At 45.2% G+C, this 62117-nt stretch overlaps 1 protein-coding gene across 2 annotated transcripts; it reads right to left on the reverse strand.

Annotated features, from left to right (window-relative positions):
- Nucleotides 1-7662: 7662 nt before the first annotated feature.
- On the reverse strand, nucleotides 7663-58221 carry LOC135375910 (uncharacterized). 2 transcript variants are annotated; one of them, XM_064608546.1, is made up of 12 exons: nucleotides 58084-58221; nucleotides 48902-49097; nucleotides 44333-47822; nucleotides 38408-38509; nucleotides 37483-37620; nucleotides 36923-37024; nucleotides 35189-35326; nucleotides 33753-33854; nucleotides 30090-30227; nucleotides 28648-28752; nucleotides 23942-24079; nucleotides 7663-15694 (listed from the first exon to the last, which is right to left on the reverse strand). In XM_064608546.1, exons 4-12 carry the CDS (start codon nucleotides 38502-38504, stop codon nucleotides 8280-8282), a joined length of 8373 nt encoding a protein of 2790 aa, XP_064464616.1. In that variant the 5' UTR covers nucleotides 38505-38509; nucleotides 44333-47822; nucleotides 48902-49097; nucleotides 58084-58221; the 3' UTR covers nucleotides 7663-8279. The 2 variants fall into 2 exon arrangements, with proteins under 2 accessions (XP_064464616.1, XP_064464615.1); XM_064608545.1 differs by lacking the exon at nucleotides 44333-47822.
- Nucleotides 58222-62117: the final 3896 nt, after the last annotated feature.

The following is a 62117-nucleotide window of genomic DNA, read 5'->3' on the forward strand; positions in this document are numbered from 1 at the left end:
CAAACGGACTTGTTTGTCGTGATGTCATACGTAAAGTACTTTCTTGCTGGATTGGAGTGATCGCGTCCCATCCGAATGTCTGTTGCTACTGTCAGGCCAGCAGGCCTGGGCACGATACTTCAAAAAAGTATCTTCGATGCCGATGCTCGATACCCTCAAAAATTGTATTTCCGATGCCGATACAAGATACGCAACCGAAATTGATTTTCGATATAGATGTTCGGTACTGTATCGTCGATGCTTCGATACATCACTGAAATCCCGAATATGATAAAGCTGGTAATGCAATTAGGGGAGTAAAAAAAAAAAAATTATTCGTTATTTCTGGAACCTTTGCTGTATTCTTATAGTGCACCCTTTGTGAATGGGCTTAAACGTATCCGATCGCACGGATTTAATGAAGGTGCACTGTCTGAGCAGCTAGTCTTGTTAGGACTTTTGAATGGACTGAAGGCATGGGTACGTTGAAACGATCGCTTCAATAGGCAGTCTAGCAAAAAACAATACTTTAAGATAATGTTCTTCATGCGTACCGGTCTGTGAGCACCTGACCTACCGACGAGTAAACCTGAAGCTTTTTTCTGTTGCTTTTCGTTTGGTACTGCAGGTCTTATCCGGTAGCCTCTGGCTTTGCTTCTGACTTGATTTCCTTAGTTGGCCATTGTGAATTGTGAGCTGTATAACGGGTTACAGCGCTCAGGTTAAGCCGGCGGCTATTCTTTCGGCATGACAGATGTAGAATTCACACTTCAAGATAAGTGGGCGTGCTCTTGTACACTGAGCAGGGGGACATCGGGCAGCGCAGTTCCAGAAGCCGTGAGGTTGGTCCTCTGTAAGGCGGCTATGGATGACGCCGAGCGTTTTCGACGCGCCCGCCGTAGAAAGAGACGCAAGAGATTTTTCTGGAACCTATTTCTGGAAAATTATGGGAAGTTTTCTAGAAGCCATGCCCTGCCCTGGGAGCCGTGCCCTTTGACGCGCTCATGTGCGCACGTCCCGGGGCACAGCCCAGGGCCTCTCCAGGCGACCTTCACGATGGAGCAACGCGCGGACGTAAGCTTGGAGCGAATTTATGGTCGACATGCCTACGCCGCTGCGGCCTGGCTTGTACTACCGCCTGAGCGAGTGCCGCTAAGCCCAAGTCTCACAACAGCCTCAATATTTGCGTCTGTTGTTAGTATCAAGTATCGTTAAAATACACGATACGCTAAAAATGTATTTTCGATACTGATACTCCGATACTCTCATTTTTGGCACGCGATACCGAATACCGATACACAAAATGTATCGAAAGATAGTATCGAAGATACATGTATCTTCGATACTGCCCATGGCTGCTAGCCAGCAAGCACCACCGCACGTGTAGGACGCAAGTCGAGGAACACCTTCACTCACAAACGCGCTCGACGGCTCCGTTTTATTTTCTTCATGTCCTGTCCACAAAAGAGTTGCCACTTCGCACGGGCTTGCCCTCGCGTATACGTAAATGTATTCAACATAGCTGCTATCAAGCAAGGGACGCGTTGCACGACATTACCGATAAACAAGCCGTTATACAGCCCCCTTGGGTGAATGATAAACCATTACAAAGGGAGCCTAAGGGTCATAGTATACCGACATACATTCCACCGTAACCGTAACCCCCGTATAGCATCCATGACATGACTTCAAAGCACACGACATCTGTTTCATTCGCCTATCCGTAGTCCAAACCGGCGAAGTTTATTCTTGGACCGAAAACCGTTAAATATATCTTTCGGTTTCCCTCCTGAGCGAAAAAAAAACGTATATGGTTTCGATTCCGTTCCGGTTCGCACCAAAATAGCGTTTTTTTTTTCGGTTTTCGGTTCTGGTTTTCGGTGCGCCCCGACACCCTGCTTTCTACTGGCACTCTGTGGGCTGAGTTTGCCACACTCTTTCGTCGGACTGACACCGGTTGGGCTCAAAAAGTGGTCAAGCGCTTGTGCTCCGAAAAGTGTGATGTTCGGCTATTTTTTTCTGATAGGAAAGCTCGTTAGCATCCCCGCCAACTATCATAAATTTGGGCAAATTGAGCACGCTCTTCACACTGGTGCTGTAAAAAAAGTACCTTTCCTTCATAAATTTCCAAGTTCAGTGGGCGAAAATTTACACAGCAAAACTTAAGTTAGATGACATTCACATCAGGATGTGGTAAATAAGTGGACTAGTCAGAGGAAATGCCGTTGACCACATGATTCTAGGTGGCGACGTTCGACAGTCTACCAAGCCAATTTTCCCTCCCATGAAGCGCTTAGATATTAAAGAGACAGTTTTAACCCCAAATGTCATGTAGATAGGCACTATCAGGTGATTCCTGGTACATTTCTGATGGAGTCAGTGGCTTTCAAAAGTCACAGCCGCCGGGGAAAATGCCTGTTCAACATTTCTGCTCTGTTGCTCTGTGGAGAAACGATTCGAGAGATGGAACCCCTATTTTTTCCGTTACCCAGTCAACGACAATCCAGGGGGAAGTAATTTGCTATTGCTTGTTGCCTTACAACACAGCATTCACTTCGTGTTTTGCCCAACAGTCACTGTGAATCTCGGACTAAGCTGTCACCGACCATGAAGCGACTATAAAAACTATCATAAAGAAGCTTTGTTTCGACAACGCATCCAAATGGGACAAGCGACTTCCAACATTAAATTCCTTTGTTAGCCCACCGAGACAATGTTCAACGGGTTATTCTCCGCATTTTCTCCTTTTCAGGTTCGAGTCCCGTGGTTGAAGGAACTAGAAATCGGACTGTTTTTTCAGACATATGTCGACTTAAATTGATTGAAATACTGCACGAAGTATGGCAAGAAGCTCGGCATAACCAGCACAAGTCACGTATCGTCGTAGAAAAAAAAAAAAAAAAGAAGAAGAAGAAGAAGAAAATGCCCTGAAACGGTCAGGGAGGTACCCCGACCTGGTGTGTAGCCAGCACTCGAAAATACGCACGCGCTCAGCGGCCGTCTCTGCCAATCGGTTCTACCGCTGACCACTGAAGCACTTCGCGGAATATTCCGCAAATTCTAGGTAGATTCCGCATACGAACACGTCAGTCTTCCAGCTTTCGATCACTTCCACAAAATTCGAGCTCTCTCTATTTCTACTTTTGCCGAATGAAGGCGTCAAAAGTATCGTAGCGGTATCTTTCTCCGGTTCCCGAAGGCATTTTCAGAGAGCCTAACCTGGATTCGACCGATTCCTTGCCGCTGTACCATGACGCTACCACCGGTTCCCAGAAACTCCTTATTGATACCGCGAAGAAACACATCGCTGGCACTTTTTCGTGGACACCTTCAACGATATAGCAAAGGCAGCGCGAGGATTCTTTTGCGATGGACATTTTGATGGTCTGATGAGGGTTTCCATCTGAGCCGGATGTGATAAAAGAATGTGCGGGTCGAGAGATGGAGGGTTTTATGCATGAAAAAAACCTGGTACATTCTAGCAAACGTTCTGAATTCAGGACCAATCCTGGTGAAAGATATGGCTCTCGGCCTTGTTTTATGAGCAGTGTCGTTATGTAATGTTTGTTAATGTTTTTCACTGGGTGCACGCGTGGTCTTGTGTTTTATGTTTCTCTGGCGCTGGTGTTTTAATATTTTTTACAGTGTTAAGCCTGCTTCTTAAATCTCTTCAAGGGAGCTGGAACCTTCAATGACGCTGGACTGCAAAGCCCTGACTCACTGTTCACGATACAGGAGTGTAGCGAATAATGAAGTGTGACAGGTTAAACTCGCCATCATATAATCGGCACATTTTCGGACTTTTTTTTTGCCACATGTTGTCACACTTGAGATACCTTGTCTTAGTATGCCAATTACACTTTTGAGCCCTGATGCCTTTGAAGCCTTGATGCCAGACGACACGCCGACCTCTTCATACAGCACATCGGCAGCATGGTTAACGACATCAATTTATAAAGTCGTAAGCTATACTGGTTGTTTCACGAAAACCCTAGGCTGAACAATTCGTGCACTCAAATGGCTTTGTCCTTATTGGCCGTCCTTGAGACATCGGGCAAGCAGCAGTGAGCAGCTCATTTGCATATACGCTGGTTAAGTAAATGAAGCTCATCAATTTTCAATTCAACCTTCAGCGAAAAACATTTCGCGAGAAAACCTTCGTCTCCACTACTTAGTACTTTTTAGAACAATTATTTGTTTTCTGTTTGCATATATCTCGCACGGAGCAACGTACCTGTGGCGGCCCGTGGACAACGATGAAGGTTTGCCTCGGCTGGCGCGCAAATCCGCCTGCCAGCCAGCTCTACCGGCAACGTCCTAGCGCGAGGCCACTACCATCTGCACGCTGGAACATTCCATCATCGCCGGTCAGAACTCATGTAGAGGAAGACCATCCTCCTTTACATTTGGTGACCCGAACTATGAACACCACGTTCGGCGTAATTCGGCCCAATACCACCCCAAATTTCTGCGAGCCCGCCTCCAAACCATCTCCCAAGGTACGGTGCATCGTTCCACATAGGAGCCGCTAGGCGACGGCGTCAATAAACCGCGGCTCCACTCACCGCTCAACACCATGGTTCTACCCACCTTACACATTAACCGAGCTCACGTCGCCACGCTTCCGGATCGCGCTCCTCGTACTTCCACCATCGGCGCAGTCCCGAGCATCCGACTCGTGTACCGGTCGCGGTACGCCGCTATCGATTGCACCACCATATCCGTCGCGCTAGCGGTCTAAGAACTCTGCCCTCCTTGCCTTCCCACCATGCTTCACTACAAGATGCTGGCAGCTCATCAAGTTGCGGACGAGAAGAATCTGGACCAACGTTACACCGGGGACACGCACTGAGTCCACGGGGAGTTGTACTACCGGTCTCCCCGTGCTTCACGTTGGTCCTCCCTGGCACTCTCCTTGGCGAGACTATGAGCTCACCGCTCAAGAACCGGTCGTGGTTCTGTCGCCACACTCTCTTGATCACTTTGGCCTGCCTGCCTGCACACTGTTTCGGCCCACCCCTGGGACCCGCATGATAAACGCTTGTCCGCATCTTTGATCCGCAGCTTCTGCCCATCGAGCACAAGACGCAAGTTCAGCCGTCCCTGTTCCACCATGTCGCCCCTCTTTCTCCTCTTCACGTATCGACGCGAACCTCAATCACTAGCACTACACCGCTCCACGTCTGAGGGGGGAGGGGAGTGATGTGGCGGCCCGTGGACGACGATGAAGACTTGCCTCTGCTGGCGCGCGCCACTGCGTCTGCCAGCCAGTTCTACCGGCACCGTCCTTGCGTGAGGCCACCACCATCTGCCCGCTGGGGCATTTTATCATGCACGGTCAGGACTCATATAGAGGGACACCACCTCCTCTGCGTACCTATGCACTCTCACTTCCAGCTGCCCGGCTGTCAATTACTTGTTCCAGCAACAATTCAGGAAGGGGAAGTGCTGGCGCCAGGATATGGAGCAGATCCAGATCCAGAAGTGCCCAATAGATCCATCACATTCCATCACTCCATCAGTCCATCAGAATGACGAGGGTCCATCCTGATTACCGGTTAGGATGGCACCGTTCGTCATGACGTGTGCAAATTATTCCTAGGTTATTTCACTTCATTCATTCTGGGCGTCCGAGGCTCACATGTTGATGTCGTCCGTGTTGGTAACCTGACTCGGGTAGTTCTGGTTGTATACTTGTTCATCCACCTGGTTCACATGTCGGAATGACGTAAGATAAGGAACAGACAAAAGAAATTCGTCGGAACAAAATCGGTACATTCGTCATCGTAGGCATAAAGTTACGCCCTGTGTTGCTTATAATGAATTGAACAATATACAGCCTGCTGCAATGTTAACTTTAGCTCGTCGATGCGCTGTGGGGCGGTTGGGAAGCTACCGGACCCGCACTAAGTGGAACTGCTGAGAGAGTGTGTTATGAGCTATTTCACTTATACTTGAGGATGTTTGTGGAGAAGCAGGTGCTCTGCTCCGAGTGCGCGGAGGAGGGGAAGGAGGCATCTCGACTAACAGCTCCGTGCACGATTGGGAAAGCCCACAACGCTCTCAGAGTGCTATTGAGCACGCCGACAGGGTGACCAAATGCTCCGCCACTCAGTCGACGCGTTAAAATTAACGTTGTAGCAAGCTGTGGCAAACATCGCAAATTCTTACTCTTGCTAGTGTATATAAATTTACGAACATGTGATTTCGTGTGTAGTTTTTTGTCTTTCTCAGTTAAATACGTTTAATCAAAAAGCTGCGAGAACAGCAAATGTTTTATTTGTGCAGGCATGTTAGTCAGCAAGCCGGACATCCCGTAGGGCAGCGTATCTAACTATAGGACGACTATGCCGAAATTCATCAATTCAGACAGATGCTTTAGGAAAGTGCAAGATAAGGAATTAGAGCCAGTTATTGCTTAAAATCATCGTCCTTAAGAAACAGTCTGAAAAAGCGAATGTACTTGGGGATATAATTTACCAACGTTCATTATGGAAAATAACCAAGACTAGGACTGCATTTTGCAATAACGGATTCCTACTCACTTTTAGAAACGGTATTTTATTATTTATTGATGTATTTTGCTTCATTAGTTGTCCCGTGGTGACATTTCGTTCAGTGGCTTATGTTCCCTCGGCCGCATAACGCGTGTGCACAAATCCGGTCTCTAACAAAATAGTGACTAAAAAGAGGAACAGGAACAGGCTATGTACGTCCGAGGACCATATGTAGGATATATACCTATTTATACCTGCGGAACATATGCTTAATAGGTCCAAAATGAGTTATGTCCCGTACGATCCATATTATTTTAACGTGTGGGAACGTAAGAGCTGGAGCGGCCCCACATTATACGGGCTGGGGGCATAAGGGGCATATCATTTGTATTGGAGCCCCCATCATGTAGGTTCCGGGAACGTAAGCCTATGGAACCCGATGGGAATTTCCAGTTGCAAGGTGTGGGAATATTACGTTCAAGACAGTCACGGTGGGCGTTCGATTAGGAGGAACTGCGAGACACCTGCTGAATAACTACCTATACATTTTCTATACATTGCGCACTGACAGCAGCTCCCTAATCAACCTTTCAGATGGAACACCTTTCAAATAGCGAGCACAGGCTAAGATATACTTTGCCCGAGCCATTCCCGGTACAATACCTGCTTATGGACACCAAGAGAGTTGAAATATGATTTTCAGCCCAAAATAAATATCTCGGCAGTAACATACTTGAGTACACTTAATTACAATTCAATACACTTAATTAATTTATTTTTTAATACTCTTAAGAGGCTCATTTTGCCGTATTTCTCTTTGGTACATACAGGAGAATGACACGTGTGTGTAGACCGTGGCCAACCGAAGGCCATGCATTAGCCAGCCAAGGAACCGACACCACGCCTGAAAGGCGACATTTGTCCAAGCTCGGGACGGTCACGGCAATCTTGGTTTCCCAAATTTGTACAAACATTGGATCACATTTGGCTCCATGGATCACTCTATGGATCTACATTAATCTCTCGGCATCAGTTGTCATGAAGAAAACCCTTCTGAACATAATCAAAGTACAATGATTTTTCTGTTGGTTCGTAGCATCCAAGTTCCATCATGAGCTATACCCTTCTGGAACGCTCGCAAACATTAATATCCCATCTTCTTAGAAAGACACATCAGAGAGACAACTCAATTGCTACAAATATTTATTACCGAAAAATGCTAACATTGAATGCGGTATCAATAAACAAACGCGAATACAATTGCAATATTATTGCGGGCACTATATTGTTCTAAATGCTATTATAAATGCGTATGATATCAACTTATAATGAAGTGTGCACCTCACATGGATAGATGGTATGAACTTATGGCATGTCACTTGGAAGTGTCATTTCGTCGCACGTTGATTCCATTCGGTTCGACAGCGCGGTGCAGAACAGATACACTGAGATAATTGTATACACATTAATGTCCACTGCGAGATGCGACATCAAAAGTCATGAAGAGGGTGCAACCATGGGAGAAGTACAGACGACATTGTAAAAAAGAATATCAATCGAGAACGGCACCGCGGTACAAAAATGGTGAGATTGATTAGAAGAGTAGATGACGACGGCTAGAGCGCAATGATTTAGCAGCATGGTATGACGACAGAAAGAAAGGCAAAAACGCACAGGTAGAGCGTGATGGAACATCTGTGATCACTATAGCGTTAATAAAAGTGAATGGCCCAGAAGGAGCTTCAGCACATGGATGTTACCAGCATTACGGGTTTAGGCAGTGTGTCCACAAGCAGAGGCTTCTTAAATCTTTGAATGCGGTTGCAGTAACTTCATCATGTGAATGTTTTTGATGCTCCCGTCGAGTGGCAGAGCCCGATCCGCATCCACAATATGGAAGTCCGAGTGGAAGATAAGCAGCTTCAATAGTTTCATACGTGAAACGCGCATTTCCCCATTCTCTTCATCATCATCGTCATAATCATAATCATCACCCTCTTCCACTTCTTCTCCTCTCCCTCCTTCCTCCTCTCCTTCTTCACCTTCACTTTCATCTTCCCCTTCTTCCTCTTGCTGTTTCGGCGTTTTGCATGCATCCAACAATAACGGTCTGTTCTGGCTGATGTCGCTATCAGGTGCATTTGTGTAAGGTACAAGGAGCTGCACCGATACCCAGTCACCTCGAAGCACACTTTCATGCCACGCCGTCCTTTTCTCCACTGTACGAGCGTTCACATCAACATGGGGAAGAAGCAACTTCTTCGAACCCTCTTGTCTTGAAACGGCGCGAAGTCGAAACACACTGTCGCTAATATGTTTCAAGGAGTGGGGGAGAAGCATCTCTACGACAAGGCAGTTGCCTCTGCACATACTCACAAACAATGGTTTGTTTAGAGGTTCGTCAATTACGGTGAGAGGAAGGAGAAGCTTCGCCGCTATCAAGTGCCCATTACGGCTACAGTATCCCAGTGGTGTATCTCCGTTTTCATCGGACTTGTTAACTGGGGTGAAGGAAATGAGATACTTCAGTACATCCTCCGTCTCAGTGCTTTCAACACACTCGATGAACTCTGTCACACTTATACTACGAGTCGTGAGTAGCGAATGCGGAATGGATAGCTTTCTCAGCAACGGATGTGGGCAGAATAACTCGATTATGTCAGTGACTGCGACGCTCCCGTCGAGTGGGAGGGCCCGATTTGCATCCGCAATATTGAAGCTCGAGTGGAGGAGAAGCAGCTTAAATATTTTGACATCTCCAACGTTCATTTCCCCAGTATACTTATCGTTTGCGTTCGATGATTCGCGACTGGCTTTCGACACTTTGCAAGCATTCAACAGCAGCGCCATGTTTATACTCATGTCACTCGCATGTCTACCTGTGTACTGCAGAAAGAGCTGCACGGATGGCCAGTCACCTCGGCGCACACTTCCATGCCACGCTGTCCTTTTCCTTAGTGTACGAGCGTTCACATCAACATGAGGGAGAAGCAACTTCGTCGCACCCGCGTGTCTCGACTCGACGGCATCTAGCAACACACTTTCGCTATTATGTTTCAAGGAGTGAGGGAGAAGCATCTCTACGATATGACACTGACTTTCGAGCACACTCTTAAACAATGGATCGCTTTCAAGTTCGCCAACTAGTGTAAGAGGAAGGAGAAGCTTCGCTGCTGTCAGGCGCCCATTACGGCTGCAGTAATCCAGCGGTGTATCTTCGTTTTCGTCAGAAGTGTTAATTGGGGTGAAGGAAATGAGATACTTCAGTACATCCTCCCTCTCAGTGCTTTCAACACACTCGATGAACTCTGCCACACTTATGCTACGAGTCGTAAGTGGCGAATGCGGAAACAATAGCTTTTTCAGCAACCGATGTGGGCAGAATAACTCCATCATGTCAATGTCTGCGACGCTCCCGTCGAGTGGGAGGGCCCGATCTGCATCCGCAATATTGAAGCTCGAGTGGAGGAGAAGCAGCTTAAATATTTTGACATCTCCAACGTTCATTTCCCCAGTATACTTATCGTTTGCGTTCGATGATTCGCGACTGGCTTTCGACACTTTGCAAGCATTCAACAGCAGCGCCATGTTTATACTCATGTCACTCGCATGTCTACCTGTGTACTGCAGAAAGAGCTGCACGGATGGCCAGTCACCTCGGCGCACACTTCCATGCCACGCTGTCCTTTTCCTTAGTGTACGAGCGTTCACATCAACATGAGGGAGAAGCAACTTCGTCGCACCCGCGTGTCTCGACTCGACGGCATCTAGCAACACACTGTCGCTATTATGTTTCAAGGAGTGAGGGAGAAGCATCTCTACGATATGACACTGACTTTCGAGCACACTCTTAAACAATGGATCGCTTTCAAGTTCGCCAACTAGTGTAAGAGGAAGGAGAAGCTTCGCTGCTGTCAGGCGCCCATTACGGCTGCAGTAATCCAGCGGTGTATCTTCGTTTTCGTCAGAAGTGTTAATTGGGGTGAAGGAAATGAGATACTTCAGTACATCCTCCCTCTCAGTGCTTTCAACACACTCGATGAACTCTGCCATACTTATGCTACGAGTCGTAAGTGGCGAATGCGGAAACAATAGCTTTTTCAGCAACCGATGTGGGCAGAATAACACCATCATGTCAATGTCTGCGACGCTCCCGTCGAGTGGGAGGGCCCGATCTGCATCCGCAATATTGAAGCTCGATTGCAGGAGAAGCAGCTTAAATATTTTGACATCTCCAACGTTCATTTCCCCAGTGTGCTTATCTTCTTCCTTCGATGATTCGCGACTGGCTTTCCACTTTTCGCAAGCATTCAACAGCAGCGCCATGTTTTTACTCATGTCACTGTCATGTCTATCTGTGTACGGCAGAAAGAGCTGCACGGATGGCCAGTCACCTCGGCGCACACTTTCATGCCACGCTGTCCTTTTCCATTCTGTACGAGCGTTCACATCAACTTGAGGGAGAAGCAACTTCATCTCACCCACTCTTCTGAAAGCGACGGCAGTTAGCAACACACTGTCGCTACTATGTTTCAAGGAATGAGGGAGAAGCATCTCTACCATATGACACTGGCTTTTGAGCACACTCTGAAACAATGGTTCGCTTTCAAGTTCGTCAACTACTGTATGAGGAAGGAGAAGCTTCGCCGCTGTCAAGTGTCCGTTACGGCAGCAGGTAGCGAGTGGTGTATATCCATCCTTACCGGCAGTGTTAATCGGAGTGTAAGAAATGAGATACTTTAGGATATCCTGCTCTCCATCCGTTAAAGGATAATGGGCTGATATTTGTTGTCTTATAGCACGGGATGTGCCTGACAGATGAGGAAGAAACAGTTTGAAAGTGGCAAGGGGGTTTCTACACTTGATGCCAATCAGCAGAATTGTTTTGGCGTCAATGTTAAGAGAGACCATGGTCGAATGAAGAATGAAGAGTTGCGCAATGGCAAATGCGGCATTACTCCCCTTTTTGTCTTCCACGTCCTCGGACTGCAGTATACTATCTAGTTCCCGTCTCAGCAGTGAATAACTGTAGTCAACATCCATGAGAAGTGGAGCTACGTCGTGCATGTCAGTTCCATGAACATCAGAGTAAGGCAGCATAAGTTTCACCGTATCCAAGTAACCAGAGCGCACGCTTACTTGTAAAGCCGTTTTGCCTAGATGCATATTGCGATCACTTGCATCAGTGTGAGGGAGAATAGCTTTCGTTACTCCATTGTGTCCCATATCAATGCTGTTATGCAAAAGGCCCTTCTTAATAGTGAATTCGGCCAACAAATGTGGGAGTAGAACGTCTGCAGTATCAGGTTTACGCCGACATACATCGCGGTACGGTAATACAGGTGTTAAAGGGAGTAGATGCTTCAGCATGTCCGTACGACCGCGGGCAACGCATTCACTGGCCACTTTTTTGCCAAGCATATAATTAAAGTTTAGTGAGGAATAAGGAAGAAGCATCTGGAAAATATCAAGTTCGTCAATAATGATGCTGATATATAAAGGCGTAAAGAAACCGGCAAAATTAATACGGTCAATATCTACAGGGGTATATATCACGTCCTGATCGGGGCAGTCGTTTTCCATGAAGTATCGTGGTGCACTCTCAATGCAGGTGTCACTGGAATATATCTTAATTTTGCAAAACTCTCTAAGCAGCACAGATAACAGTCCCTTACGTCGCGCGTAAACGACGTCGCGTAAAAAGAAACTATTAAGACCTGGTTGAGAGATGAGGTTCGCGAGCACCGTCGGTAGTTGTTCAAACCAATTGAGAGGAAAACCGCTACCACGAGCGCAGAAGGCGTCTAATCTGTCCCAGGATTTAATCTTATCAGCGTACATGAGAGGTGTCATACCAATCATATCTTTCTGTGCCAGTGCTTCATTAACGGGAATATACTTTAAGATATCGTGATCAGCGTGCAGTGCCGCGACGTGCAGAGGCGTTCTTTCGAGGCTGTCTAGAGAGCAATCACTTTCTAGAGCTTCTTTAAAGCTCTCTAGGTCGTTATTCATAATACTGCTGTGTACTACGTGTCGCTCTGCTGCTAAACCATCCAAGAAACTCAACATGCCCTCATAGCTAGATTCTCCATACAACCTGGAGACTATACGTGTCATATCTTCACGGCTTCTAGCATCCACCTTTTGTAGCCTCTTGAATAGCGAATCTGCTGCGAAAAACTCGGCGAAGCTGTGATGCACAAAGCGAGGCACATCGTTGCTCAATTCCTGTATGAGACCGTGTTTTAGCCTGTTCTCCTTGACGTCCGTCATTAGCGTCCCACTGGGTTCCAAGTCACGGGACTCAGTTTCACTTAGTAGTCCCTTGAGGACGTCCTGGGAGAGAACAGCCTTGAATGCTAGGCGACCATAGTCCTCGTAAAATTTCGGCTTCAACCTCATGTCATCATCTTGGGCGGCGGCTTTTCCTATATCCTCATTCTTTTTTTCTTTGCGATATCGCAGGTATTTGTACTCGACAAACAACCTGTACACGGATAACAGTAGATAGCAATTATGAGAGTTCAACACGCTTTGTACCAAGCCGCAGTAATCGGGGTCAGAGGTTTTCCCTCGCCCCACCTCGGCCATCATTCGGAGAAGAAGAGGATTGCCTAGAATGGAGCTGTAATTGACTGTAACGTGACGAAGTATCTTTTCGAACGTTTTGTCAATGGCCTCAGTATTGGATAGCGGAGATGGCGTTCCATCAGTGTATTTCTGCAGAAATTGCGCTTGGTCGTCCTTGGAGAACGGATTCATGTGGAAAGACACCACGTGCATTTCATCTTGAATCGAATTTGTGCATATGGTGCGTGTGAACAGTAGTATCTTAGAAAGCTTTGCTTTCACCAAGAGCTTCGTGAGATCAAGGATAATTTTCCGGCTGGTCTCCTGAATTTCATCAAGGGCGTCGAAAATGACCCACACGTTAAACGGACGTCCCTCAGTGACGCTTTCCTGAAACAGTTCAAACTCTACTCCGCTTGTTGACACGCCACACAACTTCGCGAACAGTATGAAATTAATTACACCAGTTTGTCCACTGTGTATAGTCATAGCCTCTTGCACCTGCGGATAATTACTGACATGAAGCACCCATGCTTGCTTGTCTGAGTCCTTGATTTTTGTGCAAAGCCAGGTCGCCAACACGGTTTTTCCCATTCCTGAGTCTCCGGACACAACGACGACTTTCTCACTTCTTTCAAGTAGAGAAATTGCTGAGCAGTTTTCTTCACCGATCATGGGAAGGTGACTTAGGGCGCCGTTTGATTTTCTCCACATGAAGCATCCATCACCGAATTCTAGCAGGTGAACTGTCTTCCCCTTGTAGTATTTCATGTCAACAAGATCGTTGTAGTCACCGCCGCTGTCCAGAATGACAATTTCCTCGAACTTGTCCAAGGTGCTCATTCGCTTCAGAGCATGCAGATTTCGTAGAAATGACCGGAGTGTTTCCTCTGTGCCTCCGAGGATAGCGAAAGCGTCGTGCCTAGAACGCTCTTCGACCTTTCTCAAATCCACTTCAACGGACCTTCGACACGTTTGTTCAATGTAGCACCTGCTTGTGTTTTCCTGGAGGGCCTTCAGCTGTGGGCCAAAATGCAGAACCTTTTCTCTGCACAATGTTAGAAACGTGTTCTCGCGGCAAATTTCCAAAAACCGATCCGTATATAGGATGGGGTGAATATAAGACTTGTGGTCGGGAGACTGAAGTGCGATCTGTGACATTTCTATAATTGCTTTCTTGCACACTGATGTCACATTCTCATAACTAGCACTCGGTATGTTTCCGACAACTTCGCTCTCAGATAGTGGTATCTTTTTAATCTCATGGCAACAGTGCTCCAGGTTGGCGTTTGACGTCAGCAGAATGACGTTCGTGCCGGTGATGTCATGCAGATTTTCTGAGTACTGAAGAATGCCTTGGAGGTCAGTTTTGCCCTCACACGATAGGAGCAAGAACCTGCACTTGTTCTTGTCTAGGATCTTACATGTTTCCTGCTTCCACTGTGATGCTTCGAGAAACAGATAGGGAACATCTTGTTCTCTCACGAGGTCATTAACCATTGCTTCGAGGAACAACAAATTCGATGCAGCAAGGACAACAAACGGTTTATATACAAGAACGCTCTGCTGAAGCCTTTCCTCAAATGTTATGTTCAGATCCTCTGTTGATGACGCCCTCCCTAATTTTGCGTTGAACTCCCTGATTATTTCGATGTCCTTTATGGGACAGCCATTCTGTGTGCACAGTGCCATATCATGGACGACGTGCTCTTTGAAGAACTGGTAGAGTCTCGGGACTTGTTTCTCGAGAATTTTGTCGCCATTCGTAGGATCAAGAGCAAGAAGATGAGGTACCCGAACGATAAGTTCTGCTTTGGCATCCTCATTTTCGGCTTCCTCATTAAATACCCATTTTAAGATATCATGCAAGTCTTCCTTTCTACCTTTGGCGTCCTCCAGGATACTTGCGTAATCTTTTCTTCTGGTTGCATCCATGCGCCGGTAGGGCCTTGCTCTATTTTTGTATACAAGCGAAAGAGCCAAATGACATAGCTCGTGGGCCATGATCCCTGCGACTTCATTTATGCGATCATTCGTGGCTTGCGTTGGTCCCCCGTGGAGGCCCTTGGCTCCCACAAAGATGCTTTCTTTTTCTGGGAAAGTTAACCCGAGGCATTTACTGCCGTGGCCCGTCATGTAGTTTGTGTGCTCTCTCTCAAAGTCAAATAGAATACTCAAATGGAGGGCCCCTGATGCTACTTTCAACACAGGCCGGAGTAAGTCGCGGCTGTCGAGAGCACGATACAAGTTATCGAGAATTTCGTCAAATCCTTCACAAGCAGCTTGGCTCTGCGATCTGCTCTTGAGGGCATAGATGTGAGATTCCTGGGACTGGGTTACGAAATATTTTTGTCGCACAAGTTCTGACTTTTGGAGCTTACTCAAGTCCAAAAGACAATCGCTTTCGTCAGTGTCCTTGAATTCACATTTCTCCGACCGCAGAAGGGCATACGCCCTAAACGCGTTCTTCTTCACAGCTCGAAGCATAGCAGACTCATCCGTATGTGGATTGAGCCACATCTTTAGAAACGGTTTTTCCTGCATATACTTTCGCACTTGCTCGACGTCTCTCCTGTCGATGGCAGAATGCATCCCAGCTCTGACATCCGCAGTCTCAGAAGATCTCTCGTCGACTTGCAATGTGCCTGCAACACGTGTACCAGAAATGTTAGCCAATTGATGAATGCACGAAACCCCCTCGAACGCGCCACAGCCTTCGTGGCAATATGCTCACACACGTCACCCATACGCCGTGGAAGCACGTGTTCCTTTTAATCCCGAAGCATTAGCAGTGTGCATTAGGAGGAGTAATGGAAAAAGCTGTATGTGTGGGGAGAGAGAAGGAGAGGTATAAGTGGAGTTGTAAAGAGGAGAGCAGAGGGTAAACCTAAATGAAGGTGAACTATATCGAATGGAAGTAGTTGAAGGCAATTAAGAGTAAGAGGCAATACTAATTAAAGGTAATTAAAGCGAGGAAAGTTGAAGTTAACTGAAATGTATGTCAGACATACGTAATTAGGAGCAGACTTGGGGATAGTTTTTAGTGTCCTTCCCTTAACATGTTGTCGATACAGACTCTGAAAAACTCCGAACCTCTTGGATACTTGTGTAGTTCAATTCAGTGACAGATAAATGGAAGGCAGGTCTGCTTCGCTTGCTTGTTCCGACATCGATTTAAGAAGGATAAATACTGCGTTTCTCCGCTACCCACTCGATGAGAGGTAGGCCAGTTCCCATTCCATTCTGCGGCTTAGCATAGCATAGCACCACACCAGTGGCGTAAACGCAGCATCTCGGCCGGTTGAATTTTCAGTTTTCAAGTCTCTGATCGCCATTCTGAAATTTTTTGCTCAGATATGAGCACTCAACTCACAGCTGCTTCCAAAAAGCATCTGCATGGATGCAGTAGAATGGATAAACCACTCTGAGTGGTTGGAGCACCATCTTTCGGCATAGCAGCTGCACAAGTTGCTTTCTGACGGGTCCACTAACCCTACACAAGCAGCAAAGTATATGGACACGTTCTCTGCCGTGCTGGATCTGTGAATGTGTGTACTAATGCAGCCAATATACTTGTTGTTCTACTGTGAAATCTTCCACGTGAGATATCAGCTATCAGTAAATCCAAAGTTGCTTTGGCATACCACTCGAACTTCAGAAACGCTGTTTATGTCATATTCGTGTTCGGCGCAGGTACAGCAGATTGCATATTTATGATTTGTAACTACCTATCCCGACAAATAAGGCACACACACAAATAAGGCAAAAATAAGTCAAACACGGCGAAACACGTGTCCTCTGGTGCTGTCGCATAGTTCCATGAGTATCTGTTTCTCTGCGTGCCGCCATTGAAGCCATCGTAATCTGTAATTTTTAACTTCAAATGTGTTTAGTGTCATTTACTTGTTTCTTTAATGGCTTTTCCTTGTCACTTCATTGTAATTCACTGCATTGCACTGTGGCATTAAGGAGTGCTCAGTCACCCTCCCAGGTGTATCGCTCGCTGAGCGACCCCTGGTTTGCCAATTTCGAACGATGCGCAGCTACCCAGAGCTGACGAGTCACAAACACGGCGAAACACGTGTCCTCTGGTACTGTCGCATCGTTCCATGAGTATCTGTTTCTCTCCGTGCAGCCATAGAAGCCATCTTAATCTGTAATTTTGAATTTCAAACACGTCTAGTGTCATTTACTTGTTTCTTTAAGGGCATTTTTTCCTGCATTATAATTCACTGGCTTGCCCTGTGGTGTTGAGGAGTGAGCAATTTAACACATAGATGAAAAAAAGAATGGTCGACGTTTCGACAGTAGCACGACAGTGTCTTCGTCAGGACACAAAAGGACACTTTTTTTGTCCTGACGAAGACAGTGCCACAGGGCATTTTTTGCATTCCCGCAGGGCAGATCGCAAAGCTCGGTTCCAAAACCGCAACCGCAATCCAGACAATGGTTCCGTCAACCTCGTTGTAACATTCAACAATAATGTTTCCAACATCAACAGTATCCTTAATCGCCACCACGGTATTCTTCGTCTGTTAGAGCGCATGCGACAAATCTTCCCGGAATCCCCACGTGTGGCCTGCAGGCGCACGCAAAACCTCCACGATAATCTAGTCAGCTCCAAAGTCAACCGACCAACAAGTCCGACGGCAGGCTGCCACCCGTGCAATGGCCGCAGATGTCAAATATGCAAACTAATGCGAAGTGCCCACGTGCTTAACAGCACAACTTCTAATTTCTTAGTCAAAATGCATGGTGACTTTGACTGTAATTCATCCAACGTCATTTATGCCATTCAGTGCAACCCGTGTCAAGCACAATACGTAGGTCAAGCCAAAACATCTTTTCGGATCAGGTTCAACAACCACCGGTCGGACGTTAATAAAAAGCCAAATCTTCCTGTTTCTCGTCATTTCAACCAGCCTGGTCATTCAATAAATGACGTCGCCCTTTTTATTCTTCGATCAACCTTTAGCTCCGATATAGGCAGGGAACAACGCGAGTCTTACCTCATTTACAAATTCCAATCAATCATTAACGAAGATCCCAGTGTACTTTCAACAGTATGGAATCTGGTCGCCTAGATGGGATATACTTTCCCATTTTTTCATTTTATTTGTTCCTCTTTTTTTCTTTTCAGCAATGGCCTCAGTACAGCTCACCCTGAGCTGGCTCCCCAAGAAAGATGACATCACCACCCGGACTTGACCTTGCCGAATATTCGAGAATATGACTCACAGACAACTGTCACGTGGCATACTTGCACCGATTGTGACGTCCCTCAGGGAAGTCAGGGAACCTATTTAAGCAATATGCAACCCTTGTACCTCTTTTGTCCTGACGAAGACAGTGCTACTGTCGAAACGTCGACCATTCTTTTTTTTAATCTATGTGTTAAATTGCCCATTAAATAAATTAGTTTTTGTTGACGTTCCTGTAATCTGTAGTCCACGTCTTATTGTTTCACTTTTATTCAACTTCGTAGCCGTCTGATATATTAACCTATTTGTCCTATATATATATTCTTGAAGGTCTTGAAGATTCAGACGGCGCCGTATTAATACACAGAAGAAATAAGTTCGCACAGAGCACCACCAAAGGAATATTTTCAGATGACTTCATTTAATTCATTTTGAAATTACACAGACACGACGTTTCGAACGGTGGATCGTTCTTTTTCAAGTGAAAGGTATAATGAGTTGGTCAAACAGAAAACACTCACTTTCGTGTGCTTCGACAGTGGTGGGGGAAGGGAAATCGCAGTGCGTTGAGGTTGCCGAAGGGAGGTCATAAATTCTGTGTGCGCACACAGAATTTAGTGAGAAGAAGTGAGTAAGAAGTGTAAATAAAGAAAATGGCGTTCCTTCACTAATTTTTTGCGGGCGATCTATGGGACGGATTTTTGTTCTGCAAACAGCTACGATATCAGGTGACCGAAAGGAACAGATGTTCTCGTTGGGACAACTTTGTAGCTTTTATAATTAACAAGTTAATTAATGAAAGTTAATTAAGACATTGCCTTTGGACTTTGCTAATGCTCTGCTAGGGAGTGCCCTTCAGCATATGCTATATTGCAATTGATTTCATCTTGGAAAAAGTGTTATATATATATATTTTAAAAATCTGTATACACTTAGCTGGGAGACCCTGTATATATATATATATATATATATATATATATATATATATATAGGTTGAGGTAAAAGGATTATCAAACGGCCACGAAGTTTTACAAAACTTAAAAAAAAGACGCGGAAACAGATTTTTTTCTTTTTTTGTCCTGACGAAGACAATGCCACTGTCCAAACGTCAACCCCTTGCCCATTTTACTTTTTAACGTCTTCCTATGTAATAAAGCAGTGTTTGCAACTTCCCTGAAATATTTTTCCGCGTCTTTTTTTGAACTTATATCTACATATATATATACCCAGCCCAGAGCTGACGAGCCGCAAACACGGCGAAACACTTGTCCTCTGGTGCTGTCGCATCGTTCCATGAGTATATGTTTCTCTACGTGCAGCCATAGAAGTCATCTTAATCTGTAATTTTGAATTTCAAACACGTCTAGTGTCATTTAGTTCTTTCTTTAATGTTTTTTTTTCCTGCATATATATAAGGGGGACAAAAATTAGCGGGAGCTCTTTGTCTGCACCTATAGCATATGTTTGTAAGTCAAACGTCGCCATGCCAGTAATGGATAGCTGTTTCGGCCTTCTTGGGCCTCATCAGCAGTACACAGGCAGGCAATGTTTGAGCGGATGGCATGAGAAGGTCACGTGGCACGTGATGCCTCCTGCCAGGGTGTCGTAAGACACCTCTGAACCTCTGGCACTGTCTTCGTCTTGACGAAGACAGTGCCACTGTCGAAACGTCGACCATACTTTTTTTAACCTATGTGTTAAAGTACCCATGAAATAAATTAGTTTTTGTTAACGTTCCTGCAATCTGTAGTCCACGTCTTATTATTTCACTTATATATATATATATTTAGCTGGCATTTAAACTAAGGGTCTGGGGAAGACCTTAGTTTTAGACGTTTTAGAAGACATTAGGGAAGATCTTCCCCAGACCCTTAGTTTAAATGCCAGCTTAATAAATAACTTTCCCCTACTCCCTACTCCAGTCTCTGGTGTCTTTTCTCCCCTGTATATATATATATATATATATATAAATATATATATATATATATATATAGGTTGAAGGGGTGGTGAATGGGGTTCGGACGACCGTTAATGTATGTAGCTGGAATGAAAAATGAAACACAGACTACGAAGGTGCGGGAAGTAAGAAAAAATGAGATAATTTCTTCGCATTTAAGATACATGGAATGCTAAAAGAGTTGCATAATGTAAAAACCCCGAGACTAGGGAACACGAAGGAATAGCCACAACACGAAGTCTCAAGACTTCGTGTTGTGTCTGTCCCTTCGTGTTCCCTAGTCTCGGAGTTTTTACATTATGCACCATCTTCACCAGCTCGCTTGCTTCCTAGCCATTTTTTCATTGTCTTAAAAGGGTTGTCTACGTTACGGCGGAAGCTCAGGGTAAAAAGCTAAAAAAAGATAAAAAGCTCAGGGTAAAAGGGTAAAATGAATCGCTTTTACCTTTGTTTGACAAAGCACGTGTGCCTGCCCTCTCCCTTTGTACATACTCCCTTCTCATTCTTTGGAATCGTCGTGCGTCACCATAATATATCATTCCTCTTGAAGACTGCGCCGCTGTCGAAGCGTCGAACACCCCCTCTTAGTTTCTTGTTGGTCTCTAGTTAGTCCCCCTTTTATTCCTTGTGTCCTGTAGAAACACTGTCTTCACCTCTGATTCTTATTGAATATCTTAATTAATTTTTCGTGGTGAACCGCATTCCTCTAATTCCACTTATATATATATATATATATATATATATATATCTCCCAATTTCAGGAACTGTCACTTTTTCTACTATCACTCTGTGGGCTGGGTTTGGAACCTCCTTTCGTCGGACAGCAAGCGATTGCGCTCAAAAAGTCGTCGCGCGTTATGGTTCTGCGCTACAAAAAGCATGATGTTCGGCTATTTTTTCCGATGGCATAGCTTGCGAATATCACTGTCAATTATTATGAACTTGAGTGAATTCGACACGCTCTTCATATTGGTGGGGTAAAAAAGTGACCTTTACTTGGCAAATTCCGGAGTTCAGTTCGCAAATACTTACAAAATTAAACTTACGATACATGACATTCACATGAGGAGTTGGCAAAAACCTAGTAAGAACAAATGCCGTTGACCGCATGATTCAAGGTGGCGTAGTTCTTTTATTATAATTCAATGACACGTTTTCTGGGACACCCTGTATATATATAAGTGAAATTTACTTATTTATTTATTTATTATACCCTCGAGGCCCGTTGGGCATAGAAGAAGGGAGTGGGAAAAGAAAAAAGAAAATACAAAACAGTAATAAATAACAGTGAACAAAGGTCAGTAAATCAAGATTTTAAATATCAAGATACTAAATGTAACAAATTGATGAAAGAGTGTATAATACAACAGCCAGTGAGTTGGGAGAGTTTATATTAAGGTGCACAGGTAGATATAACGCTACGTGGTGTTATTGTGAGTCAAAAAAGGAACATAATGCAGAGCGAAATCTAGAGTGATCGCGGATGTGTATGATGTCACTAGGAAGGTGGTTCCACTCAGCAGATGTGCGGTGGACGAAAGACTGCAGGCACGTGTTGGGTGTGGTATGACGTTAGGCCCTCTTATGTTGATGATCAATCCGAGATGAAATGTAAGTGGGTGGAGGTAGAAGTTCACCACGCAAACAAGGCAGGTCATAGTAAAGTTTGTGAAGTAAAGATAAACATAAAATTTTACGATGTGAAGCAAGGGAAGGTAAGGCAAGAGTGTTCTTTATCGTACTAATACTCGCCGTGCGAGAATAATTACCAGTAATGAAACGTGCAGAATTATTTTGGGCAAGTTCGATTGCATTAATTAGTGTGGATGAGCTAGGATCCCATATGGAGGCGGAGTATTCTAATTTTGAACGCACAAGAGACTTATAGAGCAATGTTTTTAGGGATAGAGGGGCTGAAGAGAAGTTGCGACGAAGGTAGCCTAACATGCGGTTTGCGTCGTTAATTATGCTCTTTATGTGAAACGACCAGGATAGAGTTGAAGTTATAGGAAGACCAAGGTACTTGTATGATGAAACATTTTCAAGAGTAATATCGTTAAGATAGTAAATGGAAGGAGGTAACATATTTGTTCGAGATATGCGCAAGACTTTACATTTAGTAATATTTAATTTCATTACCCAAGTGTCACACCATTTAGAGATAGCAGTTAAATCTTGTTGCAACAAAAAATATCGTTAGGATTAGTGATTTGACGAAAAATTACACAATCATCCGGGAATAAATGAATGTTACAGGAAACGCAGTTAGGTATCATCGTTGATATAGATTAAGAACAAAAGGCGACCAAGGACGGAACCTTGTGGAACACCTGAGTGGACTGGGCTAGGCGTGGAGTCATAGCCGTTAGCTGTGACGTACTGTGAACGGTTAGACAGGTAATAATGCAACCAAGAGAGAAGATTATGGTCAAGATTTAGGTTACTTAGTTTAAGTAATAGAAGTTTATGAGATACTTTATCAAAGGCTTTAGAGAAATCGAGAAATATACAGTCAGCACATAAGTTACGATCCAAAATTAGGTGAAGTTCGCGAGTGAAAGAAATAAGTTGTGTTTCACAGGAAAATCATTTGCGAAACCCATGTCGTGCGTGAGAGAAAAACGAGTTTGTTTCGAGAAAAGACGCTAAATGTGAGCATAAAACGTGTTTTAACAATTTGCAGGGGATGCTGGTGAGGGAAATAGGACGATAATTAGATGGCGAAGATTTACTCCCGGATTTGTGTATTGGAACCACCTTCCCGACTTAACTTTTACCCGACTTTAACACATAGGTTAAAAAACGTTTGTTAACGTTCCTGTAATCTGTAGTCCACGTCTTATTATTTCACTTTTATTCAACCTCGTAGCCGTCTGATATATTAACCTATTTGTCCTATATATATATATATACAAGATTAGAAAAATAGCATAGGCTCGTTGGCTGCACGTTGAACATACGTTTATAAGTCCCCAACGTCGCCACACCAGCATTGAACAGCTGTTTCGGCCTTATTGGGCCTTCATCAGCAATGCGTCGTAGCATGCTGGTCAGAATTGAACAGAACACACCAAGCAGATTTCCTTTGTGAATTTCAGATAAAAGCGGTAAAAACAGCCTGATGACGTCGTATTTAAGGATGGTCAATACGTCCTAACGGCTCGAGCTCCCCAGTCGCTCTTACTCACGTCTTTGTTCCACAGACACTTCACTCTAAAGGCAACATGGTAACATGGTGCCTGTCATTGATAAGAAGATAACGTGCCTTTTACATATAGACACCGGACTCAGACGCGCACCTACCCAATCTAAGTTAATTAAAAACGCTAAAACCGCAGTGTCGGGGATATAGAATGAGTCAATCCAATTACGATGAAGCTGTTAACCTGCATTCGCGTCTATTCACTGGTAATCAATAGTTTGAATGCCTTAAATGGCTTAGGCTAAAGTATAGCCGTATTGGTTAACCGTTGCCCTTTCTGTACCGCGTAGCAGCTGCAATAGCTACACCACTTTCCGGCATGCCCTTAGTAATGGCCGTGAAATAACACCCAGTGAGTCAATGAAAGCGCGATTTTTGCCTAGCAAGCACGACAGCAGCGCCGACGCATCGCTGTTACGTCACGCACTACAGTGAGTCTACAGGGAATAATACCATTGAGTGTGCAAGTGTGTGCAACACCATGTGCAAGAAAATGGATCCCTTCCCCCAAATTTGGTGGTCATTCAGTTACCTGCGTGCCTCGTCCATTCTTCGAGTACCTTCTTGAGTTTCTTTATGTGAATCGGCTTCCTGGACATCTCTACCCCGTCGATGACCTCATGGAACTCTTCGCCAGTCAAGTCGTGAAGCTGCTGCATATAGTCTGCGCCTATGGGAAATTTCAACACTGGGATTAAAATCGTCTGAAGCTTTATGAAGACAACTTATATGAATGCGTCGCATGAGAGTTGTTATATCCACATTTGTACGTGTTACCGAAAAAAACCACTACTGCCCTTACTAGTGATCTCCGAAGAAATTAACGAAATGGGTTACTTCGTCAGTCGAGCGTGGATTTTCATGCAAATGAGGGTTTCCTTTCTGTCTTCCGGTATGCTTTCGTATCCGGACGACGAAAAAAGAACACAGTAGATACGCACTAACCAGCAACGCGCACAGAAAGGACCGGACGGGGTGACTGTAACTGTTTTTCTTTGTTTTGTTTTTTTGTGTTGTTTGCTGGAATGTAGGGTTCAATCAACAAGGTGACAGCTGGGCAAATTTGTAGATTGAGCATCTAAACACTAAAGTCCAAAAAGTAAGAGTCTCTGCAATGTCCGCAAGAAATGTAATCCACTTCATTATTTGTAAATGTTATGAAAACTGTTTTGGTGAGACTTAAGTGCATACGCAATCATGCTGTATTATTTCGTAGTACACAACCCCTGTTATTTACCAGCGCAAAATACAATCGTCTCCGAATCATCGAGTATGAGCGAATTTTTTTTCAGAAATATGATTGATATAAATAAGGGATAAGACATAATATTTCAGGGTTTTACGGTGCGAGACACCTACTTAAGCAATAAGAGCGGTCCCAAGAGTAACCACTGTGGTACACCAGAACCGATATTAACCATGGTAGACTTACTGCCACCAATTGCTTCAAATTGGCGTTTTAACATAACATAATTCGAAACGAAAGACACAATCTGTGGATTATACGATTAGCGTGGAATTTGTGCTATTCGCAAACAATGGGACACTGTGTCGAACGATGTTCTAAATTCTATAAATGCACAGTCCTTTCCTGAAGCAGCGGTGAGCTGGGTTAAATAAACATTGTGGTCTACAATACTGGCGTACAATATAGAGGGTGTTGTTAGGCGTCATGAAGGTGCTGAAGCTAATCGAATTACCCATATCAGTGATCTGCTGTAGGTCTGGCTGTTACAGCTGTGTTTTTCCTTTTTTTTTCGTTTGTAGATGATTTTTGAATTATTATTATTAACCATAAACTGTATTACGTTATGTGATTTGGCAGAAATGGTAAATCCAATATTCCCTGCTGTTCATTTGAATATTAGAAGCATTAACAGCCATTCTGACGATTTTACTGTGTTGATTTCGCAAATTCTGAAGTGTGGTACATCGTTTGTTCCTTTATCTGAAAAGTGGTTATGTGATATGAATGACTCTCACTACACAATACACGGATGTGTTCTTGAATTTTCACACCTGCACAACGACCGCCATCATGGAGTTGGCTTATATGTGAGGGATACTGTAGCATACAGAGTTCGGTCAGATATCTCCCTAAATACTCCACTTTGTGAGTGCATTTTCATTGAAATCATAGACAGTACACTCATGTTATCCATGATGGAATACAGCTATCAGCGTTTCCTTGTCGTCCTTTATTTATTGGTGTTGTATACAGGTTATTTCACGAAAATCCCCGGCTGAATAATTCCGTAAACAGGTGGCGCTGTCGACGAAATTTCTTCTTGGTAAAGATCTTTGGGACATCGATCATGAACCGAGTAGTGAAGGGCTCATTTGCATACGCTCACTACTTAGATAAGCATATTAAGTTTTAACTTTTACTTCGCACGCTTACGGAACGTCTGTCTTACGCGTCTGCTTATGGGTCTTCAGCGAAAAATATTGCAAGAAAAGAACTGCATCGACGCTTCGCGATTTTTCCGAGTAATTAATCGGTGTCGATTCACATATTTCCTGCGGGGAGCAGATCACCAATGCGCTCTTTGGTCTAGCTATCCGGCTATCAATTTCGTGTTCATCCGCCTGGTTGACACACGGGGTTCACGGAAGATAAGGAACAGCCGCAAGACCGCAGGAGACGCGTTGGTGTTCCGTCTCCTTCTGTACACTCTTAAAAGTGAACTTCACCACGTAGCACTAAAAAACACTAAGTGTTGATGCGTTGTTTTTTTCTTGCACTATTTTTCGCTGTAGGTCCCGATGCGTAAAACAGAGGTTCCGTAAGCGTGCGAAGTAAAAGTTACAAGTTAAAGTATTTACCTAATTAGTGCATGCATGCAAATGAGCCGCTCACTACTCAGTTCATGGTCGACATCTCAAGGATCTTTACGAAACAGAAATTTCTTCGATAGCGCCACCTGTTCACGAATTATTCAGCCGGGGGATTTTCGTGAAACACCCTCTATAGATAGCCGCTAAGTTCTGTTACCCACTTTTTAGATGATCTGGATCGGGTACTGTTCACATGCTGGTCTCAAAGGTATAACGTAGTCATACTGGAAGGCTTAAACGTTGATTTGATGAGCAGCAGTCCTACCTCAAAAACATACATATAATGAGATTTGTAGTAACTATGGTTTCCAAGAAATCGTAGTTCATCCTACAAGATTGGGTGGCACCCATCAAAATAACCTTATTGATCATATTATTACAAATCGAAACGAATTATTCTTAACACAAGGTGTGGCTGCTTGCAACATCAGTGACCACGAGCTCACTTATGTAACGTGTAATACGGCTCCGGTCAGCCATTTGGAGACTTCCTTTCGATCGTTTTTGGATTTTGCTCAGGCTGAGCGATATCTGTCTTCACAGATGTATTCGTTTCACGGTTGTTCTGGTGCCCAAGAGAAATTTAGCCAATTTTTGAGTATTTCGCAATCGATTATTACAAAATTAACTCGTCAGACACCTGCTACAAAACGAAATACTAAGAAGAAATCTTGGGTATATTCTGGTCTCCTCAAATCAGTAAAACACAAAAATAATCTGTACAAAATATGTCCCTCTCATCCAACAAACTTTGACTTGCTTACATGATATAAGCGATACAATAATTTGCTTCGAAATCGGCTAGACGTTACAAAGAAACAGTATTTGGCTCAGTCCATTGCTAAATGTGATGGTGACAAAAAAAAAGTTATGGAATGTGATTAAAAGTACCTTAAATAAAAATAATAATATAAATCAAAATACAAATTATAAAAGTAACTAAAAGAAATAATATAAAAAATAAAAATAAAAATAGCGATAGGTATTACTAATTTGTCCACCAGATCTAGTGAAGTAACTAAGGACCAAAGACAGATAGGTACAACGTTTAATGATTACTTTAGCAGCTCTTAAGCAGAACTAAGATAAAGAATAATGCTCCGACTGGGAGCTCACAAGCTTTTATGAACAGCGGCGAACATTGTAGAAAGTGCGCGTTGGTGGAGAGGAGGAAATACAGAAGCCTCTAAAACGTCATCGGCACGTCTTTGAGATTGATGTGAGCGAAGGAGCAGATACTTCCAGAAGGACCGCCTGCCATGTATCGCGAAGTGTCGCGGGCCCCAGCCCGTCGTTCGACGCCTCGTTGCCTGTTGGTGTTGTTGCCCCAAAGACGATACGTGACAATATCTTGCCCTGTGGTGATGTTCCGATTTAATTACCTCAGTCTCATTCCTCCTCATTTATTCTTCAACCAACATGCGCACAAGAAGTTGGGAGCGTAATTCAGTATCTTAAGTTGAAACACTCAAGCAAACGTTCGTGTAATGTTCTTAAAACAATTTAAGTAATATTTATCAGGTGTGCAAGACGGTGTTATCAATGACATTTTTACTGAAAGAATTTTTCCCCAAGAGCTGAAGGTCGCCAAGGTTGTCCCAGCGCATAAGAAGGGCGGTAAGCTTTTGGTATCTAACTACAGGCCGATAGCGATAGTTTCACCGTTGAGTAAAATAATAGACACTCCTCTTAACGGAGGCTTACAGATTATTTTGACAAACACAAACTTTTATCTGAATCTCAGTTTGGTTTTCGAAAGGGCACATCTACTGAAATAGAATTAAGTAACGTTCTTGAGAAAATTGAAAGGTGCATCGATTCTAAGACACTTACTATGGACATTTTTATAGATTGAATGAAAGCTTTCGACCTAATTGACAAGAAACTGTTGCTCCTGAAACTTGAAAGGTATGGGATAAGAGGAGTACCCACTGCGCCTGCTCCGAAATTACTTGACTCGAAGAAAGCAGTATGTCTCCATCGGGAAATTCCGATCATATTTGGCTGAGTGCAAAGTAGGTGTGCCGCTATGGTCAATCTTGGGTACCTTCCTGTTTTTAGTTTTTATCAATGACTTGCCTAAGTTCTTAGCCAAAGACTGCACATTGTACGCTGATGGCACCAAAATATTCGTACAAGGCAGCATACCTGAGGGCTTGTTTCATGAAGCTAACCTTGTCCTTAGCAAACTATCGCTCTGGTTGTCGCTGAGCAGGTTAGTTCCAAATTATACTAAATCAAACTATGTTGTGTTTCACCCTTGCCAACAGTCTGTAAATATAAGTCACTTAACTGTTTTCATCAATTGCACTTAAGAGCCTGTACAGTATAGCCTGTACAGACCAACAACCGCCCTGTGTGTTTTGTGCTGCGCAAGCTGTGCTAACCATTGTGACTCACCTATTTCCATGAATTTCTTCTCGTAACAGCCAAGTCCCGCTTTTTCAAGGAGTTCGCAAATCTCCGTTTGTTTTTGTTTCTTTGCCGGAGTGGGCTCCATTGTGTCTGGAAAATAAGCAATTGGTCGTCACGTTAGAAAAATGATCATTGAAAGTGTATCTGTACCTTGCGTGTAACAATACCCTACGATTACCATTACCATTGAGAGTGTATCGGCTCATCTGTAGTAGTAGGAGCTTTTCCTAATACCGACACCCAACAAGGTAACAGTCGCAGGAACAGGCAGCATTCATGTAGCGCAACGTTTTTGGGCAATTATACTGTCAGTCGGCCGAAACCAGGAACTAACTGCAAGCGGTGCTGCTCGCGTTCAGCCTCGAGTGAAACCTGCCGGTCAGTGAAGGGAGCATTGCCACGTGAGTCCCTACGGCGTGATGTGATTCCGTTCGGGGCGGTGGGGGGGGGGGGGGGGGGGTATAGGCTAAAATACTGCAGCGTCAGCTGAACAATATCTCTTTTTTGTTTGTTTGTTTGTTGCAAACACGTGGCAACGACTTGTTAAACATGGTGGTGATCTTTCGGCGTGATATATTTGGTAAACGACTGCTAAACGAAATACATCATCGGTTGCATTCGAACCCGCAGTTTCCGATTGCAGTAAGATTAAGTAAGATTATCTGTGGGTGGAGCTACCGAGTCGCACGGGCACAGGTGGTACAAGTGGCACATGGGACATTTCGTCATCTTAACGTGAAGCTCCTCGTTATGAACACCTCGCAGTTAACGCGCATCCAGATGTAGCGAGCACTTGTGAATCCTCCTACGTTGCATTGTGCGCATTCGAAATAATGAACATTGAATACGTTATACGGGGTGTCCCAGAAAACGTCTCATTGAATTCTAATAAAAAGCTACGCCACCTAGAATCATGGGGTCAACGGCAGGTTTTTGCCGCCTCCTGATGTGAATGTCATGTACCGTAAGTTTAACTATGTGAATATTTGCGAACTCAACACGGAAATTTGCCAAGTAAAGTCACTTTTTAGCCCGCCAATATGAAGAGCGTGCACAATTCACTCAAATTCATGATAATTGACAGTTATTTCCACGAGCTATGCCATCGAAAAAAAAAAACAGCCGAACATCATGCTTTTCGGAGCAGCGGACCATAACGCGCGATGGCTTTTTGAACGCAATCGCTCTCAGTCCGACGAAAGGATCGAGGCTCGAAAGCCAACCGAGACAACGATAGTAAACAAAAATTAACACGTCCTAAATTTGAAAAGAGAGCATTATCCCTGCGGTTAGTGAGCGTGTAACATCTCAATCAACGAAGAAAAATATATCGACATTCTCTAAGTCAACATGTTCGGCGCACGAATGCCAAGATGGAGTACACGAGGACCTAGTGTTGTGCCTCAGTTCAATGGTGCATAGCTCACCTGTGTGCCATGGCCAATGTGCCAGTGCGTTCTCCAATCTCATGACGTGAAATGTGTATTCAGTCATGCCAACAATGTCTATAACCTCTTGGAACTCTTCTTTCGTTGAGTCAAAAAGCCGCTGCACATTGACACAACCTAAGAACAAGTTCAACACTTACGTTAAACAAGTGCGAAGTCTCATGAAGACGAATTACTACTACATGCATTATAGAGCATGCAAGGCACCCTCCCAACCTTATAAACTACCCTCCCAACCTTATAAACAATGCTCTCTCCGCGTGCAAATCTCTAGATCGGGATAAATTGCTTTCACATGAACCGCGGCAGCAACAAAACCCCTTATCCTTCGGTACCGGCTATAACAAAGCACTGAGTGGCGCAGGGTCCATCTTCACTCGCCATCTCAACATACTTCACAGCGACGAAAAACTTAAAATAATTTTTCCTGCTCCCCCCAATATCACATTCCGTCGATCACGTAACATTCGTAACTTACTAGTTTCATCCCGTCTATCCCGACCAAATCCTGGGTGTTCCCCTTGTTGTAACAAACGCTGCCAAACATGTCATTTCATTAGCCCATGTACATTTATCTCGAGCACCTCAGACTCTTTTAATTTCGAAATCCGACAGGGATTGCACTGCAACTCTTTTAACGTATGTTACCTTATTATGTGCACTAAATGTTGTATTCAGTATATTGGAGAAACCTCGAACACCATGAGGGAAAGGTTTTACGGCCACAAATCCGAGATTGTTAATAACCATCCTACACCCGTTTCTACACATTTTAACCTTCCTGGACACGCTTTAGATACAGACCTCAAAATCGTTATCCTTGAATCGGGTTATAACAGTGACATGAAGCGCAAAAATCGCGAGTCCTTTTTAATTGCGAAATTCCAGTCTCTGAAGCCTCATGGTTTGAACATCCACGCAGGTCCACTACAATTATTTAACCCGTAAATATCATTCTTCAAATAAAAAAAGATAATGATAAACACACATACACACAACTCTCCAATTTCCACATCTTCTTCGTTTGTCTCTCTCCTGAGACCACCTCCGTCTTCACGTTCTCACGGTCCACTAGTCGCCTTTGTACTCCGCACCTGTGTCCTCATTCCGTACGTCGCCATAACCCCCCTTTTTATCCTTAATTCCTCGAAAGTCACCAACAAGTGTTCTCGTTTCCTGTGTATAAGCCCTTGGGCTCGCGTTATGTTTCGCTTCTGTTACCCTGCTTTTGTATTTATTTTTTCTGTGTTTGCATCCTTTCCATCAACCTGTTACCCTCTCATGCCAAAACTCCCCCGTCAACTGTATATATGTGCCTGTACCATGTTTATATTTTTGTAACCTGAAGAAGTGCAGTCTCGTGCACGAAAGTCTTGTTTACCATGTGTAAATAAATAAGTTGTTCCTACCATTTAATATCACTCTATTGATCATTAGTTAGATGATCGCTGAGGGGTATTACGTAACGGAGGGGGCACTGGCTACGAATTCACTCATACAACCCCAAAAGGAGACAAATCAACAGGGTAATCTAGGTAATATAAAAAATCCATACAATCAACTATGAAAATTAGGGTATTACAGATTAATTTGCGAAAATTACTGACTGAAACATCAGAAAAGCTGTTAAGCTATATATAAAATACTAAATATACTAGTACTATACACATACTGGTCACATAGAAACTTAGCAATACAGCAGCACCAAGTAAATATAAAACACTTTATGGTGGTCAAGTACAGACGCACCAAACCAATTCGAAGCACTCAAGTGAAACAATCGGTGGCACTCTACACAAAGGTCTTGTCACAGAGCTATTAAATTTCCGAGGATCTTGGATAGTGACGATGTTTTGTGGAAGCTCCCTCCAGCACTTGTTCATGGGGCAAAAAAACTAAAAACGAGTAAATAATGTAATCGTGGTTGCAATGTTTTAACTTAACCTTGAAGGTCCAGCCTCGGAGAAACGCATGCTGCTCAACAAGTCATTGCTCCAGTGACTGTAATAAAAATTTTGGAGGAAGAGACCTCTTTGTTCGCAGAGCTAACGTAGGAAGGGATTGATCGGTTTGCATATCGGAAACACTACTCTGATTGTAGTAGTAATTTAAGAAGAATCGAGTGGCCCTGTTTTGTGCAGCTTCTATCGCTTGTCCATAATTAATCTGATGAGGTTCCCATATCCCAGAAGTCTATTGAAATTTCGGCATAGGAAGTGCAACATACATAGTATTTTTAACTGATGGTGGGCAATTCCGAGGCATTAAGACTCAGATGCCCGAGAATAAAGTATGCGCTCCCGAAAACGCATGAAAGGTGCTTAGTCCAGGAGATGACATGGCCAGGACAGCCAAATATGCAGACTAATGCAAAGCGCCCACGTGGTTAATAGCTCAAACTCTAGTTTCTTCGTCAAGATTCATGGTGACTTTTATAGACATTGATCCAATGTCATTTGTGCCATTCAGTGTAACGCGTGTCATGCACAATACGTAGGTGATACGAGGCACTGTCTTTTTGGATCAGATTCCACAACCAGCGGTCGGACGTTAACAAAAAGCCAAATCTTCCTGTTTCTCGTCAATTCAAACAGCCTGGTCATTCAATAAATGACGTCGCCCTTTTTATTCTTCAAGCGAACTCTAGCTCAGGTAAAGCCAGGGAGCAACGCGACCTGATTTACGAATTCCAATCGATCATTAACGAAGATCCCGGTGTACATTGAAGCTCAGCTACGCCGATTTCAGAGTGTTACAGAATGAAATGGTAGTCACACGATGTGTTCATAAGGGAACACTGATTATGTGTGCAAAATAGTTATTCCAAACTCCTCGCGGGTTTTCAAAAAAGTGAATTTTTAGTTTCACTGCCATTCCGTCTTGTGGCCCTCAAACCCTGTGTCGACGAGACATTCGTGGTCTGCCCGTGCTCCGGCTTGGCATGATATTTGGCTTGGTTTCTTCCGCCAAGCCGGCCAGTTTCTTCTGCCGAGCCGTCTACTGCGCAGATTCACATTGGGGAAGTGATAAACAGTTCGCTATTAGGGAGCCAGTATATTTCTAGACTTTACTGAACCCACGAGGAATGTGCGTTTTGCTTCCTTCGACTGCAAAGCATTTGCTAGGCCAGTACAGAATTGCCAGGATTTGCCTCCGTTGAAAACACGAACGCGGAAAACGTTCGTGAGAATCCAGCCGTACACGTAGACCTGGTTGAGCCCATAAAAGTATGCCGTGCACAGTTTCTTTCACAGCACTTTCTTTTGGTACCTCTTGCCGTAGCACGTTTCCAGAGTATTGTAGATCATTAAACTAACTTGGGAATGTAATTCGCGAGACGTTATGACCCTGAGCTCGTCCACAATTTGCCCACCCATCCGTTACATTTGTCACGTTGGGTATCAGCACATCCTTCAAGCTATTTAGTTAAAATCGCATTGGAGGACGAACCGCCCAACGCATATGGACGTCGCATAAGGGTTCGTGCCCTTTCAAGCCAGAGACAAAATTGTCCATACTACCACTGATCTATTGAGGCTGGCTTCAGAGAAATCGTTCAGCGAATCATTTAGAAACCATGTTTTTAACCGTTAAAAAACAGCGGAAACATCTGCTGCAACACAAGGTCGCGTTTTGGCTCACCTTTCTCAATGAACTTGTTGTAGTAGGCGAGCAGATTCGCTCGCTGAAGTAGCTCGTGGAGTTCACGCTCCAACTGGTTTCGCCCAATGGGCATCGTTACGGCTGCAAAGTAAGTTCGCTGTAAGCGATACAAAACCAACGTGCGAGGAGTGAGATTTAAAATGGTTCGTCAAGATAAGATAGAGTCAACTTGCCAGCATAAGGGAACTGTCAATAACAGATACGTGAGCTATACTCGACCAGGAATAGGAAGAATATGAGTATAAGGGCATGTAACACTTCGCCCCATGTTACCCGGAATATATTTAAGAGAAGATTTTCCGATACGGTGAGGACCTTCGTCCCAAACTTCATAACAAAAAGTAATAGTCGCGTATTACATCGTTAGTGCGAATCCCGAAACGCGTATGGCTCGGAAATGCGGAAGGCATGACGGTCAAAGGGGTTTGCGATCCACCCTGCACATCTCTCGGGACTGAAGTCATGTGCTTAATTGCTGCATTAGATAATGAACACCCTGAAAGATACACATGCTTTCATTCTAACATTTTACGTTTTTTTTTTATTGGTCACATGGATTACAGTGCTGCAGATAACAGTCGTATTAAAACGATGACTTACATTGTGCTTCATCCTTTTTTACTTTCTTCATATTCTTTTTTTAAACATGTCCTATATCAAAAAGCAGCATGGAACGCCCAGAAATACATAATCTCCGTTGGCCTATACTTTTTCCCTTGAAATTTCCTAGCCTGTTATAGTAGAAGATTAGTAGCGGAACACCACACTAGGTGCGAGGGTCAGTCAGGGTATAATCGGTAATCGCAGCACTGCTGACTGATTACCTCTCCACATATAACTGCAAATTAAGTCATCTGATTAAGTTCATATTCACGGGTTAGCGCTTAACCTAGGACTTTAGAGCATTTGTCAACAATGCTCGCTAACATTTTGCTAAAAAAGCAAGACACATATACTAAACAGTGACATGCAAAGTGATACAAAATAAAATCACAACGTACTTGATGAATACTTGAAATACTTCGCGTTAGCAGTTTACTTGAAGTACATTTGGAATTGGGTATTCTGTGCTGTACTGAGGCACAGAATCGACTCAGTAGGTGTCCAACTACTGGCATCTCTATCTCTCCATCCTACATTCCTATGCAATTTCGCATGCGGAGGTCCGGTACCCCTAAAGGGCTAGGTGCTGATTTGCTCAATGTGAGAGTTTCTTCAACGCAATTAGATTGATTAGGTATATTGCAGGGATTGCAGAAAATAGCTGGTCAGCCGCTTCATGTGCAAGGCCGGATTTGTGAACCAACGACGATACCCTTAACCGGCTTTCAGTGTGCTAGTACTCACCGCTACCGAACGCTAATACGGGGGACATGAAGGTGTAGTCCTGTCTTCGAGTTTGATTGTTCATTTACCTGACTGTCGTGTCCACTGGCCCAGCGCGTTCTTCAATCTCTTGACGTGAAGTTGCTTTTCGGCCATGCCAACATGATTAATCACTCGCTGGAAGTCGTCCACCGTGCAGTCACAAAGCCGCTGAACATTGTCCCAGCCTAAGGGAAGTTCCAAAAGGAAGGTAAAGGTTCCAAGACACGTGACTCCATGCGTTATATAAGTACAACTAAAACAATCTGAACGGGATTGCCTGCGATTACGGGTGCTATAGTACACACTGAAACGTGAGTGAACCCGAGAAATGTCCGGAAGAATAGCGTTGATCGCGATACATGGCGGTGCCCGCGCTGCAAAATGAGAACCGTGTACAGCGTTTTCGCGACACAAAGACACCGAGTTCCGTGGTATTAACGTCAGCCCGCCAGAAAGCCCCTGAGCCCATCCGCACACGGCCATTTCTCGCGGTTCCTTGGCCAGCGTCGGCGATGCTTCGCCTTCGGAGCTTCTTACGAGAGTATGCTTAGTCGCGAGAGTAGAAGTACAGGCCCTACAAAAGTTTACTGAACACGCGAGCGGTATATTTCCCCCTCGGTGCGCAACCCTAGCGGCAGGTGAAAGTGGTCTTGTTCACTCGTTCAGACTGGTGGAGAAGTGCGCCGGCAGCGACACCAATTCAAACCACGTTTCGAGCACATTCAAGCGGTACCGAAACTGCCGCAGTGTGTCGCTACTCACTCACAGCTCTGAACGAGTAAACGAGCGCTTTCCGCTCGCCAGTAGGGTGTGGCGCCGAGGAGAAAATACACCGCTCGCATGTTGTGTAAGCTTTTGTTGGGACCTCTGTATAGAAGATCAACAATTGAAACGTGGCAGTCAACGAAAAAAAAAAAAAAAAAAACGTATCATATACGATTGTCGACATCGCTTCTGTTGCGATCTCAACTTCATGAGAACGGAGGATCCACAAGTAGAGGCAGACAAACAGGCCTCAAACTCCGCTATGAATACTTTATTTGGCATCGATGGGGTCAAGTTAAGATAAGGAGACTGGAAATATATCAAGTGCTTCATGCATAGTCAGTTTTAAAGAACGATGCGAAGCTAGGTCTCCCATTTTGTGGAACCGCACTGCTTTTAAAAGTGGAGGGAAGCAACCGTTGCGACAAACAAGGTGTTTTTTTTTTAAATATGACGCACTTTTCCTTCATTCCACAAATTGCAAACTACCGTGCCTTCCTTTTTCAATCGAACTTCACAACTGCGTTGCTTACTTCGTCGGTACTCCAACTTGCACGTGCACTGCTTTCATTGCCTGTATGCGCCGGCGCGAGCACACAGCTGTGCCAGCGAGCCCACCCACCCGGCAGCGATTGGTGAAGACAGCGCGGCACGTCTGTGTGCTATTTGCCTTAAAGGGGCAGTAAGATGCAAAAACAAGTTCGCTTCAAATTACGTTACACGGTACGTTAGTGTCCTACTTCCGATCATAATTCAGAACTCGATTTCGTTGCGCAGCTACAACCTGTATTATGCTGGACGTTTTCTTGCTTCGGCACTATGAAGTCTATCTTGTTTCAACTCGTGAATCGGTGCTTCTAGCTTACGATGCACGTGCAAGGCCTTGCAAAACCACAGAGCATGACAGTCCCGGTTAAAAGCATGTTTTTCAAACACTAACTTTCATTTGATAGCAACTTGTTTTTGAATTTTAGTTCCGCCTTAAAGAAACACATTCACAGTCACATTTGACTCACCTATCTTCATGAACTTGTCGTGGTAGGAGAGCAGACCCGCTCGTCCAAGTAGTTCGTGAAGCTCCCCTTTTCCTTCATCTGCCGCAGTGGACGTTCCTGAGACTGTAAGGTAAAGTAGTTTATATTCCTACGTTGACACATACATTTTGATTTTCTGAAATGACAGAGAGGCTCACGTGGCGGTAGCACAACTGTCGATTGAGTCAAGTATCTGGGTAAGAATACAACCGCTCGCAATTCTACCTCACTATCCAACACTTCCCCGCAGTTAGGCATAGAGAGAACTGGGCGTTTTCACAAGAGCCTATGCGATCGTTGCTACCATTTAGAAGTCTCGTAAACGCAACTAGAATGATTAGGAATGCCTACGGAGAATACAGAAAACAGCTCGTAAACTGCTCTGCTGGTGAGGCCGGGGTTTGAGGCCTGACTCAACGAAGGAAGTCTTGCCGGCTTTCTCTACTGCCATTATGTACCACGCACGCATACCAAAACGTGGTACATGAAGATCTTGCCGTTTTTCAAAATTTGGTTTCCTGTTTGCCTGGTTTCCGATTTACCTGGCTGTGGTTTCCACTCTTTCAGTGCTTTCTTCAATCTCTTGACGTGAAGTGGCTTTGTGGCCATATGTACCAGTTTGATGGCCTCCTGGAAGTCGTCCGGTGTGCAGTCACGAAGCTGCTGCACATTGTCCCCGCCTAAGGGTAGATCCATAACTGAGGTTAGAGAGCACTGATATCTTATCAAGACACGAGTCTCCATGCCTTGCAGAAGCACCAGTGTCATTATTCGCCGCCTCCGTCTTCGATCAAAGATTTATCTGTATGTGTCCACTGGTATGTTTTCGACTGAACAGTCGCCTTGCTTTTGGTTAACGCACTGACACATGAATCCGTACTCGAACATGCAAAGTATTAAGACTTTATGAATATACGAACGGATTTTCCTGTAAATTCCTTAATTTACATTATAAGGCGAACATACGTTGAACTTGGGAAGATGCGGAGCTTCATGTGAAGCAGCTGCTGCTAGTAATGTAAAATAATTTTTCTCGAACTTACAGTTTTTGTTCGAGGACGTTTCACCTAACATGAACAAAAAAAAAGTAGGAAAAATTGATATTCCTCAGCATTATGGGGTCAACGCTATACGTATATCTGAGGAGGTTTTTCCATTACTTCTGAGGGTGTGCGAGTCTTGCTGTTTTCGGGAGAGAAACGTGACCAAGTAAGCTGTAAAGCGGTGCCGAACATTACAACATCGATCTCATCGACATGCTTTCGGACGTGACAGTCCCTTTAAGCGTACGAACTTCTGCTGGCATCGTGTTAAGTTTTCGAACCCGTGACCCCGACAGCGGTCACTCCCAATATATTGACGGTGCTTGGCTGACGACAAGTGCGACCTATCCCCCATTGAAATGCGCGGAGATATGAAGTCCCACCGCGATCACCACCCTCATCATAAAGTTCCGTTTTGACTCACCTATATCGACGAATTTGTCGTAATAGGAGGAAAGGTCATCTCCTTGAAGGAGCTTCCGAAGCTCCGGGTTGGATTCATTTGTCGTAACGGACGTCATCGTCTCTGCAAAGTAGGTCAGTTGTTGAGCGTGGGCAAACATACAGATTTAAAAAGTCGCCTGTTTCAGGTAAAATTATTGTTGCGAATGATGAAGCCGTGAGCTGCAAACCTATCAGTAGCAAACATGTCTTTAAAATGCCTGTCTTATTGATGTCCCTTTCCGACAAGTTGTACAAAAAGTTATCAACAAAATGAAAATAAAAGTAATTACATGAGATAACTGATGTTCTGAGGCATCTTTCATTAAAAGTCATTACGCCTGGAAAATTCCTCCCAGAATACCGAAACAAAATTCCCAAGCAGCACAATGTACTGAAAGTTGAGTGCAATAGGGGTGGACGGGTAGGTGGAAGGCCTTGAACAGGCTCGTGCAACTCAAGAACATTGACAAGACACATACCGTCCACCCCTATTGCACTCGCCTTTCAGTACATTGTGCTGCTTGGGAACCAGTCGTGATATCACTGAAGACACCTCCGATAAAGTGGTTGCATCTACCTTGAGTAAGGTCAGCATGGCCGAGACTCTCACTTCCCGGATGACAGAGACAGAAACAGTTCTTTGCTGAAGATGACGCGAATAAACATATTCCAACATCTGTCCACAATCAGAAGATGATGCCGGCATCGTTTTGGTAGGCGTCATCATTCTGCAAGGCGGCTTCACCCAGCGGTCGGGTGCTTAGGTGAGGCCCACTTTACAAGACTAGCAGTATGGCCAGTTTGTATGTACGTTCCTGCCAGAAATGGCGGCACGTAGCGATTCTATACCAGGTGAAGCCCACCTTACGCAGGAGCTCGTGTTGCTTCGTGTCGACCTTTCCCCTTCGTATTCTTTGTAAAAGTTTGCGCATTTCTGGCACGGTTTCTCCGTCTTTACCATGGGCGTCCCATAGGGGCGTCCCAGGCGGCGTCCCAGGGGCGTCCCAGCGTAGGGTAAAGAATTCCAGGAAGGGTGGACAAAAACGTATAACCAATGGATCCAAGAACATACCACGAGGACAATCGAATGCTCTGATATGCAGACGGTCATCTGATAAGGTCCAAATTATTCGACAACATCCGAGTATAAATATCTATATCTCTATATCTGAGAGTGAAGAGCGCGGAATTTCCACAAATGAACTCTAGATGGAAACCACGTTCCCTTTTCTTTCCCGCACTCCCATGGTGTGTACTAACCTCTGTAGGTGACGTGGTGCGACATGCGCGTATGGTGTCTGTTATGAAACGAGCTATTTATGTGAGTCGTGAATGCCACCTCGTCTTATGGGGCGGGGGGGAAGGGTTCTTGTTCGGGAATGACCCGGCAACGTCCACCAGCTACTCCACCAACGACTCCGCACGCTGCGAAGGTCTTCAAGGGAAGGAGCATCCTTGGCAACCCGAATGTGAGCGATTAGCTGGACTCCATGAAAAGTCTAAATACCGCAGTGATCAGCAAAAAAAGAAAAAAAAGAGCTGACAGCGCAGGGACGGCCGCCTGTACCAACGGATTAGACGATTTTAAAGGAGCATGGAAATGATCGGAATTAAATATGACGGGAGAAGTAGTAATTACGATTCTGAGCCCTGTGATACATATTCGCACAAAAAGTTTGAGCGTAGCGCGCAATCCCGGAGCGCGAGGGAGCTTTGAATCTCGCGGCAGAAATGCCCCCTCGCTCGGCTGCCAGCCGCTGACGTCATTTGGCCGCGCCGTCTTTTTCTTTCTTTTCGGCGATTTCTCCGGCGTCGCCGTGCCGGCAAGCCGACCATGCAGGAAGCGTTGTTGTTCATCGGACGTCGTGGAAAGGACAGGTGATGAACTGAACACTCTTTAGGCGACACGTCTGCTCTTCTTGACGAAACGTTTTATGAGTTGGAATCTAAGCTCCGCCAGCTTCGATTTCGCCACACGAATGTACCGGAGGCTGATAAATGATGCTGCTAATTGTGAACGAACATTGGGATTGAAATATAGTGCTTCTTCTTGGTTACAAATGTATAGTCATGAAGACGCGGCGCATTTCTGAAAAGGCTAACCTTTTCAGAAAAGCAAGCGCCACCCGTGGCACGCAGGGGCTTATGGGAACATCCTGCGCTTTGAAGCATTACACGAGACGGCCACAGGCGGAGGTAGAGGAAGAACACCAACATTCACCCGTATTGGTGCTATCGCAAATTATCCTACGTGATACTATATACGCATTCATTAGCCTTGGTTAGACGGTAGAGGAAAACGCAGACGTGCCGTCCAGAAAATACACCGTCTTGTCCTTGGTCGTCTCAGGCAAGTATGTGGCTGTTTTCGCCTCAGTTGTTGCTAGTCCAATCGACAAAGCCTATATAGTGCAGCTGTAATGACACTTTACGGACGAAATCACTGTCCTTTTGACAAGAACAAAAATGCAAAAATAAAGCAACACGCTACAACACGTTCGCAATGACCTCGTTGCTGCACCCATGGGGTCAGTTTGTCACCGCTCTTCTGATTACGTCACCTGCAGGATCCGCCTTGGCCTCATGCTGTTAACGGTCGTCAGTATCTACATCCGTCCCGCCGTACAGGTCCCGTGGAGTGACCTCGAACGCTTACTTGGTTCTCTGGAAGCCCCGGCGCTTGTGCTGGGTGACTTCAATGCACATCACTCGGCCTGGGGAAACCGAACGACGGACGGTAGGGGAAGGAGGTTGTTGGAGGCAATGGAGAATAATAACATGTGCCTGCTGAACAACCGCGAGCCCACTTACATGCGATCCCCAACGTCACTTGATGTATTGGACCTCTCGTGGTGCTCAACCGACATAATTCGCCACTTGTCGTGGGCTACGGACGTCGACAATAGAGGTAGCGATCATTTTCCTCTATATATTTCGCACGACAGACTGTCCCTCTCAGCCACTGCTGGACTCTATGCAGATGACGTCGCCCTTTGGACAGTAGGCAAATCACGACCAGCTCTCCAGCGCCGCCTGCGGCTCGCTTTAAACAATATCCACACGTACCTCTCGCACCTCGGGATGGACCTTTCACCCGAAAAGTGTGTCGAGCTCCCTTTCACGCGTAAAGCTATGGCCAATTTCCCTCTTTGGCTTGGTACAAAGAAGCTTGAACCGGTACGCTTTCACCGCTTCCTTGGCGTGGTAATCGACTCGGACTTGCGCTGGGCTCGGCACATTAAACACCTTGAAACTAAAGTGCAGCGATGGCTCCCCGCAATTCAACATCTTTCTGGCTCAGGATGGGGCTGTGATCAGCGTTCCCTGCTCGCGGTTCACGCGGCATTGGTGAGGGCAACTGTGCTTTACAGCCTTCCTATTCTGCACAGGATATCAACAACTTCATTAAATACACTTCGGTCCCTGTTTGCTCGAAGCCTTCGTCGATGCCTGGGAGTTCCAAGAATGGCTGAAACACGGCAAGTACTGGCTGAAGCTGGTGAGCTCCCGATTGAAGTTCTCCGTGAACGAGAAACGGCTCGGCACTACATCCGTTTGCGTGCTCACATTCCCCGCCACCCGCTCCTCAGGAAAATTCGATACCGCCCTGAAAGCGACTTCTATCGAGTAGCGCAGAGGACACGCCAGACTCTCACTGGCTTCATAACTAAGGACACTATACCGCCGGAAGCCCCCTGGTCTCTACCGGTACCGCCCACTTTTGTACGCCTCCCAAACCTTCTGGAAAGAAGAGATCAGGTCCCCCCTCAAGTCCTCCGAGCCCATTTTCATGCTCTGGTAGACGAGAAGGTTTTTACGTTTACGGCAGCATATACCGATGGCGCATCCCGAAACAACAAGCCCGCCTCAGCATTCGTCATTCCATCCGAAGGCGTCGTGCACGGAAGACGCCTTACACATCCAACCTCCTCCACAGCTGCGGAACTATATGCCATCCTTTTCTTTCTACAACGCATCTCTGATTCTACACCCCGGGAATGGGCACTCTTTACAGAATCCTAATCTGCACTTCAAGCAATTGAAAATTCCGGCATACGAGGCCCATCCGCACCCCTAGTCACATATGTGTTAATGGCTTACCACACTATCTACGCCACAGGCTAGTTCTCCAGTGGGTGCCAGCCCATTGTGGTGTCGTGGGGAACGAGCAGGCCGACAGCGCCGCAGAAGCAGCACTCTAGTATCGGAAACTGACCCGTATTGTTCTGCTGAGAAGACATCGCCGTTCAATTCTGCGACGCCTAGTGACACCCCTGTCTTCCCGCCAACGGACAACCGACATTCTTCCCCCCTCTATGTTGAGCAGAGTTGATCCAACGCTCGCTTTCCGCATGCCACGAAACACCTCTCGTCAAGATGCTGCATTAATCCACCGAATGCGCCTCGATGTGGCCTTTACAGCTCAGTGGCGTTACCGCTTGAGACAAGTTGACTCTCTCAACTGCTGCCACAGTGGTGCTCTTAAGGATCTGGAGCATATTCTTCTTCATTGCCCTCACTACCAACCTTCCCGAACCACACTCTCCGAGTCTCTTCGTCAGCTGGACTCTCGCCCTTTCTCCCTATCGAAATTGCTTGGTCCCTGGCCCAATCCAGCCCAGCAACACTCTGCGCACAAAGCTCTTCTGACATTTCTGGACACCATCGGACTTCGATCGTTATTGTGAAGGGGCTCGTTGTTTTATCCCCCCCCCCCATCCCAACCAGCAATGGGGTAGAGTATCGCCTGTGGCGATGAAACTCCCCACTCTCCAAGGTCGAAAATAAAGTTGTTGTTCATTACTTTTATAAATCTGTCTTACCGCATTTATTGAAAGCGTTAAGTAGTACATCAGTGTCTGCTGCTCTAATGCCAATTCATTTTTCGACTCAAGTTAATCAAGAACAAAAAGGAACCAAGATGGACACTTCTTCTTTAATGGACACTAGCTTTCATGTAGCAGACTATATTTCTTTAGTGCAAAGGTTCTTGGTTCCCCTCATGTACATTATTTTACACCGTCTGATTTACAGGTTCTGATTTACGCCTGAAGGAATGTAGTGTACTTTATGAAAGCTAGTGTTCATTACAGAAGAGGTGTCATCGTTGGCTATCTTTTGTATTGCCTCTACTTGGGAGCTGACTGGTTCCACTCACCTACATTCTAATAACCAAGAACTCGAGATGGTCATATGGTAGTCTTCTAAAGGGGGCTTCACCTAGTGCTCTCGTGCGCTAGGTAAACCCGCTTTGCACAAGTGTGACGCCTACCAAACCAATGCCTATTTCCCGCTGGGGTTCGTAAAAACAGGGTATATAAACAACGAAACATATTCCTACCGCACACAACCGTGCTACAGTGCACGCACTACTTTGTGTTGGAACTTTATCGAGGTTGTAGGAAATCTCTCATGTACTCTTATAACACTGAAATAAATTGATACACCCGGAATTTTCTCTCCCCTAAGAGTTCCGCACAATCTCAGCTGAATCTCATCGTGTGGCACAACGTATTTGGCTTCCATACCAGAGGAGTACGTGACCGAGCAACATCGGTGGGCGCCCCGAGCAGCACAGTGTACTGAATGTCGAGTGCAATAGGGGTGGACGGGTAAGTTGAACACCTTGAACAGAGTCTTGAAGCTACGAAACACTGCTAAGACACATACCGTCCAACCTTATTCCACTCGACTTTCAGTACACTGTGCTGCTTGGGATAGTATGCATATATCAGGTTTCGAAACCGCTACTTCGCCGTGAGCTATGCGACGCCTCTGTTCCAAGGACGACCCCGCTTAGTTGTAGTACAACACTGTCACAACGATTGTCGTTAACCGTTCCAGGACGTTTGAAGCACGTTCCTGGTCTAAGTATGCGCTAGCACGCACTGCTGTTTTGGCTTACCTATCTCTTTGAATTTGTCGTACTAGGAGTGAATGTCGGCTCCTCGAAGGAATTCGTGAAGCTCCCCCCTCTCTGATTCCTCTGCCGGAATGGACGTCATCGTCATCGAAAAGTTAGTCAGCCTTAGCGGGTGATTGACATATGGGAAAACTTCGTGATTGAAATGGTCGTTCGAGGTTCCCCTAACTCAACCAGGGCTGAACCGCTAACTAAAGTTAGCGACGCAGCGTATCACAAATGGTAACCATGAAGACGTCAGCTGCTAGGCCATAAGAAGTAAAAGTGTCCAAAATAAAAGGAAGAGGAAGCAATAGACGCCCTGAAAAATGGAATTGCGAATGCCGAAAGTAAACCAGCCATCACCCTCCCCCTCACCTTCCCAAAGTGGAAACCGCAGAGCATATCCGCATTGTTGCAGACTTTAAGGTGCCGCTAATACGCTTGTTACACGGTCATTCTTAACCGTGGTCCTCAATAACCGCCGTTACCCTACCTAAACGCGGTTATCCTAAACCACCGTTCGCTGCTGTTACACGGTGTGTATCATCACAGTTTGCTGTGGTAACGTGGTTTCATTTCCGCGGATTAATATTTACTAAATTGAGCACTTAGAAATAAAATCAAAAACTGCGGCTACATATAAAATGATTGAATAATATATGCCTAACATACTTTTCCTGTATCGAACTTCTTTTTAAACAACATAGCCAAATATCGGCACGGTTCTGTTCTCACCGCACCGTTCCATCGACATGCTCGCCGCCATTTTCTCGGTTTGGCAGCCTAAGCAGAGGTTGCCTAGCTCCGTTTGCACTAACAGCCGTTAGCGGCGTAACTGCAGTTAGGTCGGCCGTCTAACGGTGTCGAACGGCGGTTATGAGTAACGGCGGTTTGTCTAACCACTGTTAAGGATGACCGTGTAACAAGGATATAACTCTACTTGAGTTGAACGGGCATTACGACTCTTGCTCAATTGGTTGATGGCATACCAGTTGGAAAGAAGAAAATGCAGTCGCGTTTCTTATATTTTGGGGTAGATAATTCCACAGGTTCGGTGAGAAGTAAATACACAGTTTCTTCGGCACTTTGGCACTGAGAGAAGATTCAGGTGAGATGATCGAGTGAATGCAGTGCTAGTATTGCAGACGAGTTTGATGTTTGGCATAAAAACCTGGTTGTGCAGTAATTTATGCGTAAGTAATAAAACGTGATGCGTCATATGTTTACTCAGAGATAAAATGATTAATAGAGGGTACAGGTGCCGGACACCTTCGTTGTGTGTGATCTTCATGACGGTTCTGCTGCAGTTATTCTGGTCTACCTGAAGTTCGCGTAGACCAACTACGCTATGCCGTAGACAAGAGTAAACGAGACTGGCCTCTACTAGTCGAGTGCAACATTCGCGTATTGCGCATACATTTAGCATAAAATAAGCTGCAGAAGTGTCGTCAACATTTGCCACACTCATTTCTTGTAAAGATTCATGACGTCGTTCTGCCAGTGTAATCGGGGCTAAAATTGCAAGGCGTCAGTGTGACGGCGGACATACTGCGTACAACGTACAATCCCTGTTGGAGACAGGGCACACACGTGGTCAACGAGGCTCGTAACAAGGCTCCGTGAGCTATAGCCTTATCAGAACTTGCAAGTAGTATGTGATACAAACCACTTTCTAGCTTGTTCGGTTCTTGCAGTACTGAACACATGAGGTCACCAGTATCAAATCGCGCTGGTTACTTAGTTGAGGAAGAATCAGCTTCACGGCCGACCTATGTTGCCCCCTCCACCAACACAAGAGAAAAACACGAAGACCGCCTCTTTCCCCATGCATATCGCGTACGTATGTAGAATTCCAATGGAGGATTTGATGCTCTTCCGAAGCAAGGTTTGTTGCACCACCGGGAGCAAGTCTGTTCTATTGGCAGATGGACACAGTACTGGAATCAATGCCAACGGGAGCTTCGTGGCGGCCTTGAAGGAAAGGTTGCTCCAATGGCAAGGTAGGCTGCTCCGCCAAAATAGGCAACAACGGCCCACTTCCATATTCGGGTCGCCCCTGGCGGCGGATTGTCGACCGTCGTGTCCTTCCCCCAATAATGGTGACGCGCTTTTTGGACTGGCACGTTCCATGGGAAAGTAGCAAGAGAAGATTGGAAGAAGAATACGGAAATAATGAAAGCGCACTGTACTCATTACCATTACAAAGTGTTGTCAAATGTAGACCTAAAACGTAAGCGTATCCGTGAAACCGATTTTCTCCCCCAAATGAACATGACAGTCGCCCGCAGGTGGCTGCGCGTGCCGCGCATGCACATGAATGCCTACTCAGAAAAGTTCCATAGTGATGTTTTCCGCTCAAAGATGGCGGACGCAAGAACCGCGCATGCGCATACAGGAAGCCCGTGGCGAACTTAGTCAAATATACGGGAAGCCGAAATACCTAATGCTACAGCGAGTGCAAAATAGAGAAAAAAAATGAAAACCGGCTTTCTTTTTGACGCGCGTATTTCAACGGGGCAGGAAATCGCCCGCAAAGATGCGATGAAAGGAGAACATTCCCCCGCCCAGATGATAGAAAGAACACTGCAAAAAACAAGAGCAAAGGAAAGGAGGAGACATCAGGATAATAATCTGATAAGTGTTAACAAAAGTAACCCAAGCAGTAGCTCCCGTCTCCTCTTGTTCTTTTTTTTTATGCTCGATTCATCATGTAGGCAAGGGCATGTCCTCCTCTCATCGCATATTTGTGGCTGATTTCAAATACGCCCGCGTCGTTCAAATACGCCCGTAAAAAAACAGTGGTTCACTTGTTTTTTTGTTTTTTTTGCACTGGATGTAGCAATCATTGACAGAATGGCGTAAATGCAGGCTTGCTGGTGGATAAATTCCATGATAGGCAAGCCTGAGCGATGGGCAAGACACGTAAACAAACACAAGCACGAAGGCTCAAACCAGCAAAACGTTTTGTAGCAATCAGCTCCAAGTTGGCTTGGGACATACGACACAGGGATACTTCTTCATTCGAGTGGCTCCCTGCTAGATACCAGGAAGTGGTCTAGTAAGAAACGTGTAACTAGCTATTGTATTCATCCTTAAGTATTTATTTTTTTCTAGAATACTACCCAGCCATCAGTTGAGGCCCAAGGCAGAGCATGCAGAATGAAGAACAAGGGGACACAACAATTCATGTGGCTCACACAGAGCCTAAAATAAAGAAAAAGTACAAAACAACAAGTGATCACCTATTTTAGCACGCTTAGTTGATCCATAACTGCTTTAGAAAAAGCTGTGGAGCTAGGAATGCTCGAAAGGTATGGTAGTAACTGGTTCCATTCGTAGTATGTGTGTCCACTGCAGTTTCCAGCAAGGATGTTGCTCCAATGGGGAAATATTACGCCGCGGTGTTCCGTAACCAGATGGAATGACACGGTGACATTGTTCCACCGCAGCCAATGCTCCGTTGCGTAGGTCATACATCCCGAAAGGTCAACTACGCGGAATGTCGAGCAATACCAGTCATTACAGAGTTTGAGTTCATCGTACTTAAAGGCGATAGCGTAGTAATAGATAGCGGTTGTAGTCCTCCGCACTGCGCAAAGCTCTCTTTGTGTTAGTGGCGTGCGCAGAACCAGCAACGCTATCCCTTACGTATTCAAAAAGCTATACTGTTCTATGTACTAAAGCTCTATATTATCGCGAGGATTACAGTTAATACTACTTCTAATACAAATACAGGGTCGGCCACACTTAAGAGTATCGCGGGAGCGCATGATCTGCAAGTACGCCAGTGCCGCGTAACGGATGCTCCTGGGTTTGAGACCTCGTGTCTGGCGAACGTTCGCCACCTCTCCGTTGGGTCCGTCATTGCTCTCGTAGCACTAGCGGGCGGAGAGACCCACCTGCTGTTGCTATTCAATCTCTGCTGGCGATGTTTTGATCAGTGCGTGGCTTAGCCTAATCTTTTACTATTCTTCACAATTTTGATAACACAGAGATTACGTCGCGCCACGCACTGATCAAAACATCGCCAGCAGAGATTGAATAGCAACAGCATGTGGTTCACCCCGCCCGCCAGTGTTACGAGAGCAATGACGGACCAAACCGAGAGGTGGCGAACGTTCGCCAGGCGCAAGGTCTCAGAATCAGGAGCATTCGTTACGCGACGCTGGGATACTTGCAGGTCATGCGCTCCCGCGATACTTTTAAGTGTGGCCGACCCTGTACTATTTAATACTCCAGGGGAACCAATAGGGTATCTTAGAATAAGTTTTTCTTTTTCTCTTTTTTTTTTCACAAACCATTCGAGGGAACTGTACTTCATATCCATGAAATGAGTAGAACGGAATGCTGAAGAAAGGCCATAGATAGGGAAGAAGCAGCACAGATTGTCTGCAGTGATGACATAGTAACACTACGATCTGTCTATGAGCAGCGGAAGCAGATGATGTAGAGGTTGACACAAAGACACACTCATTGTTAAAAAAAATTGTTCAGAAGCAATTATAGGTTTACAATTACAGTCGAGGAGAGACAAGATTAATAAAATGCACGCGGGGATGGGAATCTCACCTCACTTGCGACGTCCACTCCCACAGCGGCAGTTGAGGTGGCGATTCATCTGTCAAACGAAGGAGTCTGGAGCAAGTACGCTTCTGAGGGCGGACCGATAAGCATTGTCTTTCACTGCGCACTTCTGTGCCGCCCAAGTAGGTTTCGCCTTCTCTTTTGGGAAATGTTGACTTCAGCTGAGAACAGAGGAATAGACCTACAAGAGCAACAGGTAGCGTGTGGACGTTAAAGGGGCAGTGCGCTGACATACAGGGTGCCCCAGAAAACGTCTCATTGAAATGTAACGAAAAAAAAAAACTCCACCTAGAATGATGCGGTCAACTGAATTTGTTCTTACTAGGTCTTGGCTACATCCTGATGTGAATGTCATGTAACGTAAGTTTATTTTTTGCGAAATGAAGTCGAAAATTGTCAAGTGTAGGTCACTTTTTTACTCCACTAATGTGAAGAGCGTGCCGAATTTACTTCACTTGATAATCAACATGATAATTAACAGAGAAATTGAGGATGTATAATATCGAAAAAAAAAGCCGAACATCATGCTTCTCGGGACACCAATAGCATAGCGCTTGATTACTTCTTAAGTGCAAAGCGCGACAAAAGCAGGTCGCAAATCCAGCCCACAAAGTGATAGTAAAAAAACGCGACAGTTGCTGTAATTGGGAAATGGAAGGCATGATCCCAGCGGAGGCCAGATGCGATACGCCATGACTGTGTTATCCCTTTCTACGGTCACTCTGTGAGCTGACTTTGCCACATTCTTTCGTCGGACTGACAAACGATTGGGGTGAAAAAGTCAGGATTAGGACCGCTCTGTCTTTCTCTGCTGTTTTTTCCGTCCTCACGCGGTCCTTATACCCGCTTGACCTGTGGGTACTCTCTCTATCATAAGTAAGGGGAACAGGCTACGTCACGACGTACCCTCAGTCTTCCTTCACTCTGCGAAACGCTGTTTTTTAGAACGAACGGATCTCATGAACATGACGTCATGAACCACATGTATGAAAGTGTCCCAACCCCTTTGAGTGGCATATAATTAATAGCGCAGAATGGGAAAAATCCCTACCACTACAGTAGTCTCCAAGCAACTGTTCCCAATTGCTTAAATGTATTATTTCTGCCAGGCACGTGGTTAAAAATAAATAAATAAACGTTACCAGAATGCGTGGCATCATTCGACAGTCTACCAAGTAAATTTTCTCTCCCGTGAAGCGCTTCGATATTAAAGGGACAGTTTTGACCCCAAACATCATGTAAAGACGCATTATCAGATGACTCATAATACATTTCTGATGGAGTCAGTGGTTTCCAAAAGTCACAGCCCCCGGGGGAAATGCCTGTTCAACATTTCTGCTCTGTTGCTTGGTGGAGAAACGATTCGAGAGATGGAACGCCTTCGTTTTTTCGTTACTCGGTCAACGGCAATCGAGAGGGAAGTACTTTGCTATTGCTTGTTCCCGTACAACACCGCATTCACTTCGTGTTTTGTCCAACAGTCACTGTTAATCACGGACTACGCTGTGGCCGACCGTGAAGCGACTATAAAAACTATCGTAAAGAAGCACTGTTTCGACGACACATCTAAACGGGACAAACGACTTCCAACGTTAAATTCCTCTGTTAACGCACCGAGACACAGTTCAACAGGTTATTCTCAGCACTTTCTCCTTTTCGGCTTTTACTCCCGTGTTTGGAAGGAACGAGAAATCGGAATAGGAAGGGAGTTGCCTAAGGGCAGGAGCCGCCGATATTTCGAACAGAGACTGTTCTTCTTCGCCCAGAAGAAGAACAGTCTCTGTTCGAAATATCGGCGGCTCCTGTCCTGAGGCAACTCCCTTCCTACATCTCTACCGGTTCGCTAGATTTTTACCCATCTAGAAATCGGACTGTTCTTTCAGACATATATCCACTTAATTGGGATCACTCTGGTTTACACTTCGCAAAATAAACTTCGAGAATACACTCCTCGAAATAAATCACGAAAAAACCCACAGTGTAAAGATAAAGCCGTAAAAATCAACTTTTGCGATAGAAATGCTTCAGATTCAAACTTTCAAAATAAATCGTCTCTGATTGGTCGACAGGCACGACAGCCTCAGAGCGGCAAGGCTTTTGGCTCCCGCGTCTCAAAATAGTTCCCCTCAGGGTGAGGCTTTTTGCGGTGGGCTGGGAACGAAAGTACCGAGTCTGGACGAACCGTTTACTGTATTCTTCGCCGGCGATCAGTTTTCTGTTGACACTGCAGTTAATGATTTGTTCTGCTGCTCGCCTGTCAAATTTGAGTATGTGGAGCTCTGAATTCGTGTCGTGTCACCAAATGAGTAACCGGTGTTGGTTCCAGCTATGGTGGACACCTGCTATATTATGAACATTTTCGCGAACATCGCCATTCTCCTGCAGGGCTGCCTTGGTCGTGAAATCGTAGAGTTGAAAAGTGACTATCGACGAAAAAGCCTGATTCCGATAACGTGTGGATTGTGTTGTGTTTGTCCGTCTGTATGTGTTTGTGTGTGTTCCAGCCTCAGAACCGTAGAATCGTGAAATCAGAACCTGCCTGTGGTTTTCCTTGTGAGCCTACGTTCTGATAATTGCAGGGATCTGGACAGACTCTCGAAATGCATTTCTGCAAATAAGCTGCATATGAATGTGAAGAAGTTGTTGTTTGTTTGCAAGAAAAAAATATTTTCCCTCGGATGAATAGCTTGAGTCAGCAGAGGTGCCCTAATTTTTTGTAACCAGCATACGGTAATCTCAAAGTGCAACGAAATAGGATTCTAATTTCAGGAACATCCACATTGATTCGCGCACCGCCCTAGACAACGATTTGCCATGCAAAAGCTGCAAGAGATGTATCTAGACATAATACTTCAAGCACTTTGTTTTCACTGGTCTTTGAATACCCTGGAACCTAAGAATGCCATTTTCAAGGTCTTAAAAAAACATTGATTCGCGCACCGTCCTAGACAACGATTTGCCATGCAAAAGCTGCAAGAGATGTATCTAGACATAATACTTCAAGCACTTTGTTTTCACTGGTCTTTGAATACCCTGGAACCTAAGAATGCCATTTTCAAGGTCTTAAAAACCATGAAATTTTCTCACAGAAATTTTTGCATCTTTTTTATTCGCGTGGATATACAGTGCAAATTCTAGTTATCAAATGTCGGAACTGAAGAAAACCAAGCGCAATAAGTAACTGAAATCAGAAGTGTGAGAAATGAATGTTGTATTTGTTTGCCTTCCTTTCTCTCCTATGATCTTCACATTCAGAAATCCCCAAGTATGTTTATTAGCAGGTCACTCTCTATGCCAAGCACCCATGCCAAGAAGAGGTCTAAAATTTACGGTACCAGCTACTTCATTGTATGGTACCCTTGCATCTTTTTTTACAGCTTATAAATATTGTGCTGAAATATGAAATCGCTGTAGAACTTGCATCCTGCACGACATTACATTAAATGTGCTGCTTGTAGTTCTGCAGCGTTGTTTCTTCCTCACGTTCAAGCGAAAAGGCAAAAAGAACGCTCCGAGACTGACTCTCACACAACCATTATTTCGGGGCCATGTCCTCGCACTAAATGGTCACGAGCATACTTTTGAAAACTGTAGCGGCACATAGGGAAACCGACGTTGCATTTGTACCGACCTTCTATTTCCAATAATTAAACGAGACCTAATTAGTACATCCACTTCGGATGTAGAACACGTTGTCATCCCTTATAACTACAAAAATATGATTTCTCTAAGAATAAAAAAATCAAACTGGTATTTGTGTTTTATGTAATGTATGGCCCACATTTTCTTTTTGACCAGCTATGCCAGTGTGAGAGCTCCTACGCCAGACTAGCTAATTCCTCCTCTTTGTCCTCCATGCGGTCACATATATGTTACACTACAAGGAAGCTAGCTGGTATCACAGTACCAAACAGGTGAATTAACATGAACACCATCACATAGCAGAGTGAATAACAACCACCATTATTGACTTAGTTTGCTTGGTCGATGGCAACTGAAGGTGGCATATTTATTTCCTCAGATTTTTTTTATTTGTTTGTTCCAGCTAAAAGCAGAAGCCGTACACTGAGCAGCAGGACATAATAAAACCCTTCATAAGCATCCCTTTGCCTCTAGGGCTTTGGCAAGCATGGCTTTGCCTCCACAAGCATGGTGTGAGGAAGGAAATAATGTCCCATGGAGTCCAAAATTGCCAAACGAGCTTTGAGAGCAGGCATTCGTGGGCTCGATTTAGCCATAGGCCAAGCAATTTTAGAGAGAGGGGCAGGAGTTCAGATTATTGAGACATCTGAAAATGGCAGTTTGGAAAGCTCGGTAGCATGGGCAATGACAAAGAATACACTCTGGGTCTTCTACAGCACTGCAGTGACAGTGTCTGAGAGAGTCAACTTGCCTCAGGTGGTAATGACACTGAGCTGTAAATGCCCCATTGAGTCACAGCCCATGAGTCACAGTGCACCATCTCGGCGAGAAATGTTTTGTGGCATCCAGAAACCAAGCTCTGGGTCAACATTGCTCAGTATAGACGGGAGGAAAATGTCAGTTGTCCATTGACAGCAAGACTATTGATACAATCTATTGATGTGTTGGTGAACGAGATCTGCTGTTTACATGACCAGTAACAGTCATTTGCTATCTTTCACTGTGATTTAATTAAACACCTCCCTCATGTGACGGTGTTCCCGGCACAGTTTTACCTTGCTGAACTACTTTTCGCGGCTCTTATCAAACATAACGTTAGCGGTTCTTCGTAGGCTGAGGCCGAGGAACGCAAGAGACGTTTACATGATGTTTACGTGATTACCGTCGTGACAAATGGTCGACACAACAGTTTTGCGGTACGTTTTATATGTTGCTCATCCTGGACATTTTTCGCTACCCGATTTCCTGTCCAAAACAGCTACGACTGTATCAATGTCACTTCACCCATGAATTCCTTCATGAGTTGCACGCGCGTGTTAGTCGTTACACCAAGTCGTTACACGTCTGAAAAATACCTGACTAAATCGGCAGAAGAAACATACGCTTTATTAGAGCTTGCAGTGATTATCCTTTTGATGCAGCACATCCCGCAACACCATACGGCTCCGTCGTTACTCCAATTTCTCAAATAGCCTCGTCCCCAATGGTAGCCGAACGGCCGAACCTCTGAAGCGTTGTTTTCCTAGTATTCCTTCACTGGAAGTCGCAAATTAAAGGCGCCCATCCGATTGACCAGAGTTCGAAGCGGCAGGTGACGCCTCCAGTGCAGTGGGTAAAGCATGAAGCTCCATGCAGTGCTTCTCCCATGCCTCACATAAGAACTTCCCTTTTCTAAATCCACTCGTCCGACTAGGCATATGTGTAACAGTGAGTACAGAGACAACGGCGATTGCTCCAGAGCCGCGTTCCAGTCGAGGAGTAAGACGAATGTCAAAACTCTTCCCCTTGAAGTCGGCCCAGGACGCATATTAACCCCCCCTTGTCCCCACCCTTTCTCGACGTCCTTTCTCCGTCTGTCCACATTTGTACGCCACTAATACCCACCGTTGCTTCGCGGCGTTAACAAAGAATTAAAAAAGGATTAAAGCTAGTTAATATATGGGGATATATAGGGGACATACAGGGTATATAGGGTAGATAATATGTGGGGCACCGGGAAATCGTTAAACTGTGTCGAATATCGTTATGGCTGTCATTACCCTATTGACGTGCACCGCGAGAACAAATAACATATTTTCAACGATTTTGAATTGGTTGCGCATTAACCAGTGTTAATGTACATAGCGTATCGTCAGCTTGATATTCGAATTAGAGCCATTGCTGCTCATTCCTCTGAGCTGGTCAGCGTGTGGTGGAGAAGACAGAAGCGCGGAGTATCAGAGAGAGTGACAGAGGAGGGAATCCTATATCGGGCATACACATTTTATTCCAGGGAGGACGTGCATTTTTGGGCGGCCCTTATGCCTCCTTTCGTTTCCCGTTCCTCGTTCGCTCCTGGAAGTCACGTGGTTAGCAGTGGCGGCCATTTTATTAGGCAAACTGCGAATGACCGTGCCTTGCATAACAAAAAAAAAAAAAAAAGAAGGAAGAAGAAGAAAACTGTAGGAAGCAGACGGGGCCAAGTTTTTGAAACAGAACAGCTTCTTTTTGTTTTCACTATGCAAGGGCATCAACTCCAAGGCTTCGCCCCATCGGAGACGCTTCACCTACTGACAGCTGGATACGAGGCCGCGAGAGAGAAGCTTCCAGTACTATTTTCACATCTGGGCGATCGAATCGCGCGAAAGCAACGAATAATGGCCGCTGACATTTCTATGAGTCACAGCTGTTTAACCCATGGAGGAAGGAAACACAGGAGCGGCCCTTCCAAATTTTTGCCATTGGGACGTGCGTGCCCGCCTTCGCATTGCATTCTGGGATGCTCCTGTCTACCATGTGACCGCTCACGTGACCCCAAGAGCATGCGCAGGCCAGCTCCCAAAGCAGACGACGGGAGTCGTGATTGTCTTGCAGTTCAGATATCTGCATTGTGATGAACGCCGCGCGTCCAGTTTTATTTGTGTGTTCGGAGACTCTCGGTTTACCCTTCTACTACAAGGCCAGTCACGATCTGCAGGACGAGCACGCAGGACTAAAAACATCATTCGTGGCAGCGATGACGACGTGGACACGTTTTGTGTGTTTGTTGCTGAAGTGGTAAAGCATGCCAGTAACCAAACTTGTTCAACAATGGAGGAAATTAAATGAATCTGCAGCTGTAGCACAGCGCCAGCTTGCAAACGAACGATTCAAGATGACTCTCTCACAGACAGGGGTACGAAAAACCGATCAAGTACGTACTTACGAATGAAACGTTATTCCCGTGACAGAGCTGCTTTCTGTTGAACGACAGCCGCAACCGCGGTAAGAACACGTTAACAAAACGTTGTTTCCACAATGGTGCTCACATTTTAAGAGTAAATGACTTTGGAAGAGCATAAAAGCACAGAAAGCAGCGCGAGCAACAAAGCGTTGCTAAACTGAAACTTTAGAGAGGATCACGTGGTGGACAGAAAGTAATGGCGGTTTTAACAGGAGCGACCGCCAGAGGGGTCCCACGGAAATCTGTTCGAAACGGCCGTCCTGTGTTTGCTTCCTCCATGGTTTAACCTCTCTGACGGTCTATAGAGGTGACGTAATGAACATTTTCCACGACACTTCTGCGCATGCTCTATGACCGTGACGGCGCCAAAGAAGTCTATAGATGGCGCCGGCTATAGGTTACCTCCAGAGCCGTATATTAAAAGGGAGTCTGGCCATTAATGGGTCATGCCTATACCTGAAGCTTCACCCACTTCTTCAGCTTTCCGACCAAGGAAGTCTTGAAATATAGGGCGCTGTCAATCAGCCCATCCTCACTATTTCCCCCCCTATCCAACATGGGCAGCGCCATTTTGGGTGGCACGTGGATTGGATGTGATGGAAATGGATACCTCTCGTAATCTGCAAAGGATAGTGGATTGTTGGTGTAAATTGATTAGCGCCACCTAGAGAGCGGACGACGCGTCGGGAATTGTCGACTACTACTGTTGTTGTACCGCTGCCTGCAGAACCACCTGCTGGGACACATTCTGTTTAGGGCAATATTTTTAAACAGATCTACGTGAATAGTTGGAATATAAGATGCAAGAATGTTCATATTCATGAAATCCAGCGATTAAATATAAGATTGTACAGCACAGAGCAGTTTTTGTTATGATTTCGTTATGATCGCCGTGTTGACTAGGCCTAGCAGCGGCGACTAAACGAGTTATTTTCAGTTAGATGTCGATGGATGATCATAAGTTGAAACTGATTTCCGAGAAACCTATATTAGGATGTGCATTTGCAGCGTAAAATCGGGTTAGTCTGTGAATTTTTTTTTCTCACGAAATCCCCCCTTCACTGTGTTTGTTTTCGTCGCCATTTGGGGTGGCAGTATGGTGTCACGGCGACCCCTTGGTAAAAAGCAAACCAATCAGAGGAACGAAACTCTGAATGACAGGTCGAGACTTTGTGACTTCCTTTTAATATACGGCTCTGGGTGCCTCAACATCTGCGCCCTCTTTCCAAACAGAGCGCAAGTAGCATAAGCATCTGTGCGCAAGTCTGTGCTTTGCGCACGTCGATCGTGTTTCGTTGGACAGTCTCTTGGTTACAGCGCAGTGTGAAAAAGGACCATTGTTTAAGGCGCGTTGAAAACTATTTTGTAATTCTTCGCAAGTGTGTTACGTAGCACTTCACTATCACGTTCAACCATGTTCCCCGTGGCGGAAATTTGTGGACGCTGCGATAGAGGGGACTCTTTGAAATTCGTTATTACGAATGGAGAAATGGTATTATCGAGAAATTGTATTGCGGCTCGTAAGTGGTGTGTAAGGGATAGTGGTACTCCGCCATCATCAATATGCGTTGAGTACCCAAGTGATAAGCCTCAAGTGGACTCCTCGCGTGACGTCTTCGTCTATTTTTATCGTCTTATCAGTTGCTTATGCGGCAGCGGGCGACCCAAGGTGACCTTTTTACATCTTTTTTTTTACTGAACATACCATGAAACGTAGGGTCCCTTAACGACGTCGACAAACTGTTTAACAGCAGGACAAGCACAGCATCTGTTTGTCCAACCACTACCTGATACCGGATGGAATGGAGCAGTGAGATTTTTCTCCACCGCCAACGCTACCTGCTGCGTAGATCACTAAGGGTGGGAGGTGAACTACGCGGACGCATGGCGATACCAGCCATTATCGCGAAGATTAGCATTAATAAGGAAAACTCCGGTGAAAAGAATAATAGATTGTAGAAGAAGGTCTGGGTGTGGGGTCTCTCAGACACCCTTGGTGAGAATTCTGCTGCATATTCACGAAATGAGGAGAACGTAATGCTCAAGTAACGCCCATGATAGGGAAGAAGCGCATTGTATGTGGTCGCGATCTATAAATAATATAATAGTAAAGCAGCATAGTCGAAATACTACGATCCGTAGGGGAGCATGAACCGTATGAGCATAGGGAGCCGAAGGGGTAGAGGTTCACACAAAGACAGCTCATTGGAAAGGTGTTATATTGGTACTATTACCTGTAATGTTGATCAGAAGCAATTCCAATTTTGCAATAACAATGAAGGAGGCAACATTGATAATATACGTGCAGGGATTAGAATCTCACCTCTTTTCCGATGTCCACTCCTATAGCCGCAGTTGAGCTGAGGATCCGTCGGACGCCCGATAGAGTCTGGAGCGACGCCTGCGTGAAATACGCCTATATCAGAGACCGACCAGCATTATCTTTCACCGCGCACTGGTTCGCCGTCCACTTAAGCGTCGCCGTGCCGTGTGCAAATGTGGACTTCGGGTTAAAACGGACAGGCGAGTCTGTCCATCTGCCGGGATTCACGTGATCATGTCTTCCATTTCCTAGACTCCTCTTCGCGCGCGGACGTATGGGAGAGATCAGAGCGCTTGATGACTCTCAGAGGAGGTAATTTGCGGCGGAACATTTCTCGTGTCTACAGAGGAGGAAAGAGTAAAAACTACGGCGACTCCTCTAGGCGAGTGACGGACGGTTTTTACTTCCGTTTCGCGGAATATTTAATAATTTATCGTTCTATTTTTTTTCTCAGGTGTTTGCCACGGACACAGTGTTGCCGTTTAAACTGTGACGTTGCAGCTCCGCACTTTAAAGGATACGTTAATGTCCGGCGTAATTGCGCACTCTACTTGGTCTAGTTTCTTTTCCTAAAACTTATTATGTTGTATTAATTAATCAATTGATGTTTCTTATTCAATAAACGACTTTTCAAGATTGTGACTCCTCCTTGCAGTTAAGCCAGAATGACGTAATCTGGGCACTCCAATGCGACCGCAGCGCAGTTGCGTCCGGGGTCTGCTTCGCGCTCGCAATACCACGTTCGCACGCCGACTTTCGCTTACCAGTGTGAGTAAAATGCGACCATGTTCCGTGGAAAACAGTGTTACCCTCCCGGCTGTGCAAACACGTAACACGCAAACGAGAAACAGAATTCCACGAACGGATCTCAGACCTTCCCGGGATCTGCCGACGCCGTTCATCATTCTCGCCCGACGATGGGACGCCAAGATATATGTGCCGCTCCTTGATTGGCCTTGTCCGCGCCAAAGGGCGCTCACTGATTGGCCTTGCCGAAGTGACGTTTCCAGAAAGGGTATTCCGGTGTGCTCTCAGCATCAGTCATCTGCTCTTGCCATGCATTACGTCGAATTGCGCAGAAACTCCACCAATCCCCGTAGCACTTTCGGCGCCATTGTCGGTGATGATCGAGGGGTAAAATCGCAATGCAGTTTCGCAATCGAACGCGATGGATCCGATGGTTCCTTTAAGTTATACTCGCGCATATCATGTTGACTCACTGTTGCCGCCCACGTTCAGGGCTACCGAATAAGTACAAAGAGTTACGTTATTGGAATTAATTACCTTAGGAATAATCTTCCTTTTCCATGACACTCGGAATAGATGTGTCAGTGACTGTAATTTAATTACATAATAGCTGCAATAGTTGTCGTGGCGCTCTATGGCCAAAGTTGCTTTTGCGCCATTAAAATCCTGATAATCGTCATCATCATTATAGCTGCAATGGGTGAAAAGTTTTCAATGTGCCGGAGCGGGTCGGGGCACAAGTGCAGTCGCCCCAACAGATGGAGTTACCGACTGGTGACATGGTATCTCGATAGCAACCGGGACGTTGGCATCTTGTCAACAGCAGAACCAAGGATTCATCAGAAAAAAATCCCATCCCATTGTACTCACCGAACTGAACCGGTTATACTCATTTGCTCCTCTGAACCTTTATATCTTTGGCTGATGGCAATTAAAGTTAGTTGTAAGTAAGCGCTCTTTTTGTCTGCATCTACCTTGTGGTCGTCTATTCTATCGCATTCCTCTCTACTGCAAACCCCATCCATTGGTAACTGGATCCGTCAGCCTCTCGGTTTTGTGTGTCTATCTTTGCTGTTTTAGGTAGCATATTACTATGAAGCAAAATCTGTGTTCAGAAATGTGGCTGGAGTTTTCCATACGTTTTACTCAACACTCCCCCCCCTCCCCCCGTGGCAATCTCAAAGTAGTTTCCTCAGAATATCTTTCATAGCGCCTGCTGTAGTGTCTGAACCTGTATGCGCGTACCGGAGCTGAAAAGTTCTCATGCACCGGTATGGAAACTGGAGCGGAAAGCTTCGGTTTGGCACGTTGGCTGCCAGTGCAATGCCGCGGGCGTATTAAGCATTGTAGAACATGCAGTATGCATACTTCTTCTTTCGTATATTTACGCGCTATCTACATCCGCTCAGCTGACGAGATCTCAGTATGGTACAGCTCGCTAGTGCCGGTACTGCAACGGCTGAGCTGTAAAGTTCATTGTTCATGTCACAGCGTAGCAATGACATTTTAGTGCGAGCCATAAGTGTATCAGGTAACTCGCGCTGGCGCAAAAATTTAACCCGCATGTTACGCGGCTCTCGCTTGTTTGACGTCATCTTGGGGATGTACTTCATTGGAGGATACTCGGTACCCGGCTCTAGAGGTTCAGTTGTTTATTTGTTAGTGAGAAGTCTTCATAACTGTCGTTGTAACTCGCATGGCGGAGACCCATAGCCTGGAACTTCTCAGCGACCTTTTTGCGAACGCTAGAGGAAACTTTTGTTGCGTGCGAAGGACCCCCTCAATTTCTTCCTCTACGTCAGGATCCCCTCAATTTCGTAATTGAACATAGGGTTCAGTGGACCAATCCCATCATCCACGTGGTACTTGTCCACAGCGGACTCCCCCATTGCATCCTCAGGAAAATCCTAGATCAGTCCCAGGTTCTTAGGCGCCTTGACGCTTGTGGTATGAGCGTCTGCTACGTGATTCAGCCTCAGAGCAGGTACTTCCCACCGTGTACGGTTCGTGGCTAACCAGAGGCATAACGCTGAGGACATGTTCAAAGCTTTAATCAGTTTGCTTCATTCACAGGAGTGAACAACCGGAAGTCGCGTACAGCCATGACGTAGACACCTGGAAGTTACGCAAGGTAGTAGACAACCCGATGTTTGTTTGGACCGGAAAAACCACTAATGCTCACGCATTTTTCACCCATTTACGGCTGAATCGCCACTGTTTTCTTTTTTTTTTTTTTTCGAATGCGAGCTCCTCAATATCCGTATCAATAACAATGAACACGAGTAATTATGTATTGGTGGTGTAGAACAGCGACCGTTAGTTGCCATCTTTTTTTTATTCAGTTCTTGAAAGCTGACAAAATAAAGCATAAGTTAGATTATATGCACACCAGGAAGTGGTAAAAATCAAGTCAGAACAGTTCCCATTCATCATCTCGAAATAAAGTTGTTCTTGAATCCATGACCCCAAAATTAACATGTTTTGCATAGAAATCAACACACTGAACGAATCAGTAGAAATAGTCGCACTTAGAGGAAAAATAAGAAAAAAAACTGATCTTCGGAATACGTTATTGCCTGTTCTGTGCTTAAGACAATGCATGCAGGCACACCGTGGACCCTAGAAAAAATTTTTTTTTTCTCTTTCGCTGCTGTGCACACCGCAGTACGGAGCATGTTATTACGAATGTTATCAATTTCCTATAAGTGGCATGTGCGTCATACGTGGATATATTGTTAGAACGCTCAAGAGGAGGCGATAACCATACAGAGGTATGTTTTCTGATGCTTCCAGCATTCATATCGTCCTATCAGTTGCTTTGGCGCCAGCAGTCCCGACTACACCAATAGCTGTAATCAGGAACGTCTCTCTGCGCCCGTGCCAGATTGCTGCTTAGACTATTAAAAACATTGTTTCGCAGTGTTGTCCCGTTTCGTCGCCGTACGCTTGAACCTCCCATTTCTGTAACCTGTCTGCAGCCAAGATCACTTAGTTCATATAATCCCCTCCACAATCTAACAAAGCACCCATTCACTGTGGCCGTAAATACCTGTACGGACCCTTCCTTCCCTACCAGGCTGTTGACCCACAATCCGCATGAACTTTTAACGAGTCACACCTAACGCTTTAAATACCATGCCAATGATGAAGACGGTGCCCAGAACAAGAACAGACTCTGTTCGAAATATCGGCTGCTCCTGTCCTGAGGCAACTACCTTCGTACTTCTGTACCGGTTCGCTGGATTTCCACCAATCTACGCTGAACCAAGTCGATCAACGCTCGCTTT

The sequence above is a fragment of the Ornithodoros turicata genome, unplaced genomic scaffold (assembly GCF_037126465.1).
Source record: "Ornithodoros turicata isolate Travis unplaced genomic scaffold, ASM3712646v1 ctg00000955.1, whole genome shotgun sequence".
In the NCBI taxonomy this organism is placed as follows: Eukaryota; Metazoa; Arthropoda; class Arachnida; order Ixodida; family Argasidae; genus Ornithodoros; species Ornithodoros turicata.

Bases quoted from the DNA above. Each gene is read 5' to 3' on its own strand.
- LOC135375910 (XM_064608545.1), bottom strand. From the start codon at position 38,504: ATGACGTCCGTTACGACAAATGAATCCAACCCGGAGCTTCGGAAGCTC. The intron at 30,228-33,752 runs GTGAGCCAAAAC...ACTTGTTCTTAG, and splicing joins CAACAAGTTCATTGAGAAAG to GTTGTGTCAATGTGCAGCGG. The intron at 28,753-30,089 runs GTGAGCTATGCA...CTTATTTTCCAG, and splicing joins ACATTGGCCATGGCACACAG to ACACAATGGAGCCCACTCCG.